Here is a 72,089-nt window from a genome sequence, read left to right on the forward strand (position 1 = left end):
GCCTTCCTTACCCATTATGACCCTCCAGAGCCCCTGGAACCGCGACAGGCCTTGTTTGGAGGCCGGACCAATGCTTTGACATTGCGTTATGTAGCTCAACCCGACGAGACAATAGGCTATGTAGATTTACATCCCTATATCCTCATGTAATGAGTTCCTCATTCTATCCTATAGGGCATCCTGAAATTATTCACAGCGACTTTGACGAACCCCAAAATTATTTTGGTTTAATCAAAGCGACTGTCTACCCTCCTAGGGGGCTGTTTATACCTGTGTTGCCTTACAAGGGTCCTAAAGGAAAACTTTTCTTTCCCCTTTGTCGCACATGCTGTGAAAACCACAACCAGGAAAACCCCTGTGATCACACAGATCAAGAAAGAGCCCTGACCGGTGTATGGTCACTGTAGAATTCTCTAAGGCTTTAGAGAAGGGGTATCGTGTGGCCAAAATCTTTGAAGTGTGGAACTTTTCCAGGAAATCAGACACACTTTTTAAAGAGTACATCAAAACCTTCTTGAGATGCAAGCAGATGGCTTCAGGCTATCCTGCATCGGTCACAGATCAAGAAAGTAAAGACCAGTACATTCAAGACTACCATGACAGAGAAGGCATACTTCTTGACCCTGACAGAATAGAGGTCAACAAAACCAAAAGAAATGTGTCGAAATTGTACTTGAACTCCCTTTGGGGGAAATTAGCGCAGAGATGCAATATGCTAACAACTTCGATCATTAAAGACCCCGAAGAATTTTTGGAATTTGTTTTTTCGGACCAATACGAAATTTCACATTTTTCCTTCTTGAGTCAAGACATTGCCTTGGTGCAATGGAGGCGCCACCAAAAGTGGGTTCTACCCCCGGGTAATGTAAATGTGTTTCTTGCAGCATTTACCACAGCCTATGGCCGCCTTGAACTGTACACCCTCATGGAACAGCTTCAGAGGCGGGTTCTTTACCACGACACAGACTCTGTGGTCTATGTAAGCAAACCGGGGGATTGGACCCCCCCACTTAGCAACTATCTTGGGGGTTTAACGAGTGAACTCGAAGAGGGTGACCATATTACAGAATGGTCCTCATGTGGTCCAAAAAGCTATGCTTTTAGGACTAAAGCCAATCACGTGGTGTTGAAAGCCAAAGGCGTGACTCAAAACTATGAAAATGCACCGCGTGTAAACTTGGAATCAATCACGCGCTTGGTCGAGGGGTTCGTAAAGGACAAGAATAGTGACTTGGAGATTTTGAGCTCCTACAACAAAATAGTGAGGGATAAAAAGGGGTTCCATCTAAGAAACGCACCACTCACTAAAAGATTCAGGGTAGTCTATGACAAGAGACAGCTATTGCCTGACGGTACCACATTGCCCTTTGGCTACTGACTTATGCTACAAGCCCCAGTGTGTCTTAAAGCTTAAGATATTATGACTGCTGTCGAGGGTTTTGACCCCCGGCTACAATTGCCTTTTTCAGCATTAATTGCCGGCCCTTCAAACAGTGGCAAAACTTTTTTTGTAAAAAGTATTTTAGAGAATTCTGAACATGTGTTATCTCAAAAGCCTGACAATATTGTATGGTGTTATTCATGTTACCAACCTCTGTATGATGAATTATTGAAGACAATAAAAATCAAGTTTGTTGAAGGAATACCCGATTCTCTGTCTGATGATGAACTTCTCCCCCCACATGTAAATAATCTGCTGGTTTTGGACGATATGCTATTTGCTGGTAGCGAACACCCTGAAATTGCACGAGCTTTTACCCAATATACTCATCATAGAAACCTGTCCGTGCTTTACTTGGTCCAGAATGTGTTTCACCAAGGTAAAAATAGTCGGACCATTAGCTTGAATGCCAACTACATGGTATTGTTTAAAAATCCTAGAGACAAACTGCAAATTAGCACTCTAGCTCAGCAGATGTACCCTGGACGGAAATCATACTTTATGGAGAGCTATGAGGACGCTACCAAAGAGCCATTTTCTTATTTAATCGTGGATTTAAAAGCAAATACTCCAGAACACCTTAGGCTACGTACAGGGCTGTTTCCGGGGGAGAGGCCTGCTGCATACCTTCCTAAAAAGTAAACGCTATGTCTCTGCGTTTAAAAAGAAACCTCCCCCTCTTGAGAAGGCTAGTAGGTTCTACAGCTAAAGAACGGAAGGCCATCTTGGGTCGCTGTTCTTCAGATCTCATATTAGCCCTATGTGAGATTGCTTTGAATCTTCTCAAAGGACGCATTCCACTCACCCTGAACCAATTGAAAAAATTAAGGAGACAAAAGACAGCGATCAAACTCTTTGCCAATAAAAGGGCCAGTCTTCAAAAGAAAAGACATAGTATACAACAGTCTGGGGGTTTTCTTCTACCTTTACTCAGTATAGCCGTGCCCTTCATCACCAGCCTTATTGCGGCCAGACGTGGTGGTTGAACACGTGGGTGTGATGTCCACTAAAATGTACTTGGTGCCTCAACAAGAGTTGGATAGACTTAAAAAACAAATGCAGGGTCCTGAAGATATCAGACAAACAGCGGAAAATGATTTGGATACGGCCATGAAGGATGTTTTGAACCGAAAAGGATTGAACCCCTATGATAAGATTCAAAAATACACAAACCTAATGCAAAGGTATTTGACTCGGGTAAAGCAAGGGGAGAGAGAGACTAACCATTTAACCCTTTCCCTACCGGACCCTTTAACAGATGTCGAACCTAACGATAGCCATGCCCCTGTAAGGCCTGTACCGTCGATCTTACCTAGTGGAGATAATATGTCGGGTGAAGCTCAAATGCCATTTGAAGATAAAGTTATGCATGACCTACTGACACATGTGCCTTTACGTAACAGGAAGAATGTTAAATACATTATGAACAAGATAAAAGACTCAAAGGGGATAGCTGCTTGGAACGACTCTGGAGAGTTTATCCTTCAGGGCTCTGTGGTTAGGGGGTCCCATATGCAGGACTTGCTTAAAAGTACCACGGCTGCCCACAAGGTTGCTGATGACCGAAGGCCTCCCGGCTGGCGTCAGTTTCTTAAGGCCCTGGCAATCCTCAACATCCCCCTCTCCGGTGTACCCAACCATAAGCTTCGTCAACAGATTCAAGCTTTAAAACAAAAGCCTTCAACGAGATACAGCACCCCTAAAGATGCCCCAACGACACCGGCCCCATATGAAAGCGATGATGCTAACTCATTTACTCCCATGAACGTCTCAGGACCTTTTCCTAAACCCGATCTCTCGGCGTGGTTAGACTTTTGAAAATGACTTTTGAATGACTATGATTAAATTCAATAAATTTTTTATTTGAAAAATAAGCAAGTTAACATTTGTGGCATTCTTGAAACATATGACGTGAGCATACGCCTTGATTACGCGTTCTTAAAGGACACACATTTGAACACTTTTGATATTTTCTAACAAAACAAGATACAAGGTTATCATTACTTCTTAAATCATCCTTATAAAGAGACATAACATCTTCAATAGAAACTCCCCGGGCTCTTTGGCACAGGTAAAATACACAGTGGTGACCGCATGTAGTGGAAAGGTTATCTTGCACTTGTTTGATGTTGTAGTAGATCTTTGTACCGTTTAGGGTCAAAAAATCTTTAATAGATTTAGGGAAATGTGAAAAACCGGGGGGAAAGCCATAGGAATCAAAAAAAGTTGAGATTTTTCGTCCACCTTCCTGTTCTAATGTCATAGCTAGCCAATGTTCACCAGGCATGTGTTTAGGATGGGTATTGACAATAAACATTGCAGGCCTCTCAGACCATATCTCCATAGGTAATTCATCACAAGCCAACACTCCACAAAATTGTTTTCCAATCAAGCGGCTCATGAGCCCGTCCAACTCTTGGGTATTCATGTCTTTGTTCAAAGGTCCTTAATAATAATCCACTAAGACCTGTCTTCGGGCATTCACTTCCAAGATTGAATCAGAGCATGCGTAAACAATCATGCTAACTGTACAGGCTAAAGGTGTACGGAAACGCATTTCCAGCCTGAGGTTACCTTGGGACACCACAGACAGATTTCCTGAGGTGTCATCATCAGGTGATAAATTGAAAGCATACAATGTGTAACCCTCTGCAAAATCATTTCTGTCAATAGGTAAAGAGAGATCTTTTAGATGTCGCCCTGTAGCCAGGAATAGATTGTAAAATTCTCGCACAGATATGTTGTTATTAAATTGTGGTTGGAAAGCCTTCGCCGGAACCTGACGTCCGTCCTGACAGAGCGCTACATACTCTGCATTGAAGTGCTGAAAATTAAAGTTTTTTTTATCTAAACTGCCCGTATTAGAGGCGTGATCAACCAGACCTATAACCACATATCTAGGTAAAGGGCCTAGAAATAGGTTTTCTTGACTGCAGATTCTACTGCCCACAGGTATGCTAAAGGTTTTCATGGTAATTCTTTGGAGAGGGTAAAGGGCATTTCCTTTCATCAAAGCATGTGAGTGACCCAGGCGCACGGCCGGAGATACAGATACTTTTTTAATAAAAAGGGTTGCCCCCAACACTTTCAAACTAAAATCCCCGTCTTGGGGAGACATCAGGCAAAAATCATCCTTGGCCCTGGTTAATTTTAATCTTAAATCAACCGAATTTAAGAGTAACCGTTCTTGAAAGAAAATGTCAGAGTGTATAGGGCCTAGCAAATGAAACTCTCGAGATTCGGCGCAGTAGCGAGCTCGTGCCGCTAGTCCTTTGTTTGCACCGGTGGAAGGGTCTGTCGATTCCATAGAGGCTCCTGCAGTATCCTTGCTAAACAGCCCGGCGCTAAATTGGGTTTTGAGAGTGTCTTCGGAGTAGTTTAGTAAACACTCCATGATGGCTCTATAAGGGTATGTAGCGCTGCTTTGACTGATTAGGCGTTCACCCAAAGTCACATCAACTTGGGAGAAAATGGTGGCCAAGGGGTAATTAATGAGACTCACTTTGGCATCGTCTGCAATATTAGACCCATCTCTTTTGGTCACTTTTAGACGTAAATGCACCAAGGTGTTGTTGAGGTCCAGATAGTTGTCACCATGGCCTGGTATGAAAAATTCGATAGGCCCGTTATCGGTAATAGCAGAGAGAGGGGCTATCTCCACATAACTGGATCTATCTATTGAATGCTGCGTTAACGGTGCCGTGAAAAGATCAAGTTCTGTCTTTATAGCTTCAGAGGACATTCGATGTAAAAGAGCCATGTCACTTATTCTTTTAGAAAATACTTCCTAGTATTCTTTTAGCCTGTTTTGGTACAGACCTCCTCACTTTACCCCGTCTTTGACTTACTGAGGTTCTTTTAACAGTTAACCGCCGCTTTTTAGGTGCAGGTCTACGCCTTAAACCAGGGGGTCTCTTTTTTGGCCTTCGAGACAATATCATAAGCCCCGAGCCTTCTTGATGCTCCACCTCTGGTGACGCCCTTCGGGTCATAGCATTGGCTACAACCTCACTTACTATATTTTTAGCCGCTGATTTTAAATGTGGTTTGGCTATGCTGAAGCCTCTCTTCATAAACGGTAAAACCATCCTGAAGAGGTTACGGAATATACCTCCTATCCCCGAACCATACATTGTCGGCGCTCCATGATATCCTGGTAGTCCATTACCCACTTGATCCACATAGTATGAAACATAACGGTTAGGGTCGAGCTGATGGTGCTCCATAACCCTTTTATTTGTATTATGTTTATAAATATAATACAGCTATTATATATGTAGAGAGGTTTTGGTGGGTCTAAAGTGGAGTTTTACAATCGTTTTACCATAAGTAAATTCAATGTTTTCGTTCTGATCCGTTTTAAGCTCAACCAGAATGTTTTCAATATAGTTCTTGCTGACATGTACGTAGTGCGGCTTGTCATAATTGACAGTGACGATGTCCCCATCCTTGCCGTCTATATGAACTGTTCGCAGGAGGGGCACACAGCTGTCTCCGACCCTTTGATAGGTTATGATGTCGGTATAGACAAATATGTTGTAAAAGCCTGCATGTATATCCGCAGGGAATGGGAATAATTTATCGTTCACATACGTCCATTTATTGGGACCCATCCCCAACATGTAGGATAAATTACCGCTGGTCTTTATACCTCCGTTAGCAGGCCCTGAGATTTGTATCCTTTTATGGATTGGATTGTAGAATAGGAATATTTCCATCTTGTTCAGGGTTAGGTGTTCATTCAACTCTGAGACGATCCTGTCGACGGTTCTATAGAAACCTTTTTTAAGCTTAATAAGTTTCGCAGGTTCCGAGAACCTTTTGCAATAAAAATCACGGTCCTTAGCTTTGATATTATACCAACTATGGGGGTATGTAATCTCGCTGAGACCTACTTCCCAAGCCTCTGATAACTCTATAGGCTTTGGAAAATTGGTTGTATACTTCGAACTCTGATTATTACGATATATCTGTGCCGACGCATTACTGGGGAGAGTCAGGTAGAAGCCGCTGTGTTCCATGATGCCCAACTGTGTACACGCGAATGATGCGCTAGTTATCATGACTAGGGGTTTAAATTAACCCCCGTTGCCTCCACAACATCCTGCTCCAATACCCAACTGTTGAACTTTTGAGGCCAGTTTTTCCAGCGGACCAGCAACCATTTTTTACCCTTTTCTCTCTTCTGATCTAGAATCTCCTCCACGTGAAAGACTTTGTCTTTACCCAACTGGACCTTCTGTAATTCCTTCTCATAAAAAGATCCCTCTATAAGATCCCCGTCATAATCTTTTAATTTGTAGACCGGCGGAATGCGTGGCAGACATTCGGTAACGGTAAACAACTCCGAGCTAAAGCCTTGTTCGTATTTTTTGTCGAAAACACCCCTCAACTTTGATATACGCACCAAGTCACCCACTAGGAATTTAAAAGTCATTTTTTTCTTACGGCGAAGTGGGAACAAACCATACATATTTTTAAAGACTTGAAAAGAGTTTTCCGAAGAGACCTCCGAGGGCTTCATACGTATAGTCTTATGGTAGCTGTGGTTGTAACCGTTTACTAAATCCTGAACTATGTCTGTATATCGGTTGGTGTTGTGAGCTGTAAAATAGCGCCACATCCGCTCTTTCAAAGTCCTATTAAAGCGTTCCACAACCGAAGCTTTCAAATCAGAGCCTGTAGCAAAATGTACTATATTATACTTATTCATTAGCTTCTGAAATGTTTGATTAAAAAATTCTTTTCCGCCATCCGTCTGCACTTTCTTGGGGGCGCCTCCTGCCTTCAAGATCGATTCAAAGGCCCTGGTCACCTCTGCCCCGCTCTTATTTTTAACACCCTTACATAGGCTAATTTAGAGAAAATATCTATAACCGTTAGCATGTAGCGATTTCCATCATTTTTATCGGCAAGGGACTGCATGTCACATAGATCCGCCTGAAATTGGGATAATGGATGCGTAGAAAAAACTCTATTTCTTGGAAAATGTTTTCTTACAGGTTTATGTAGAGTGTAGGCATCTTGCTCTGATAACCATTCATTCACTTTAGCATCGCTTAACAGACTCCCTGTTTCTTCGACTATAGCTCTCTGTAAACGCTCTTTACCCCCATAAGACCCGGGGTTAGAGGGATTATAATATATGTTTTTCAACAGCTGCTCAGCCATCCTTCTTGCCTCTCTGAGGTACAATAACTGTAATGAGCCACTTTCATATAACGACAACATTTCAGTTTGTGAATTTTTATTTTAAGAATGCAACAATTATTACGTATACAGACAATTCAGGATTTGTTGCAAGATACAAGTCCCCGTTTTCTCAACAATCACAGCATGCAACACCCTGTATATATTGTTTAGATTTACAGGTTTGTTTCGCTGAATTTTTAAAACACACACGTCTGATATATAAGTATATAAACAACAAATATGATACACATTCACATTAAAGGGTGGTTCAAACAAATAATGTAAAATCTTAGCCAAAGTTATTTCTAGTTCTTCAGAATCCTCAACAAGCCTTGATACCATATGTGACCATTGTAAACTCTCGCCCGTATGTCGGACATGTTTCATGATTTGCTCCATTTTTAACACACGCTCTACAATAACCCCTGTATTGTGGGTTGTGTAGAACTTTACATTGTTCACTTTATTTTCAATAATCTGATGCATAACATTTGTAAGGTCTCTCAAAAGAAAAAATGTATTTATTCGCTCAAACATCGTAGACACATAGTTACCCATAGCTCTAAATAAACAAAATGTCACTCGGTCTCTTGGGATTTATTGAGCCAGAAAAGCATCACATCAGCCATCACAGCTTCCCTGTATTTGTTGTCGTCCACCAGGGTGTGTCGGATTTCTTTGAGTTTCTCATGGATGAAGAGGGCCTCCTTCAGTTCATGTAGGAAGGCTTCGGTTACCCCGTAAACTCTAGGGATAGACGGCGCAATACCCATAGACTCCAGGGCGATGACCAGCGCTGGTATAAAACGGCAGGACCACAGTCTTTTCACCAGCTCCTCAAAATGATTGAAAAAGTAGTATCTAGGAGGGTCGTAGAGGCAAGGATGACGACGCTGGCTGGGATGATTGATCTCACAGCCGATGCATTTTTCTCGTATATATTCGCCAATCACCACGTTTAAAAGTGTAGCTACAGAGGCCTTGATTGTATCCACAAAAACAGTACTGGCCACCCCATCAAACACATCCTCAGGCTGGGTAAATGTCGGGGGTGTCACGGGTCTTGCCAGGGGTGCGTAGAGTGTAGGGCTTCGTGGCATAGAGTCTTTAGTGTCGGGCCCCCATGACGTAGTGGCTTCCTCGTAGATGGTCTGGAGATCCATGGTGTATGCTGAAATGAAGAACTGTCTGCTTTTTTTCTTTTTATTGTAGAACAAGGCCCTTGGGTATCTGGGGGGGCGGGGTTAAAGCATCCGCTTACTTAGTTTTCTTCTGACGCTGTATCTTCTTGAGGCTCTTTTGCATCGTAATCTTTACGATTCGTATATATTATGCACTTCTTTAAATGAACAAGGCTCTGACGCTGTTGGCTCTGTACAAAGAGAGCATCCAACGGTTGCAACATTTTCAATTCCAGTACATCCCAACTGTTAAAAGGAATAAGCAGACGCAGTCGGGTATCCCCAGTCAGGCCACCACCCCTAAGTTTGTGGTTTCGGATTGCCTCGGTGCCGATATAGAACTCCACGCTGCCGCACGGTCGGCCATTCTTTCTTTGTATTTTCACCCTGTGAAATATTTGTCCTGAGTAGTCCGGGGTACCTTCCCAACGGGTCTCGTGGCCCGTGAACACACTATACCCCTTGGTGATAAGGCTCAGTTCAGGACACACAACCTTGCGAAAAACCGACCAGTCTTCAACACCATATTCCAAGCCTACAGTCTGGTCTGTATATTCTTCTCCTTCATCTACCGTATAGAGGGTCACTCTACAGGCCAGGTAATCAAACCGATACCCCCACTGCTGGCCATTAGACATCAACACTTGATCTGTCAGAGCATTTGCTGGCGGTATTTGGGTTCTATACACATTTAAAAAACGTTTTTTTGGCGCATCATATATTGCTGGTTGATACTTTGCCCTTGCTCTATGGGCAACCCGAAGGCCTGTTTCAGTTGTTACAGTCATCACTGCTTTGGTACCGATCCCAAATTCCATGGTTATTCTTAAGATCTTGTGCACTCTTAAACAGGTATTGTTCAGCGGCTTTATAAGGGGCCTTAACCAACCCAAACCGTGAGAAACAGTAACAGGTTGACCTGACACATGGTCACTTACTCAACCCAGGGCATGCACCCTTCTACATGACATAGGGTCATAAATCATTACATAGGGTCATAAATCAGGCTTGGGTCATCAATCATTAACGGCCTGTCAAAGGGACCCTTACTCACCCCATAGCCCCCACCTAACCAGGCTTGTCTATCAGGCTTGGGTCATCAATCATTAACGGCCTGTCAAATGGACCCTTACTCACCCCATAGCCCCCACCTAACCAGGCTTGCCTGACCAGAAGACATGCACACGTCATCACTACATAGGGTTCACATAGAGTTCACATAGGTTCACATAGGGTCATCAATCAAAATTTTGACCCGTGACATCTACTTTATTCTCTCTGACCTGGATAGTAGGACAGAACTCTGCAGGCTATCTTTGCAGTAGATTGCAACACCGCCCCCTTTGGCAGTTCTATCTTGTCTGAAAATGTTGTAGTTTGGAATTAAAATTTCTGAATTTTTGGTGGTCTTCCTAAGCCAGGATTCAGACACAGCTAGAACATCCGGGTTGGCAGAGTGTGCTAAAGCAGTGAATAGAACAAACTTAGGGAGGAGGCTTCTAATGTTAACATGCATGAAACCAAGGCTATTACGGTTACAGAAGTCGTCAAAAGAGAGCGCCTGGGGAATAGGAGTGGAGCTAGGCACTGCAGGGCCTGGATTCACCTCTACATCGCCAGAGGAACATAGGAGGAGTAGAATAAGGGTACGGCTAAAATCTATGAGAATTGGTCGTCTAGAACGTCTGGAACATAGAGTAAAAGGAGGTTTCTGGGGGCGATAAAATAGCATCAAGGTATAATGTACAGACAAAGGTATGGTAGGATGTGAATACAGTGGAGGTAAACCTAGGTATTGAGAGATATTGTCTCTAGAAACATCATTGAAACCAGGAGATGTCATTGCATGTGTGGGTGGTGGAACTAATAGGTTGGATAAGGTATAGTGAGCAGGACTAGAGGCTCTCCAGTGAAATAAGCCAATAAACACTAACCAGAACAGCAATGGACAAGACATATTGACATTAAGGAGAGGCATGCTTAGTCAAGCGATCAAAAGGGTCCAGTGAGCGGAGAGGTTGGCCGGGGATCACGGTGATCTAGACAGCTAGCCAGGCCATCGGCAGCAAGCCAGCATAGAATGGAGGTCTGCTGTTAGCCACCTCTTGCGTTCCGTCAGTAGATCAGTGTGGTTCCGTGTGGTAGAGGGGACCAATCCAAATCACACAACAACAACAAAAATAAAAACAATAGATATAGTTATAGAGGCCCAAGAAGAAAACATAATAATAATAAAAATAAATAAATTGTCCGATTGTCTATTCAGATAGCAGCCGGTAAGACAGCTAACGGTTAGCAGGCCGCAGATGGGCGTTCAGGCAACGTCGCGACGGAGGAGCCAGCCGGACAACTCCTTCGGGTAGACAACGTCGGCAGTCCAGCCGTGAAGGCCCGGTGGGGCTCCGCGTAGGCAGCAAAACGGGTCCGGATAGGTGACTGCAGCCCAGGAGTGATTGACGGAGCTGGCTAGCTCCGGAATAATTTATGTTTGCTCCGGAATCGACGAAGGCCGATAGTCACACGGATAGCAGCTAGCTAGCTGTGAGATCCGGGTATGAATGTCCAGAGAGCAGTCGAAATCCAGGGACATGAGAGAAAAATTGGTCCGGTATGTTCCGTTCCGAGCCGCGCTGCGCCGTACAGAACTGCCGATAGATTTTCGAGCTAAAGGATAGCTGATGACCACAAACCGTGGTTAGCTGAATACTAACGATTTGCCAGTAAAGAAGCTAACTAGCTTCTGATTAGCTTCTGGCTAGTTTCTGGCTAGCTTCTGGCTAGTTTCAGGCTAGCTTCTGGCTAGCTTCTGACTAGTTTCAGGCTAGCTTCTTGGAGTTTCTGGCTAGCTTCTTGGAGGATTACAGATTTGAGGTAAATAATACTTTTTTATAAATATAAATTGGTGAGGCGGGTTGCAGGAGAGTGTTTTGAAGATGAGTTGATGGAAAAAAAAAAAAAAAAAATGTTGTAAATATATATATATACAGGACACGACAAGACGAGGACAAAAGACGTCTGAACTGCTATGCCACCTTGGTGACGCATTAAACTGTAAAGTTTGGTGGAAGAGGAATAATGATCTGGGGATGTTTTTTCATGGTACGGGCCCCTTAGTTTCAGTGAAGGGAAATCTTAGTGCTACAGCATTCTGACATTCTAGATGATTCTGTGCTTCCAACAGTTTTGGGAACAGTTTGTGGAAGGCTCTTTCCTGTTGCAGCATGACAATGCCCCTGTGCATAAAGCGAAATCCAAACAGAATTTGTTTGTCGAGGTTTGGTGTGGATGAACTTGACTTGCCTGCACAGAGCCCTAATCTCAACACCATCGAACACCTTAGGGATGAATTGGTCTTAGCTTAATTGTCTAAGAAAATTGAGGAGAGAGCAAACCCCAACTTCATTAGGTCTGTAATCAATTGCCTAACTGTTGAATATGCCTGGCTTTATAAATCAGTACCAGTTAAAATTTGGACGCACCAACTCATTCACTGTCTGTGAATCATTATTATTACAGATTACTGGGGAAACAGACTATCTAGATCACGTCCCTGTGAGATGACATCATCACTGTCTGTGAATTATTATTATTATTACAGATGACTGGGGAAACAGACTATCTAGATCACGTCCCTGTGAGATGACATCATCACTGTCTGTGAATTAAATGTCTGGCTTTTAAATAAACTGCTGTTCACCATCAACACCATCTGGGACCATTCAACAGTCTAGATTTACCAGGTTATTACTAAATAAACTGTTCACCATCTGGGACCATTCAACAGTCTAGATTTACCAGGTTATTACTAAATAAACTGTTCACCATCTGGGACCATTCAACAGTCTAGATTTACCAGGTTATTACTTCTAAATAAACTGTTCACCATCTGGGACCATTCAACAGTCTAGATTTAGCAGGTTATTACTTGTTGGGGTTCTCATGGGCTTACAATTGTTGTTTTTATTGTTGCTTGAACAGTCGCTAAGATATTTGGTTGTGATATTTGCAAAATACCTATTTTTGATGCAGCAGTTCTCAGCTTGAATGCTAACACTCATTGACAGGCTGGTAGCAAAGCTAACCAAAGAGCATTTTACTCAAACATGATATTAAGCGGGATATTCAAACGAGCCTGTGAAATGCGCTCATAAGCAACCTGTAAAATGGAGGCTGTTTTTGCTGTCAGACTATGAGAACACAGAGCTTAATGTGAGTTTCCTTGAGTAGCATCCTGATCTTGCTCTGATTAATGTGTGGTAATATTTGGAATACATTGTGAAAAACAAATACCTTCGCTCACCATTTCTGCCCACACAGATATACTACAACGAGAGAACAGATATACTGCAACTAGATAACAGATATACTGCAACTAGATAACAGATATACTGCAACTTGATAACAGATATACTGCAACTAGAACTAGATAACAGATATACTGCAACTAGATAACAGATATACTGCAACTAGATAACAGATATACTGCAACTAGAGAACAGATATACTGCAACTACAACTAGACAACAGTTATACTACAACTAGATAACAGATATACTGCAACTAGAGAACAGATATACTGCAACTAGATAACAGATATACTGCAACTAGATAACAGATATACTGCAACTAGATAACAGATATACTGCAACTAGATAACAGATATACTGCAACTAGATAACAGATATACTGCAACTAGATAACAGATATACTGCAACTAGAACTAGATAACAGATATACTGCAACTAGAACTAGATAACAGATATACTGCAACTAGAACTAGATAACAGATATACTGCAACTAGAACTAGATAACAGATATACTGCAACTAGATAACAGATATACTGCAACTAGATAACAGATATACTGCAACTAGATAACAGATATACTGCAACTAGATAACAGATATACTGCAACTAGATAACAGATATACTGCAACTAGATAACAGATATACTGCAACTAGATAACAGATATACTGCAACTAGACAACAGATATACTGCAACTAGACAACAGTTATACTGCAACTAGATAACAGATATACTGCAACTAGATAACAGATATACTGCAACTAGAACTAGATAACAGATATACTGCAACTAGATAACAGATATACTGCAACTAGATAACAGATATACTGCAACTAGAGAACAGATATACTGCAACTAGATAACAGATATACTGCAACTAGATAACAGATATACTGCAACTAGACAACAGATATACTGCAACTAGACAACAGATATACTGCAACTAGACAACAGATATACTGCAACTAGATAACAGATATACTGCAACTAGACAACAGATATACTGCAACTAGATAACAGATATACTGCAACTAGATAACAGATGTACTGCAACTAGATAACAGATGTACTGCAACTAGATAACAGATATACTGCAACTAGAGAACAGATATACTGCAACTAGAGAACAGATATACTGCAACTAGAGAACAGATATACTGCAACTAGAACTAGAGAACAGATATACTGCAACTAGATAACAGATATACTGCAACTAGATAACAGATATACTGCAACTAGAGAACAGATATACTGCAACTAGAGAACAGATATACTGCAACTAGAGAACAGATATACTGCAACTAGAGAACAGATATACTGCAACTAGAGAACAGATATACTGCAACTAGAGAACAGATATACTGCAACTAGAACTAGATAACAGATATACTGCAACTAGATAACAGATGTACTGCAACTAGATAACAGATGTACTGCAACTAGATAACAGATGTACTGCAACTAGATAACAGATGTACTGCAACTAGATAACAGATGTACTGCAACTAGAGAACAGATATACTGCAACTAGAGAACAGATATACTGCAACTAGAACTAGATAACAGATATACTGCAACTAGATAACAGATATACTGCAACTAGATAACAGATATACTGCAACTAGAACTAGATAACAGATATACTGCAACTAGATAACAGATATACTGCAACTAGATAACAGATATACTGCAACTAGATAACAGATATACTGCAACTAGAGAACAGATATACTGCAACTAGATAACAGATATACTGCAACTAGATAACAGATATACTGCAACTAGACAACAGATATACTGCAACTAGACAACAGATATACTGCAACTAGACAACAGATATACTGCAACTAGACAACAGATATACTGCAACTAGAGAACAGATATACTGCAACTAGATAACAGATATACTGCAACTAGACAACAGATATACTGCAACTAGATAACAGATGTACTGCAACTAGATAACAGATGTACTGCAACTAGATAACAGATATACTGCAACTAGAGAACAGATATACTGCAACTAGAGAACAGATATACTGCAACTAGAGAACAGATATACTGCAACTAGAACTAGAGAACAGATATACTGCAACTAGATAACAGATATACTGCAACTAGATAACAGATATACTGCAACTAGAGAACAGATATACTGCAACTAGAGAACAGATATACTGCAACTAGAGAACAGATATACTGCAACTAGAGAACAGATATACTGCAACTAGAGAACAGATATACTGCAACTAGAACTAGATAACAGATATACTGCAACTAGATAACAGATGTACTGCAACTAGATAACAGATGTACTGCAACTAGATAACAGATGTACTGCAACTAGATAACAGATGTACTGCAACTAGAGAACAGATATACTGCAACTAGAGAACAGATATACTGCAACTAGAACTAGATAACAGATATACTGCAACTAGATAACAGATATACTGCAACTAGAACTAGATAACAGATATACTGCAACTAGATAACAGATGTACTGCAACTAGATAACAGATGTACTGCAACTAGATAACAGATGTACTACAACTAGAGAACAGATATACTGCAACTAGAGAACAGATATACTGCAACTAGATAACAGATATACTGCAACTAGATAACAGATATACTGCAACTAGATAACAGATATACTGCAACTAGATAACAGATGTACTGAAACTATATATATATATTTATATATATTACTACATTCATAACTAGATAACAGATGTGCTGCATCCATATTTAGTTAACAGATATACTACATCTATATATATATATATTTCTACATCCATAACTTGATAACAGATATACTACAAGTAGATAACAAATATACTACTACTGTTTATATATACCACATCCATAACTAGATAACATCTCTCTCTCTCTCTCATATATATATATATATATATATATATATATCTATATGGATTATTATTATGGATTATTGACTGAAGCACGCCAGCTAAACTGATTTTTTATGGATATAAAGGACATTATCGAACAAAAGTACCATTTGTGATGTATCTGGGACCTTTTGGAGTGCCAACAGGAGAAGATCATCAAAGGTAAGGCATTTATTCTATCGCTATTTCTGACTTTCGTGGCGCACCTGCCTGGTTGAAATATGTTTTTCATGCTTTTGAATACGGGGCGCTGTCCTCAAATAATCGCACGGTTTGCTTTCGCCGTAAAGCCTTTTTTGAAATCTGACACAGCGGCAAGAAGCGAAGAAGAAGAAGTTAAACTTTATTTTGATGTCACAAGTTAAATATTTATAATTCTTCAGTTTGAATTTCGTGCTCTGCAATTTCACCGGAATCACACGAGAAAACACACACAGGAGAAAAGCCTTATAGCTGTGATCAATGTGGGAGGAGTTTTACTCACTCAAGGAACATGATATCACACCAGAGAACACACACAGGATAGAAATCTTGTGGCTGTAATCAATGCCCATAAGAAGTTAAGAAAATAGTCAAAGTTTGTGAAAGATTTTAAACATTCATTACAGATGTAAATTGTTGTAGACACATGTTCATGGGCATCACCTTAAGCTCATATAAACAGTGGATTTCTGCTGTTGTGGGCCTTTAACCATCTGTCTGATTTTGTTGTTCACACAGGAGAGAGACCTGACTATCAGGGATCATCTGGAGAGCCTCAACAACATCATGAAGCTGACGAGGCAGATGAGAGTCCCCCCAGATCAGAACACCTCAAGAAACACCAGCGGAAACCCACAAGGAAGAAATCTCACCACTGCTCTGACTGTGGGAAGAGATTCACCTCTTCAGCAGACCTTAAAAGACATCAGAGAATCCACACGGGAGAGAAACCGAATAGCTGTACTCAATGTGGGAAGAGTTTTAGTGTTACAAGCAGCCTGAAAGCACACCAGAAAACACACACAAGAGAGAAATCTTATAGTTGTGATCAATGTGGGAAGAGTTTTGTTACATCTAGCATTCTGACTACACACCAGAGAACACACACAGGAGAGAAACCTTATAGCTGTGATCGGTGTGGGAAGAGTTTTACTACATCTAACCAGCTGACTATACACCAGAGAATACACACAGGAGAGAAACCTTACCACTGCTCTGACTGTGGAACAAGTTTTGTTTCTTCCCAATATTTAAAATCACACAAGAGAACACACACAATAGCGAAACCTTACCACTGCTCTGACTGTGGAAGGAGTTTTGTTTCTTCACAATATTTAAAATCACACCAGAAAACACACACAGGAGAGAAGCCTTATAGCTGTGATCAATGTGGGAAGAGATTTAGTCACTCAAGCAACCTGATGGTGCATTTGAGAACGCACACTGGAGAGAAACCTTATTGCTGTGATCAATGTGGCAAGAGTTTTACTTCATTTAGCCAGCTGACTATACACCAGAGAACACACACAGGAGAGAAACCTTACCACTGCTCTGACTGTGGAAAGAGTTTTGTTTCGTCCCAAAATTTAAAATCACACCAGAAAACACACACAGGAGAGAAATCTTATAGCTGTGATCAATGTGGGAGGAGTTTTACTCACTCAAGGAACATGATATCACACCAGAGAACACACACAGGATAGAAATCTTGTGTCTATAATCAATGCAAGTTCGAATCCCAGAGCTGACATGGTACAAATCTGTCATTCTGCCCCTGAAAAGGCAATTAACTCACTGTTCCTAGGCCGTCATTGAAAATAAGAATTTATTCATAACTGGCTTGCCTAGTTAAATAAAGGTGAAATTAAATACACGTTTTGAAAGAGTTTTACTCAGGCAAACATCCTGATAGCCCACCAGAGAACACACACAGGAGAGAAACCTCATAGCTGTGATCAATGTGGGAAGGGAGACTCTGATAAAAGATCTCTGATTAAACATCAGAAAATACATGGAGTTGTTTCATGATATCAATGAAATGATGTCACAATGTAGAATGTTTTAACATTGTAGTAGGAGTGTTCTAATGATGTCATAATGTAGAATGCTTTAACATTGTAGTATGAGTATTCTAATGATGTCATAATGTAGAATGCTTTAACATTGTAGTAGGAGTGTTCTAATGATGTCATAATGTAGAATGCTTTAACATTGTAGTATGAGTATTCTAATGATGTCATAATGTAGAACCCTAAATGTTTGCCCCCTGTTCTGTTGATTTCAGCATGATATGGATATTAGCCTCATTGAGAAAAGCACAGGCTCTGAATTGAAAGAGTAGTATTTATATGATTAACATAAACGCAAATAAAGTGTTGCGTTTCATTTCCCGCGTTACTTGAATCAAACTGACACACTTTAAAATGTAGCTAGCTGTTTTCTACAAATTAACCTCTAAACAGTGATGTTCACATTATTCCCACATTCCGTGTGTTGTTTGAGCTGTTTTAACAGGACATGAAACCTCATCTCTCCCCTCTCGCGCAATTGATTTCAACGTGATATCGATATGAGTGATGCTGAATAGGTGTTGCGTTTCTCTTAGTTTTGGGGACCCCTAAATTTAAATGCATCACTCCAAAATGTAGCTGACTGTCTTCTGCAGGTTGTCCTCTAACCAGTGAGGTAAAAGATATCTCCCATTTCCATGTGTTTGTTTAAGTTGTGTTAGTTTCAACAGCACTTACAACCTGATTTCCCCCCCTAATTGATATCAGTGATGTATTTGCTACTTGTCAAAACAACAGCGTTGTTGGTACTTGTGCAGTTTATAAGGTGCTCGTTTAAAAAAAAATACAAGAGATGTGATTAACATGTGAAACATGTTTGTTTCGATAGTAAATGTTATGTTTTAGTTTCAATGTATCACAAACTGTTTCTGCATATTGGTTATTGTTTTTTACACGTTAAATTTGTTTCAAAATGTTGTTGAAAAGACGTTGAAAATAAGACTATGCCCGACGTCCAATCTACGTTCGGTTTTGGTTGAAAGTCGAAAAAACTGTTTTCAGGTGATCGTTTCAATGAAAACAAAACAACTCCATATCAACGTACTTGCTGCCTATACATATGGATGCAGTATAATTTAAAAAAAACTTGAACCATCTTGTGAACCATTTTTTTAAACAATCATACATCACTCCAATATTTACACACAGTATTTCTTTACAGCATTCAAGTGCTAATTGTCTTTATTCCACTACTGAAGAAGCATGACTCAAATCACCTCGTATTTCAAACATTCAGCCTGACAACAGATACATGTTTTATTATTCCATGCCTCACCATTATGTTAATTATTGCCAATACATATTAATTAACAAAGGAGTGTATATTCGGTTTTTATATTTCATAAGATTTCAATGTAATGAAACATTTAGTAATCACAATTTATGCGACTAACTGAATTTTTATTGGTACAATTATATTGTTTACTAACAATGTAGTAAAACTAGTTTATATTTCTGGTTGGGTATTACATCCTATTCTTACTATTTTAATCAATGTCATTTCCTTAGAATGATCATTAGTCTCACTTTTATTGTTATTCTTTAGTTTTTCTATGCTCTTATGTTTGTTGTGTTGTAAATATTTCAGTTTTTATTTTCATATTATTTTTTATTCTGCATTGTGTTGCATCCATGTCTGAAATGTTCTGTATAAATAAAGCTTGCTCTGATTTGAACATATTGCAAAACAAATTAACCCAGTGGCTGACCAATCAACACAAATTAACCCAATGACCGACCAATCAAAACAAATTAACCCAGTGACTGACCAATCAACACAAATTAACCCAGTGACTGACCAATCAACACAAATTAACCCAGTGACTGACCAATCAACACAAATTAACCCAGTGACTGACCAATCAACACAAATTAACCCAGTGACTGACCAATCAACACAAATTAACCCAGTGGCTGACCAATCAACACAAATTAACCCAGTGGCTGACCAATCAACACAAATTAACCCAGTGGCTGACCAATCAAAACAAATTAACCCAGTGACTGACCAATCAACACAAATTAACCCAGTGGCTGACCAATCAAAACAAATTAACCCAGTGACTGACCAATCAACACAAATTAACCCAGTGACCGACCAATCAACACAAATTAACCCAGTGACTGACCAATCAACACAAATTAACCCAGTGACTGATCAATCAAAACAAATTAACCCAGTGACTGACCAATCAAAACAAATTAACCCAGTGACTGACCAATCAAAACAAATTAACCCAGTGACTGACCAATCAAAACAAATTAACCCAATGACCGACCAATCAACACAAATTAACCCAGTGACTGACCAATCAAAACAAATTAACCCAGTGACTGACCAATCAAAACAAATTAACCCAGTGGCTGACCAATCAACACAAATTAACCCAGTGGCTGACCAATCAACACAAATTAACCCAGTGGCTGACCAATCAAAACAAATTAACCCAGTGACTGACCAATCAACACAAATTAACCCAGTGGCTGACCAATCAAAACAAATTAACCCAGTGACTGACCAATCAACACAAATTAACCCAGTGACCGACCAATCAACACAAATTAACCCAGTGACTGACCAATCAACACAAATTAACCCAGTGACTGATCAATCAAAACAAATTAACCCAGTGACTGACCAATCAAAACAAATTAACCCAGTGACTGACCAATCAAAACAAATTAACCCAGTGACTGACCAATCAAAACAAATTAACCCAGTGACTGACCAATCAAAACAAATTAACCCAGTGACTGACCAATCAAAACAAATTAACCCAGTGACTGGCCAATCAAAACAAATTAACCCAGTGACTGACCAATCAAAACAAATTAACCCAGTGACTGACCAATCAAAACAAATTAACCCAGTGACTGACCAATCAAAACAAATTAACCCAATGACTGACCAATCAAAACAAATTAACCCAGTGACTGACCAATCAAAACAAATGAACCCAATGGCTGACCAATCAAAACAAATTAACCCAGTGACTGACCAATCAAAACAAATTAACCCAATGGCTGACCAATCAAAACAAATTAACTCAATGACCGACCAATCAAAACAAATTAACCCAATGACTGACCAATCAAAACAAATTAACTCAATGACTGACCAATCAAAACAAATTAACTCAATGACTGACCAATCAACAAATATGTGCAAAATCAACACATCTTGGTCCATTTTAGTACAATAAACCATATCAATTCAGTACATCTTTCACCGTGTCAAAATAGTATAGAACTTTAGTATCAGTTTTCAACCAATCCATCTAGAGCCCAATGGGACAAGGATATCCCTCCCCTAACCTTTCTGCACCACCAGTGCTAGAGCCCAATGGGACAAGGATATCCCTCCCCTAACCTTTCTGCACCACCAGTGATAGAGCCCAATGGGACAAGGATATCCCTCCCCTAACCTTTCTGCACCACCAGTGCTAGAGCCCAATGGGACAAGGATATCCCTCCCCTAACCTTTCTGCACCACCAGTGATAGAGCACAATGGGACAAGGATATCCCTCCCCTAACCTTTCTGCACCACCAGTGCTAGAGCCCAATGGGACAAGGATATCCCTCCCCTAACCTTTCTGCACCACCAGTGCTAGAGCCCAATGGGACAAGGATATCCCAACCGGCCAAACCCTCCCCTAACCCGGACGACGCTGGGCCAATTGTGTGTCGCCTCATGGGTCTCCCGGTCGCGTCCGGCTGTGGCACTGCCGGGTATCGAACCAGGATCTGTAGTTAGCTGAGCAGTCTGAGGTCGAAACAACAGGTGCGGTAGAGAGAGGGTCGAAAACAGCAGGTCTGGGACAAGGTAGCACGTTTGGTGAACAGTTCAGGGTTGCATAGCCGCAGCCAGAACAGTTATAATTGGAGCAGCAGCACGACCAGGTGGACTGGGGACAGCAAGGAGTCATCAGGCCAAGTAGTCCTGAGGCATGGTCCTAGGGCTCAGGTCCCCAGAGAGAGAGGGCACGAGAGAGGAAAATTAGAGGAAGCATACTTTAAGTTCACACAGGACACCAGATAACACAGGAGAATTGTGTGACCTCTCACCTCTCTGGCTGTAGATGTGTTCTTCCTAACCAGTCCCTCAACTGAGCTCCACCCTCACTGGGTCTTCAGAGGAGAGGAAGGCTGAGGAGGGATGGATGGATCAATCAGTCAACAAGTCAGTAATATAAAGAGAGTGTTGATCATCATAAACGTCCATCTCCCACCCATGGAGAGACCTTTATACTGTATCCAGGGTTGGGTAGGTTACTTTCTAAATGTAATCTGTTAGTTACTAGTTACCTGTCTAAAAGTGTCATCAGTAATCTGTTAGTTACTAGTTACCTGTCTAAAAGTGTCATCAGTAATCTGTTAGTTACTAGTTACCTGTCTAAAAGTGTCATCAGTAATCTGTTAGTTACTAGTTACCTGTCTAAAAGTGTCATCAGTAATCTGTTAGTTACTAGTTACCTGTCTAAAAGTGTCATCAGTAATCTGTTAGTTACTAGTTACCTGTCTAAAAGTGTCATCAGTAATCTGTTAGTTACTAGTTACCTGTCTAAAAGTGTCATCAGTAATCTGTTAGTTACTAGTTACCTGTCTAAAAGTGTCATCAGTAATCTGTTAGTTACTAGTTACCTGTCTAAAAGTGTCATCAGTAATCTGTTAGTTACTAGTTACCTGTCTAAAAGTGTCATCAGTAATCTGTTAGTTACTAGTTACCTGTCTAAAAGTGTCATCAGTAATCTGTTAGTTACTAGTTACCTGTCTAAAAGTGTCATCAGTAATCTGTTAGTTACTAGTTACCTGTCTAAAAGTGTCATCAGTAATCTGTTAGTTACTAGTTACCTGTCTAAAAGTGTCATCAGTAATCTGTTAGTTACTAGTTACCTGTCTAAATGTGTCATCAGTAATCTGTTAGTTACTAGTTACCTGTCTAACATTGAAATCAGTAACAACCTTTGGATTCCCCAAACTCACTAATGTAATCTGATTACTTTCAGATGACTTTCCCCTTAAGAGGCACAGGCTAGTACCACAGTCATAAAATCTGATTTAACTTTACGCATACTGCTAACCCTAATGCCTAACCCCAACCTTAAATAACCCCAACCTTAACCATACTGCTAACCCTAATGCCTAACCCCAACCTTAAATAACCCCAACCTTAACCATACTGCTAACCCTATGCCTAACCCCAACCTTAAATTACCCTAACCTTAACCATACTGCTGACCCTAATGCCTAACTTTAACCATACTGATAACCCTAATGCCTAACCTTAACCATACTGCTAACGCTAATGCCTAAACCTAACCTTAACCATACTGCTGACCCTAATGCCTAACTTTAACCATACTGCTAACCCTAATGCCTAACCTTACATTTTTGTTTTCATGATATTTTACAATATAGCACATTTTGACTGTAGCGGAAATCGATCAGTTCTGCGGGGCTTTATATATAACCGACAATAAATATATACATATATATTTATATATATATATTATTCAACAAAAGTGTCATACTTCTCGTGCTTCGCAGAGCAGCGCAGAGCTGTTGTCAAGAAAGTTGTCAAGGAATTGAGTTTGTGAGGTTGTGTCCCCGCCCTCGCCTGCCTTAAATCAATCATGTCAATGCAGAGCTATACATAGCCCCCTCCGCATTGATACAAAATCCTAAGAAGCACACAGCAATGCGGAATGGAGCTCAATTTGGCCTCTGCTTGCCTCCGGAGACTTCACTTCCTTGACTAATTTCTTCTAATTTCTTCCTGCGCTTTAGCATTTTGTCTGAAAATAAAATATACATTTTACTCAACTGCTTTTCCACTCCAGTCAGCAGATGGCGGTCTGAGACTTTAAGGCAATGCTGCTGGTGTGACGTATAATGTAGTGGACGGAACGCTTCTTTCAACAGCAGCAACGGTTAGTCAGACACCTCGGTAGCTTGCTAGACAAAATAGACGAACCATTAAAGCTCTTTAGACGCTTTAGTGTATATTAGCCACTGTGTTTTAAACCCACTCATATCGTCTAGTTAGTTGTCCAATTTAATTTGATCCAATTTAATGTAATATTTACGGTGTTGTTTTTGTTCAAGCTTGGTCAGCTAGCAGGCTGGTTAAGTTAGCATTAGCCTACCTAGCTAACATCTCCGACGATGAGTTCACTAAGCTACTCTCCTTCTAAAGAGGAGGTCTGCTGGACGGAGAAAGAGGGTCTGTGGCTGAACATTGTCCTGAAAGAGGAGAAAGAAGAAGAGGATGATGTCACAGTAAAACAAGTAGAGGGTGAGGCTGTTACAGTGAAAGAAGAAGAGAAAGACGTTACATTGACAGAAGATGAAGACGCGTTCAGAGTGAAAGAGGAGGAGGATGTTACAGTAAAAGAAGAGGAGGAAGAGAAAGAGGAGGATGCAGTTTTTGGAGTGAAAGAGGAGGAGGAGGGGGAGATGACTGTCACATCGAAAAAGGAGGAAGAGGAGGAAACTGGATATCTGGGCCCGGTTTCCCAAAGTCATCTTAAGGCATCCAATGGTTCTAACGATGAACTTAACCATAAGATGGTTTTGAGAAACCGTTCCCTGATTAACACTAGTAAGTACTGTCTTAACAACAGAGGCACAAACTCTGCAGTTATTGAACTGATGTTTGGTGTTAAAGGGGAAATCTGCAATTGCTACATCCATATTGACTTTTAAATTATTTATTTATAGTCATTGATTCATGAAGAATATAACACATGCCTTATGAGCTTAGTTCAACTGTTGTACCACATCAGAACCCAAATAAGCAGGTTGGAACAGGTTTTGAGGCTATGCAGAGTGTTTGTTTACAAACAGTGGTGTTATAGGAGCTTTATGTTTTGGTTTCTGACAGTGTAATAGAGTTGACATTTTTGAGGCATTTCTAAGTTATATTCTTCAAGAATTATATAGTAAATGTGTATTTCTATAACTGCCAGTGGAGATTTCCTGTGGGGGTCAAATTGTCTAGGATATATAGTATATTCTAGAATTCATTTATGATGTCATAATGTTAGTTTAACCAGGTTTCTAGGCTATGTAGTATATTCTAGCATTCGTCCATGATGTCATAATGATAGTTTAACCAGGTTCCTATGATATATAGTATATTCTATAACTGCCAGTGTAGATTTCCTGTGGGGGTCAAGTTGTTACAGCTGTTAAGTCAAATTGTATAATATTCTGCACATTTTTTCCCCACTTTTTTTTTATGGCAGCTGGCCGATTCTTTGGTCGATAGGCTGTTTTGTTGACTAATATTTTTTGGTCAAGCAGTTGCAAGTACACTAAATAAACAAATGTATGTGTTCACCCCTTAAAATTAGTGGTTTCGGCTATTTCAGCCACACCCGTTGCTGACTGGTGTATAAAATCAAGCACACAGACATGCAATCTCCATAGACAAACATTGGCAGTAGAATGACCTTACTGAAGAGCTCAGTGACTTTAAAACGTAGCACCGTCATAGGATGCCACCTTTCCAACAAGTCAGTTTTGTCAAATTTCTGCCCTGCTAGAGCTTCCCCTGGTCCACTGTGTGCTGTTATTGTGAAGTGGAAACGTCTAAGAGCAACAACGGCTCAGCTGCAAAGTGGTAGGCCACACAAGCTCACAGAACGGGAAGGCCGAGTGCTGAAGTGTGTTCCACTCTGACTCGGACGGCCGGGCAGCCGCACACGAGCACCAAGATCACCACGCGCACTGCCATGCATCGGCCGGAGTGGTGTAAAGGTTTCCGCCATTGGACTCTGGAGCATCGGACTGCCAGGTGATTCTGGAGCATCGGACTGCCAGGTGATTCTGGAGCATCGGACTGCCAGGTGATTCTGGAGCATCGGACTGCCAGGTGATTCTGGAGCATCGGACTGCCAGGTGATTCTGGAGCATCGGACTGCCAGGTGGTGAAGTGTGATTCATTCTTGACGGACAAATCTGGGTTTAGCGGGTGCTACCTGCCTGAATGCATAGTTTGAACTGTAAAGTTTGGTGGAAAGAGGAATAATGATCTGGGGCTGTTTTTTCATGGTTCAGGCCCCTTTAGTTCCAGTGAAGGGACATTTTAATGCTACAGCATGCTTCCAAATCCGTAGCAACAGTTTGGCCCTTTCCTGTTTCAGCATGACAATTCAGCATGACAACACAAGCCAAACAGAAATGGTTTGTCGAGGTACGGTGTGGAAGAACTTGACTTGCCTGCACAGAACTGCATATTAATGCCCATGATTTTGGAATGAGATGTTTGACGAGCAGGTGTCCACATACTGTTGGTCATGTAGTGTCCACGTACTGTTGGTCATGTAGTGTCCACATACTGTTGGTCATGTAGTGTCCCACGTACTGTTTTGTCATGTAGTGTCCACGTACTGTTGGTCATGTAGTGTCCACGTACTGTTGGTCATGTAGTGTCCATGTAGTGTCCACATACTGTTGGTCATGTAGTGTCCACGTACTGTTGGTCATGTAGTGTCCACGTACTGTTGATCATGTAGTGTCCTGTTGGTCATGTAGTGTCCACGTACTGTTGGTCATGTAGTGTCCACGTACTGTTGGTCATGTAGTGTCCACGTACTGTTGGTCATGTAGTGTCCACGTACTGTTGGTCATGTAGTGTCCACGTACTGTTGGTCATGTAGTGTCCACGTACTGTTGGTCATGTAGTGTCCACGTACTGTTGGTCATGTAGTGTCCACGTACTGTTGGTCATGTAGTGTCCACGTACTGTTGGTCATGTAGTGTCCACGTACTGTTGGTCATGTAGTGTCCACGTACTGTTGGTCATGTAGTGTCCACGTACTGTTGGTCATGTAGTGTCCACGTAGTGTCCACATACTGTTGGTCATGTAGTGTCCACGTACTGTTGGTCATGTAGTGTCCACGTACTGTTGGTCATGTAGTGTCCACGTACTGTTGATCATGTAGTGTCCCCGTACTGTTGGTCATGTAGTGTCCACGTACTGTTGATCATGTAGTGTCCTGTTGGTCATGTAGTGTCCACGTACTGTTGGTCACGTAGTGTCCACGTACTGTTGGTCACGTAGTGTCCACGTACTGTTGGTCACGTAGTGTCCACGTACTGTTGGTCACGTAGTGTCCACGTACTGTTGGCCACGTAGTGTCCCCGTACTGTTGGCCACGTAGTGTCCACCTACTGTTGGTCACGTAGTGTCCACCTACTGTTGGTCACGTAGTGTCCACCTACTGTTGGTCACGTAGTGTCCACCTACTGTTGGTCACGTAGTGTCCACCTACTGTTGGTCACGTAGTGTCCACCTACTGTTGGTCACGTAGTGTCCACCTACTGTTGGTCACGTAGTGTCCACCTACTGTTGGTCACGTAGTGTCCACCTACTGTTGGTCACGTAGTGTCCACCTACTGTTGGTCACGTAGTGTCCACCTACTGTTGGTCACGTAGTGTCCACCTACTGTTGGTCACGTAGTGTCCACCTACTGTTGGTCACGTAGTGTCCACCTACGGTTGGTCACGTAGTGTCCACCTACGGTTGGTCACGTAGTGTCCACCTACTGTTGGTCACGTAGTGTCCACCTACTGTTGGTCACGTAGTGTCCACCTACTGTTGGTCACGTAGTGTCCACCTACTGTTGGTCACGTAGTGTCCACCTACTGTTGGTCACGTAGTGTCCACCTACTGTTGGTCACGTAGTGTCCACCTACTGTTGGTCACGTAGTGTCCACCTACTGTTGGTCACGTAGTGTCCACGTACTGTTGGTCAAATGAATCTCCAAAATGGCGTAGCAGTAAGTCATCCTGTCGTCCTGTTGTGTCGTGTCCCTGTATATTTCGTTTATTTTTCGTTTATTTTTCGTTTTTTACATGTTTTTCGTTTTTTACATAGCTATCCCTTTAAAAACATTTTGCTAAACCTAAGCTTCCAAATACGCTGGATCTTCACAACTAGCTATCTAGCTAAACCGCAACCCCGGATGATTACCCCTGGCTAGCGTTTCCACCCACTTAGCTTGAAGCTAGCCCGGCCTGCGCTACCACCGTAGCATACTCCTGAGCTACAATACCCGGGCCCACGACCGGTCTATCGATGTCACCGCATGAAGAGGAATAAACAGACTCACCCCATCGCGACGTCCCCCAAAGGCTAACTCTCTAGCCCTCGCTATCTCCCTGCTTGCTAATTCGGCCTGCTAACTGCTAGCTTGTCCAGCTCCGGTCCGCTAACTGCTACCTTGTCTAGCCCGGGCCTACAAACTGTTAGCTTGTTAGCACAGGCCTGCTAACCGCCTGAATTGCCGCGTCCCAAACGCCCACCGGACCCATATTTACTTTCTATCTCTTTTGACTTTTAATTTGTTTATACCTTCCGGAAACCTGCCTCACCCAATGTGATTCGGAATCGCTATTATTTTTTAATTTATTTTTAGAACACACTCAAGAACCTCCAGAAGCTAACCAGCTAACTAGCTACAAGCTATTTAGTCATTGTTAGTTTTTTTTAACCTGGATAACACTCGCCAGTCCAGCTTCCCTGCCCCATCCACCGCTGCCCCCTGGACACTGATCTCTTGGCTACATAGCTGATGCACGCTGGACTGTCCATTAATCACGGTACTCCATTCTGCTTGTTTGTTTTATCTGTTGGCCCCGTTGCCTAGTCTACGCCATTTTACCTGCTGTTGTTGTGCTAGCTGATTAGCTGTTGTCTCACCTACTGTTTTAGCTAGCTTTCCCAATTCAACACCTGTGATTACTGTATGCCTCGCTGTATGTCTCTCTCAAATGTCAATATGCCTTGTATACTGTTGTTCAGGTTAGTTATCATTGTTTTAGTTCACAATGGAGCCCCTAGTTCCACTCTTCATACCCCTGATAACTCCTTTGTCCCACCTCCCACACATGCGGTGACCTCACCCATTACTACCAGCATGTCCAGAGATACAACCTCTCTCATCATCACCTAGTGCCTGGGCTTACCTCCACTGTACCCGCACCCCACCATAACCCTGTCTGCGCATTATGCCCTGAATATATTCTACCATGCCCAGAAACCTGCTCCTCTTATTCTCTGTCCCCAACGCTCTAGGCGACCAGTTTTGATAGCCTTTAGCCGCACCCTCATACTACTCCTTCTCTGTTCCGCGGGTGATGTGGAGGTAAACCCAGGCCCTGCATGTCCCCAGGCACCCTCATTTGTTGACTTCTGTGATCGAAAAAGCCTTGGTTTCATGCATGTCAACATCAGAAGCCTCCTCCCTAAGTTTGTCTTACTCACTGCTTTAGCACACTCTGCTAACCCTGATGTCCTTGCTGTGTCTGAATCCTGGCTCAGGAAGGCCACCAAAAATTCAGAGATTTCCATACCCAACTATAACATCTTCCGTCAAGATAGAACTGCCAAAGGGGGAGGAGTTGCAGTTTACTGCAGAGATAGCCTGCAAAGTAATGTCATACTTTCCAGGTCCATACCCAAACAGTTCGAACTACTAATTTTGAAAATTACTCTCTCCAGAAATAAGTCTCTCACGGTTGCTGCCTGCTACCGACCCCCCTCAGCTCCCAGCTGTGCCCTGGACACCATTTGTGAATTGATCGCCCCCCATCTAGCTTCAGAGTTTGTTCTGTTAGGTGACCTAAACTGGGATATGCTTAACACCCCGCCAGTCCTACAATCTAAGCTAGATGCCCTCAATCTCACACAAATCATCAAGGAACCCACCAGGTACAACCCTAACTCTGTAAACAAGGGCACCCTCATAGACGTCATCCTGACCAACTGGCCCTCCAAATACACCTCCGCTGTCTTCAACCAGGATCTCAGCGATCACTGCCTCATTGCCTGTATCCGCTACGGAGCCGCAGTCAAACGACCACCCCTCATCACTGTCAAACGCTCCCTAAAACACTTCTGTGAGCAGGCCTTTCTAATCGACCTGGCCCGGGTATCCTGGAAGGACATTGACCTCATCCCGTCAGTTGAGGATGCCTGGTCATTCTTTAAAAGTAACTTCCTCACCATTTTAGATAAGCATGCTCCGTTCAAAAAATGCAGAACTAAGAACAGATACAGCCCTTGGTTCACCCCAGACCTGACTGCCCTCGACCAGCACAAAAACATCCTGTGGCGGACTGCAATAGCATCGAATAGTCCCCGTGATATGCAACTGTTCAGGGAAGTCCGGAACCAATACACGCAGTCAGTCAGGAAAGCTAAGGCCAGCTTCTTCAGGCAGAAGTTTGCATCCTGTAGCTCCAACTCCAAAAAGTTCTGGGACACTGTGAAGTCCATGGAGAACAAGAGCACCTCCTCCCAGCTGCCCACTGCACTGAGGCTAGGTAACACGGTCACCACTGATAAATCCATGATTATCGAAAACTTCAATAAGCATTTCTCAACGGCTGGCCATGCCTTCCGCCTGGCTACTTCAACCTCGGCCAACAGCTCCGCCCCCCCCGCAGCTCCTCGCCCAAGCCTCTCCAGGTTCTCCTTTACCCAAATCCAGATAGCAGATGTTCTGAAAGAGCTGCAAAACCTGGACCCGTACAAATCAGCTGGGCTTGACAATCTGGACCCTCTATTTCTGAAACTATCTGCCACCATTGTCGCAACCCCTATTACCAGCCTGTTCAACCTCTCTTTCATATCGTCTGAGATCCCCAAGGATTGGAAAGCTGCCGCAGTCATCCCCCTCTTCAAAGGGGGAGACACCCTGGACCCAAACTGTTACAGACCTATATCCATCCTGCCCTGCCTATCTAAGATCTTCGAAAGCCAAGTCAACAAACAGGTCACTGACCATCTCGAATCCCACCGTACCTTCTCCGCTGTGCAATCTGGTTTCCGAGCCGGTCATGGGTGCACCTCAGCCACACTCAAGGTACTAAACGATATCATAACCGCCATCGATAAAAGACAGTACTGTGCAGCCGTCTTCATCGACCTTGCCAAGGCTTTCGACTCTGTCAATCACCATATTCTTATCGGCAGACTCAGTAGCCTCGGTTTTTCGGATGACTGCCTTGCCTGGTTCACCAATTACTTTGCAGACAGAGTTCAGTGTGTCAAATCGGAGGGCATGCTGTCCGGTCCTCTGGCAGTCTCTATGGGGGTGCCACAGGGTTCAATTCTCGGGCCGACTCTTTTCTCTGTGTATATCAATGATGTTGCTCTTGCTGCGGGCGATTCCCTGATCCACCTCTACGCAGACGACACCATTCTATATACTTTCGGCCCGTCTTTGGACACTGTGCTATCTAACCTCCAAACAAGCTTCAATGCCATACAACACTCCTTCCGTGGCCTCCAACTGCTCTTAAACGCTAGTAAAACCAAATGCATGCTTTTCAACCGGTCGCTGCCTGCACCCGCATGCCCGACTAGCATCACCACCCTGGATGGTTCCGACCTAGAATATGTGGACGTCTATAAGTACCTAGGTGTCTCGCTAGACTGCAAACTCTCCTTCCAGACTCATATCAAACATCTCCAATCGAAAATCAAATCAAGAGTCGGCTTTCTATTCCGCAACAAAGCCTCCTTCACTCAAGCCGCCAAGCTTACCCTAGTAAAACTGACTATCCTACCGATCCTCGACTTCGGCGATGTCATCTACAAAATGGCTTCCAACACTCTACTCAGCAAACTGGATGCAGTCTATCACAGTGCCATCCGTTTTGTCACTAAAGCACCTTATACCACCCACCATTGCGACTTGTATGCTCTAGTCGGCTGGCCCTCGCTACATATTCGTCGCCAGACCCACTGGCTCCAGGTCATCTACAAGTCTATGCTAGGTAAAGCTCCGCCTTATCTCAGCTCACTGGTCACGATGGCAACACCCATCCGTAGCACGCGCTCCAGCAGGTGTATCTCACTGATCATCCCTAAAGCCAACACCTCATTTGGCCGCCTTTCGTTCCAGTACTCTGCTGCCTGTGACTGGAACGAATTGCAAAAATCCCTGAAGTTGGAGACTTTTATCTCCCTCACCAACTTCAAACATCAGCTATCTGAGCAGCTAACCGATCGCTGCAGCTGTACATAGTCTATTGGTAAATAGCCCACCCTTTTCACCTACCTCATCCCCATACTGTTTTTATTTATTTACTTTTCTGCTCTTTTGCACACCAATATCTCTACCTGTACATGACCATCTGATCATTCATCACTCCAGTGTTAATCTGCAAAATTGTAATTATTTGCCTACCTCCTCATGCCTTTTGCACACATTGTATATAGACCCCCCCTCTGTTTTCTACTGTGTTATTGACTTGTTAATTGTTTACTCCATGTGTAACTCTTTGTTGTATGCTCACACTGCTATGCTTTATCTTGGCCAGGTCGCAGTTGCAAATGAGAACTTGTTCTCAACTAGCCTACCTGGTTAAATAAAGGTGAAATAAATAAAAATAAATAAAAATGTAGTGTCCACGTACTGTTGGTCATGTAGTGTCCTGTTGGTCATGTAGTGTCCTGTTGGTCATGTAGTGTCCTGTTGGTCATGTAGTGTCCTGTTGGTCATGTAGTGTCCTGTTGGTCATGTAGTGTCCTGTTGGTCATGTAGTGTCCTGTTGGTCATGTAGTGTCCTGTTGGTCATGTAGTATCCTGTTGGTCATGTAGTATCCTGTTGGTCATGTAGTATCCTGTTGGTCATGTAGTGTCCTGTTGGTCATGTAGTGTCCACGTACTGTTGGTCATGTAGTGTCCTGTTGGTCATGTAGTGTCCTGTTGGTCATGTAGTGTCCTGTTGGTCATGTAGTGTCCACGTACTGTTGGTCATGTAGTGTCCTGTTGGTCATGTAGTGTCCTGTTGGTCATGTAGTGTCCACGTACTGTTGGTCACGTAGTGTCCTGTTGGTCATGTAGTGTCCTGTTGGCCATGTAGTGTCCACGTACTGTTGGTCATGTAGTGTCCACGTACTGTTGGTCATTTAGTGTCCACGTACTGTTGGTCATGTAGTGTCCACGTACTGTTGGTCATGGAGTGTCCACGTACTGTTGGTCATGTAGTGTATCATAACGTTTTGCTACCGTTACATTCTTGTGGTACTGTGTAACACTAGTAGTATGTGTGTTGGAGTGTCAGTGTAGGATGTTGGGGTAGAGTCTAGTGAGTGTGCTGGTAGAGTGTAGTTAGTGTGTGGGTAGAGTGTAGTGAGTGTGCAGATAGTGTAGTCAGTGTGCGGGTAGAGTGTTGTGAGTGTGCCGGTAGAGTGTGGTGAGTGTAGTGAGTGTGCAGGTAGAGTGTAGTGAGTGTGCTGGTAGAGTCTGGTCAGTGTGCAGGTTGAGTTTATTGAGTGTGCAGGTAGAGTGTGGTGAGTGTGCGGGTAGAGTGTGGTGAGTGTGCGGGTAGAGTGTAGTGAGTGTGCAGGTAGAGTGTAATGAGTGTGCGGGTAGAGTGTAATGAGTGTGCGGGTAGAGTGTAATGAGTGTGCGGGTAGAGTGTAATGAGTGTGCGGGTAGAGTGTAATGAGTGTGCGGGTAGAGTGTAATGAGTGTGCGGGTAGAGTGTAGTGAGTGTGCAGGTGTAGTGAGTGTGCGGGTAGAGTGTAGTGCGTGTGCGGGTAGAGTGTAGTGAGTGTGAAGGTAGAGTGTAGAGAGTGTGTAGGTGTAGTGAGTGTGCGGGTAGAGTGTAGTGCGTGTGCGGGTAGAGTGTAGTGCGGGTAGAGTGTAGTGAGTGTGCGGGTAGAGTGTAGTGAGTGTGCAGGTAGAGTGTAGTGAGTGTGGGGGTAGAGTGTGGTGAGTGTGCGGGTAGAGTGTGGTGAGTGTGCGGGTAGAGTAGTGAGTGTGGTGAGTGTGCAGGTAGAGTGTGGTGAGTGTGCAGGTAGAATGTAGTGAGTGTGCAGGTAGAGTGTAGTCAGTGTGCGGGTAGAGTGTGGTGAGTGTGCGGGTAGAGTGTGGTGAGTGTGCGGGTAGAGTGTAGTGAGTGTGCGGGTAGAGTGTAGTGAGTGTGCGGGTAGAGTGTAGTGAGTGTGCGGGTAGAGTGTAGTGAGTGTGCGGGTAGAGTGTAGTGAGTGTGCGGGTAGAGTGTGGTGAGTGTGCGGGTAGAGTGTAGTCAGTGTGCGGGTAGAGTGTAGTGAGTGTGCGGGTAGAGTGTAGTGAGTGTGCGGGTAGAGTGTAGTGAGTGTGCGGGTAGAGTGTAGTGAGTGTGCGGGTAGAGTGTGGTGAGTGTGCGGGTAGAATGTAGTGAGTGTGCAGGTAGAATGTAGTGAGTGTGTAGTGAGTGTAGTGAGTGTGCAGGTTGAGTGTAGTGAGTGTGCGGGTGGAGTGTAGTGAGTGTGCAGGTAGAGTGTAGTGAGTGTGCAGGTTGAGTGTAGTGAGTGTGCGGGTAGAGTGTAGTGAGTGTGCAGGTTGAGTGTAGTGAGTGTGCGGGTAGAGTGTAGTGAGTGTGCAGGTTGAGTGTAGTGAGTGTGCGGGTGGAGTCTAGTGAGTGTGCGGGTGGAGTGTAGTGAGTGTGCGGGTGGAGTGTAGTGAGTGTGCGGGTGGAGTGTAGTGAGTGTGCGGGTAGATTGTAGTGAGTGTGCGGGTAGATTGTAGTGAGTGTGCGGGTAGAGTGTAGTGAGTGTGCGGGTAGAGTCATTGGAGCTTTTTGGGGGGTAAATAAATGATAAAAGGGGTTCAGCGAGTTAAGGGGGGAAAAGGGTGGGGGTCAATGTAAATAGTCTGGGTGGCCATTTTGATTAGCTGTCCAGCGGTCTTATGGTTTGGGGGTAGAAGCTGTTCAGCGGTCTTATGGTTTGGGGGTAGAAGCTGTTCAGCAGTCTTATGGTTTGGGGGTAGAAGCTGTCCAGCGGTCTTATGGTTTGGGGGTAGAAGCTGTCCAGCGGTCTTATGGTTTGGGGGTAGAAGCTGTTCAGCAGTCTTATGGTTTGGGGGTAGAAGCTGTTCAGCAGTCTTATGGTTTGGGGGTAGAAGCTGTTCAGCAGTCTTATGGTTTGGGGGTAGAAGCTGTCCAGCGGTCTTATGGTTTGGGGGTAGAAGCTGTCCAGCGGTCTTATGGTTTGGGGGTAGAAGCTGTTCAGCAGTCTTATGGTTTGGGGGTAGAAGCTGTTCAGCATTCTTATGGTTTGGGGGTAGAAGCTGTTCAGCAGTCTTATGGTTTGGGGGTAGAAGCTGTCCAGCGGTCTTATGGTTTGGGGGTAGAAGCTGTTCAGCAGTCTTATGGTTTGGGGGTAGAAGCTGTTCAGCAGTCTTATGGTTTGGGGGTAGAAGCTGTCCAGCGGTCTTATGGTTTGGGGGTAGAAGCTGTTCAGCAGTCTTATGGTTTGGGGGTAGAAGCTGTTCAGCATTCTTATGGTTTGGGGGTAGAAGCTGTTCAGCAGTCTTATGGTTTGGGGGTAGAAGCTGTTCAGCAGTCTTATGGTTTGGGGGTAGAAGCTGTTCAGCAGTCTTATGGTTTGGGGGTAGAAGCTGTCCAGCGGTCTTATGGTTTGGGGGTAGAAGCTGTTCAGCAGTCTTATGGTTTGGGGGTAGAAGCTGTTCAGCAGTCTTATGGTTTGGGGGTAGAAGCTGTTCAGCAGTCTTATGGTTTGGGGGTAGAAGCTGTTCAGCAGTCTTATGGTTTGGGGGTAGAAGCTGTTCAGCAGTCTTATGGTTTGGGGGTAGAAGCTGTTCAGCAGTCTTTTGGTCCCAGGCTTGGCAATCTGGTACTGCTTGCTGTGCGGTAGCGGAGAGTACTGTCTGTCACTTGGGTGGCTGGAGTCTTTTGACAATTTTTGGAGCCTTCCTCTAACACCGCCTGGTATAGAGGTCCTGGATGGCAGGATGTTTGGCCCCAGTGATGTACTGGGCCGTACGCAGTACCCTCTGTAGTGCCTTGCGGTTGGAGTCCGAGCAGTTGCCATACCAGGTAGTGATGCAACCATTCAGGATGCTCTCGATGGTGCAGCTGTAAAACCTTTTGAGGATCTGAGGACCCATGCCAAATCTTTTCAGTCTCCTGAGGGGGGATAGGCTTTGTTGTGCCCTCTTCACGACTGTCTTGGTGTGTTTTTGTCAATGTGAATGGGGGCGTGTTCGGCCCTCCGTTTCCTGAACTCCACGATCAGCTCCTTTGTCTTGCCCACGTTGAGGAAGAGGTTGTTATCCTGGCACCACACTGTCAGGTCTCTGACCTCCTCCCTATAGCCTGTCTCATCGTTGAGGAAGAGGTTGTTATCCTGGCACCACACTGTCAGGTATCTGACCTCCTCCCTATAGCCTGTCTCATTGTTGAGGAAGAGGTTGTTATCCTGGCACCACACTGTCAGGTCTCTGACCTCCTCCCTATAGCCTGTCTCATCGTTGAGGAAGAGGTTGTTATCCTGGCACCACACTGTCAGGTCTCTGACCTCCTCCCTATAGCCTGTCTCATCGTTGAGGAAGAGGTTGTTATCCTGAGACCACACTGTCAGGTCTCTGACCTCCTCCCTATAGCCTGTCTCATCGTTGAGGAAGAGGTTGTTATCCTGGCACCACACTGTCAGGTCTCTGACCTCCTCCCTATAGCCTGTCTCATTGTTGAGGAAGAGGTTGTTATCCTGGCACCACACTGTCAGGTCTCTGACCTCCTCCCTATAGCCTGTCTCATCGTTGAGGAAGAGGTTGTTATCCTGGAACAACACTGTCAGGTCTCTGACCTCCTCCCTATAGCCTGTCTCTTCATCATCTGTGATCAGGCCTACCACCGTCTGGTTGTCAGCCAGCTTAATGATGGTGGTGGAGTGTTGCGCTGCCATACAGTTGTGGGTGAACTTGGAAGTAGAGGACGGGACTGAGCTCCCGTGTTGAGGATCAGTATGGCGGATGATTAAAAAAAAAAGGATTATTAAAACAAGCTGCTCAACATTTACAATTCACTTTAGTCATCTTGCAGACTCCCGTCCAGAGCGACCCACAGGAGCAACCAGGGTCAAGCGCCCAAGGAAACGTCGACAGATCTCTCACCAAGCTCCTGTTGGCCACCGGCCCAAGCTCTCAACCGCCAGGTCACAAACCACCCAAGACGGATGGATCCCAGAGAGCCCCTCGCCCCCTGGGTTCCTTAGCTTAGTGATGAGCTTTGAGGGAACTATGGTGTTGAATGCTGAGCTGTAGTCAATGAATAGCATTCTCACATAGGTGTTCCTTTTGTCCAGGTGGGAAAGGGCAGTGTGGAGCGCAATAGAGATTGCAATCATCTGTGGATCTGTTGGGGCGGTATGTGAATTGGAGTGGGTGTTGAGGCGGTTTCTGGGATAATGGTGCTGATGTGAGCCATGAAGTAGCCTTTCAAAGCACTTCATGGCTACAGATGTGAGAGCTACGGGTCGGTAGTCATTTAAACCAGTTACCTTGGCGTTCTTGTGCACATGGATTATAGTGGTTTGCTTGAAACATGTAGATATTACAGACTGGGTCAGGATGTGACGGAGGCAGCAGCAGCAGAGAGATGAGGAAACAGCCCTATTCGGGCGGGATTCGTTTTACTGGGGTGGTCAGGTACTTTAGAAATGTCTAGAAACAGATGCCTCAACTTGCCGAAGAAAAAAAGAAACCGAAGAAGAAGAAAATTCATTTTTTAAATTTATTTTACTTTTAATTAACTTGACAAGTCAGTTAAGAACAAATTCTTATATTCAATGACGGCCTAAGAACAGTGGGTTAACTGCCTGTTCAGGGGCAGAATGACAGATTTGTACCTTGTCAGCTCGGGGATATGAACTTGCAACCTTTCGGTTACTAGTACAACGCTCTAACCACTAGGCTACCCTGCCGCCCCCTCTAACCACTAGGCTACCTGACCCCCCTCCCCTCTAACCAATAGGCTACCTGACCCCCCTCCCCTCTAACCACTAGGCTACCCTACCGCCCCTTCTGTCTTAAGACAATTGTTAAACAAGTTTGGACACAACATCATGTGCATAATTTTTTTTGTTAAAATAAACAGTGGATTACTGCTGTTGTGGGCCTTTAACCATCTGTTTGACTTCGTTGTTCACACAGGAGAGAGACGTGACTATTGTGGATCCTCTGGGGAGCCTCAACAACAGCATGATGCTGACGAGGCAGAGAAGAGTCTCTCCACATCAGAACACCTCAAACACCAGCGGAGACCCACCGGGAAGAAACCTCACCACTGCTCTGACTGTGGGAAGAGATTCCCCTCTTCAGCAGACCTCAAAAGACATCTGAGAATCCACACCGGAGAGAAACCTAATAGCTGTGATCAATGTGGGAAGAGTTTTAGTGTTACAAGCAGCCTGAAAGCACACCAGAAAACACACACAGGAGAGAAACCTTATAGCTGTGATCAATGTGGGAAGAGATTTGTTACATCTAGCAGTCTGACTATACACCAGAGAATACACACTGGTGAGAAACCTTATAGTTGTGATCGATGTGGGAAGAGTTTTAATGTTCCAAGCAGCCTGAAAACACATCAGAGAACACACACAGGAGATAGACCTTATAGCTGTAGTCAATGTGGGAAGAGTTTTACTTCATCTAGCCAGCTGACTATTCACGAGAGAACACACACAGGAGAGAAACCTTATAGCTGTAGTCAATGTGAGAAGAGGTTTACTCACTCAAGCAACCTGATGGTACATTTGAGAACACACACTGGAGAGAAACCTTATAGCTGTGATCAATGTGGGAAGAGTTTTGTTACATCTAGCTGTCTGACTATGCACCAGAGAACACACACAGGAGAGAAACCTTTTAGCTGTGATCAATGTGGGAAGAGTTTCACTCAGGCAAATATCCTGATAGCACACCGGAGAACACACACAGGAGAGAAACCTCATAGCTGTGATCAATGTGGGAAGAGTTACTCTGGTAAAAGATCTCTGATAAAACATCAGAAAGTACATACATGAAGGAGTTGTTCCATGATATCAACGAAATGATGTCACAATGTAGAATGTTTTAACATTGTAGTAGAAGTATTTTAATGATGTCACAATGTAGAATGTTTTAACATTGTAGTAGGAGTATTCTAATGATGTCATAATGTAGAACCCTAAACATTTGCTCCCTGTTCTATTGATTTCAGCATGATATGGATATGAGCCTCATTGAGAAAAGTACAGGCTCTGAATTGAAAGAGTAGTATTTATGTGATTAACATCGTGTTGTGTTAGACTTACCTCGTCGGTGACCCACTTGAATCAAAATGCAACACTTCAAAATGTAGCTAGCTGTTTTCTACAAATTGTCCTCAAACCAATGATGTACACATTATTCCCAGATTCCTTGTGGTTTTTGAGCTGTTAGTTTTAACAGGAAGTGCAACCTCATCTCCTTCTCTCGGCACAATTGATTTCAACGTGATATGTATATGAGTGATGAGAAATAAGTGTTGCTCTCCTTTGTTTAGCGACCCCTACATTTAAATGCATCACTCCAACATGTAGCTGACTGTCTTCTGCAGGTTGTCCTCTAACCAGGGAGGTAGAAGATATCTCCCATTTCCATGTGTTTTTTTGTTGTTCTGTTAGCATCAATAGCATGTACAGCCTGATTTCCCCCCTAATAGATATATCAGTGATTTATTGCCTCTTGTTGTTTCTGGAAATTGTTTATTGATTCGGACAGGTTAAAACTGTGTTTTGACATTGGGGCTATCCCACCTAGCAACACCAAGTAAAGACTATTCTGACATCCAATCTAAATTCAGTTTTGGAATTTGAAGTTGACATTTATTTTGAAAGTAGGTATTTTTGCAGGTTGTTTCAACGACTTGAAAACAACTTAGTTTCAACATACTTGCAGCATGGAGGCTTTTATATATATAAAAAAAACAGTAAATGAACAGTTTTATTAACAATTAACAGTTTTATTAACAATTAACAGTTTTATTAACAATGAACAGTTTTATTAACAATGAACAGTTTTATTAACAATGAACAGTTTTATTAACAATGAACAGTTTTATTAACAATGAACAGTTTTATTAACAATGAACAGTTTTATTAACAATGAACAGTTTTATTAACAATGAAAAGTTTTATTAACAATTAACAGTTTTATTAACAATTAACAGTTTTATTAACAATGAACAGTTTTATTAACAATGAACAGTTTTATTAACAATGAACAGTTTTATTAACAATGAACAGTTTTATTAACAATGAACAGTTTTATTAACAATGAACAGTTTTATTAACAATTAACAGTTTTATTAACAATGAACAGTTTTATTAACAATGAACAGTTTTATTAACAATTAACAGTTTTATTAACAATGAACAGTTTTATTAACAATGAACAGTTTTATTAACAATGAACAGTTTTATTAACAATGAACAGTTTTATTAACAATGAACAGTTTTATTAACAATGAACAGTTTTATTAACAATGAACAGTTTTATTAACAATGAACAGTTTTATTAACAATGAACAGTTTTATTAACAATGAACAGTTTTATTAACAATGAACAGTTTTATTAACAATGAACAGTTTTATTAACAATGAACAGTTTTATTAACCATCTGACACTCCAGTATTTTTCTTTACAACATTCAAGTGATAATTGTCTTTATTCCACTACTGAAGAAGCATGTCTCAAATCACCTACTCATATTTCAAACATTCTGCCTGACAAAAGATCGTTTTTATTATTCAATGCCTCTGCCCGATGTCCAATCTACGCTCGGTTTTGTCCAATCAGTCTGGCCACTGAATATGCATAAGCAATGTAAAGAGATGGGGTGAATGAGTGGGGAAAAGTACATTTGAAACAAATGACCTTCATAATATCAAAGAACAAATGTTTGTTTGAGGGAAAATGAACTTTCATACAGCCAAAAGGGGTGAGAAATTACACCAATATCAGTGGACAATTTGTACTAATGTAAATAAACATGGATGATGGAACATATTCCCTTTTGCTGATGTGATGAACCACTAAGGGGACATAAATATTTACCATCTAAACCATGTGTGACTTCTCACCTCTCTGGCTGTAGAAGTGTTCTTCCTAACCAGTCCCTCAACAGCTCTCTGACTGAGCTCCACCCTCACTGGGTCTTCAGAGGAGAGGAAGGCTGAGGAGGGATGGAAGGATGGATGGATCAATCAGTCAACAAGTCAGTAATATAAAGAGAGTGTTGATCATCTTAAATGTCTGTCTCCCACCCATGGAGAGACCTTTATACTGTATCCAGGGTTGGGTAGGTTACTTTCTAAATGTAATCTGTTAGTTACTAGTTACCTGTCTAAATGTGTCATCAGTAATCTGTTAGTTACTAGTTACCTGTCTAAAAGTGTCATCAGTAATCTGTTAGTTACTAGTTACCTGTCTAAAAGTGTCATCAGTAATCTGTTAGTTACTAGTTACCTGTCTAAAAGTGTCATCAGTAATCTGTTAGTTACTAGTTACCTGTCTAAAAGTGTCATCAGTAATCTGTTAGTTACTAGTTACCTGTCCAGAATTGTAATCAGTAAGTAATCTGATTACTTTTAGATTATCCCCCCCTAAAGAGTACCAAAAATCTGAGATGAAACCTAACCTTAACCATACTGCTAACCCTAATGCCTAGCCTTAACCATACTGCTAACCCTAATGCCTAACCCTAACCTTAACCATACTGCTAACCCTAATGCCTAAACCTAACCTTAACCATACTGCTAACCCTAACATTAAATTACCTTAACTTTAACCATACTGCTAATACCTAACCCTTACTTTAACCATACTGCTAACCCTAACCTTAACCATACTGCTAACCCTAATGCCTAACCCCAACCTTAAATAACCCTAACCTTAACCATACTGCTAACCCTAACCTTAACCATACTGCTAACCCTAATGCCTAACCCCAACCTTAAATAACCCTAACCTTAATCATACTGCTAACCCTAATGCCTAACTTTAACCATACTGCTAACCCTAATGCCTAACCTTAACCATACTGATAACCCTAATCCTTACCTTAAATAACCCTAACCTTAACCATACTGATAACCCTAATGCCTAATCCTTACCTTAAATAACCCTAACCTTAACCATACTACTAACCTTAACCATACTGATAACCCTAATGCCTAATCCTTACCTTAAATAACCCTAACCGTAACCATACTACTAACCTTAACCATACTGATAACCCTAATGCCTAATCCTTACCTTAAATTACCCTAACCTTAACCATACTACTAACCTTAACCATACTGATAACCCTAATGCCTAATCCTTACCTTAAATAACCCTAACCTTAACCATACTACTAACCTTAACCATACTGATAACCATAATGCCTAATCCTTACCTTAAATAACCCTAACCTTAACCATACTACTAACCCTAATGCCTAATAAACATAAAATTTGTTTTTTCATACATTTTTACAATATTGCACATTTTGACTCCAGCTGGTCCGTCTAGCGGAAATCTGTCAGTTCTGCCTCCGGGCCGAGATTCATCACAATAAACATCAACCTGCTTAAGAGGCATTAGAAGAAGACAGACATAATATTACCAATTGTAACATCTATTGCAGGATAATGTTAGATATAGACATAGCTGGATGTTGTGTTTAACTATGAATTTTATTTAGGCTTCTTCTAAACCATCGCTTTCTACAACAGATAATAAAACTATTAGGTTATTTTGACCTTTATTTATTTACAATAGTTAATAATAATAAAACAACAATAATAATAATAATATAATAATTATTATTATTTTTAATGACGTCCTGGGAACAGTGGGTTAACTGCCTGTTCAGGGGGCAGAACGACAGCCTAGGAACAATGGGTTAACTGCCTGTTCAGGGGGCAGAACGACAGCCTAGGAACAATGGGTTAACTGCCTGTTCAGGGACAGAACGGTTACTAGTCCAACACTCTAACCAGTAGGCTACCCTGCCGTCCCTACACTCTAACCACTAGGCTACCCTGCCGTCCCTACACTCTAACCACTAGGCTACCCTGCCGTCCCTACACTCTAACCACTAGGCTACCCTGCCGTCCCTACACTCTAACCACTAGGCTACCCTGCCGTCCCTACACTCTAACCACTAGGCTACCCTGCCGTCCCTACACTCTAACCACTAGGCTACCCTGCCGTCCCTACACTCTAACCACTAGGCTACCTGCTGGTTACTAGCCCAACGCTCTAACCACTAGGCTACCCTGCCGCCTCTACACTCTAACCACTAGGCTACCTGCCGCCTCTACACTCTAACCACTAGGCTACCTGCCGCCTCTACACTCTAACCACTAGGCTACCTGCCGCCTCTACACTCTAACCACTAGGCTATCTGCCGCCTCTACACTCTAACCACTAGGCTACCTGCCGCCTCTACACTCTAACCACTAGGCTACCTGCCGCCTCTACACTCTAACCACTAGGCTACCTGCCGCCTCAACACTCTAACCACTAGGCTACCTGCCGCCTCTACACTCTAACCACTAGGCTACCTGCCGCCTCTACACTCTAACCACTAGGCTACCTGCCGCCTCTACACTCTAACCACTAGGCTACCTGCCGCCTCTACACTCTAACCACTAGGCTACCTGCCGCCTCTACACTCTAACCACTTGGCTACCCTGCCGCCCCATTATATCTTTAGGCCTAAAAGATAACATTTTCTGTCATATTTTACAGTCTTCAGGAATAAGACTTGAATTATGAAGTATAAATCTGTTTAACCTGAGCATAACCCTAAAACTAAGCACTTATGAGCCTACTCTGTTGTTTATGATTTTGTTTGTCATGGAGGACTAATTGGGCTTATTGCTTCCGGTTGATAAAGAAATGCTGCTCTCTGAAAGGCAGGTGCTATTTGCAGGGACGCTTTAACTGGAGCCAGGGGGGTGTCCCCCCCACATTCTGAAATTTCACTTTTACCTAGTTATATCATTGCAATGTGATACAAAAACGGATGGGGTGTGCTTTAGGACCATGCGGACGGCTCAGAGCGGTCTTCTTTTTTGGAGTTTTCAACTGGCTGGATTGAGCACCACAGAGCAGGCAGACAGGCTGTGTGAAAAAGGAAAGCTAACTGTCTGGATTGAGCACCACAGAGCAGGCAGACAGTTTTCAGCTGGCTGGATTGAGCACCACAGAGCAGGCAGACAGTTTTCAACTGGCTGGATTGAGCACCACAGAGCAGGCAGACAGTTTTCAACTGGCTGGGTTGAGCACCACAGAGCAGGCAGACAGGCTGTGTGAAAAAGGAAAGCTAACTGTCTGGGTTGAGTGCTATTTGCAGGGACGCTTTAACTGGAGCCAGGGGGGTGTCCCCCCCACATTCTGAAATTTCACTTTTACCTAGTTATATCATTGCAATGTGATACAAAAACGGATGGGGTGTGCTTTAGGACCATGCGGACGGCTCAGAGCGGTCTTCTTTTTTGGAGTTTTCAACTGGCTGGATTGAGCACCACAGAGCAGGCAGACAGGCTGTGTGAAAAAGGAAAGCTAACTGTCTGGATTGAGCACCACAGAGCAGGCAGACAGTTTTCAGCTGGCTGGATTGAGCACCACAGAGCAGGCAGACAGTTTTCAACTGGCTGGATTGAGCACCACAGAGCAGGCAGACAGTTTTCAACTGGCTGGATTGAGCACCACAGAGTGGGCAGACAGTTTTCAACTGGCTGGGTTGAGCACCACAGAGCAGGCAGACAGTTTTCAACTGGCTGGGTTGAGCACCACAGAGCAGGCAGACAGTTTTCAACTGGCTGGATTGAGCACCACAGAGCAGGCAGACAGTTTTCAACTGGCTGGGTTGAGCACCACAGAGCAGGCAGACAGGCTGTGTGAAAAAGGAAAGCTAACTGTCTGGGTTGAGTACCACAGAGCAGGCAGACAGGCTGTGTGAAAAAGGAAAGCTAACTGGCTGGATTGAGCACCACAGAGCAGGCAGACAGGCTGTGGGAAAAAGGAAAGCTAACTGGCTGGATTGAGCACCACAGAGCAGGCAGACAGGCTGTGTGAAAAAGGAAAGCCAACTGTCTGGGTTGAGCACCACAGAGCAGGCAGACAGGCTGTGTGAAAAAGGAAAGCCAACTGTCTGGGTTGAGCACCACAGAGCAGGCAGACAGGCTGTGTGAAAAAGGAAAGCTAACTGTCTGGGTTGAGCACCACAGAGCAGGCAGACAGGCTGTGTGAAAAAGGAAAGCCAACTGTCTGGGTTGAGCACCACAGAGCAGGCAGACAGGCTGTGTGAAAAAGGAAAGCCAACTGTCTGGGTTGAGCACCACAGAGCAGGCAGACAGGCTGTGTGAAAAAGGAAAGCCAACTGTCTGGGTTGAGTACCACAGAGCAGGCAGACAGGCTGTGGGAAAAAGGAAAGCTAACTGTCTGGGTTGAGTACCACAGAGCAGGCAGACAGGCTGTGGGAAAAAGGAAAGCTAACTGTCTGGGTTGAGTACCACAGAGCAGGCAGACAGGCTGTGGGAAAAAGGAAAGCTAACTGTCTGGGTTGAGCACCACAGAGCAGGCAGACAGGCTGTGTGAAAAAGGAAAGCTAACTGTCTGGGTTGAGTACCACAGAGCAGGCAGACAGGCTGTGGGAAAAAGGAAAGCTAACTGTCTGGGTTGAGCACCACAGAGCAGGCAGACAGGCTGTGGGAAAAAGGAAAGCCAACTGTCTGGGTTGAGTACCACAGAGCAGGCAGACAGGCTGTGGGAAAAAGGAAAGCCAACTGTCTGGGTTGAGTACCACAGAGCAGGCAGACAGGCTGTGTGAAAAAGGAAAGCTAACTGTCTGGGTTGAGCACCACAGAGCAGGCAGACAGGCTGTGGGAAAAAGGAAAGCTAACTGTCTGGGTTGAGCACCACAGAGCAGGCAGACAGGCTGTGTGAAAAAGGAAAGCCAACTGTCTGGGTTGAGCACCACAGAGCAGGCAGACAGGCTGTGTGAAAAAGGAAAGCCAACTGTCTGGGTTGAGCACCACAGAGCAGGCAGACAGGCTGTGGGAAAAAGGAAAGCTAACTGTCTGGGTTGAGCACCACAGAGCAGGCAGACAGGCTGTGTGAAAAAGGAAAGCTAACTGTCTGGGTTGAGCACCACAGAGCAGACAGGCTGTGTGAAAAAGGAAAGCTAACTGTCTGGGTTGAGCACCACAGAGCAGGCAGACAGGCTGTGTGAAAAAGGAAAGCCAACTGTCTGGGTTGAGCACCACAGAGCAGGCAGACAGGCTGTGTGAAAAAGGAAAGCTAACTGTCTGGGTTGAGTACCACAGAGCAGGCAGACAGGCTGTGTGAAAAAGGAAAGCTAACTGTCTGGGTTGAGCACCACAGAGCAGGCAGACAGGCTGTGTGAAAAAGGAAAGCTAACTGTCTGGGTTGAGCACCACAGAGCAGACAGGCTGTGTGAAAAAGGAAAGCTAACTGTCTGGGTTGAGCACCACAGAGCAGACAGGCTGTGTGAAAAAGGAAAGCTAACTGTCTGGGTTGAGCACCACAGAGCAGGCAGACAGGCTGTGTGAAAAAGGAAAGCCAACTGTCTGGGTTGAGCACCACAGAGCAGGCAGACAGGCTGTGTGAAAAAGGAAAGCTAACTGTCTGGGTTGAGTACCACAGAGCAGGCAGACAGGCTGTGTGAAAAAGGAAAGCTAACTGTCTGGGTTGAGCACCACAGAGCAGGCAGACAGGCTGTGGGAAAAAGGAAAGCCAACTGTCTGGGTTGAGCACCACAGAGCAGACAGACAGGCTGTGTGAAAAAGGAAAGCTAACTGTCTGGGTTGAGCACCACAGAGCAGGCAGACAGGCTGTGTGAAAAAGGAAAGCTAACTGTCTGGGTTGAGCACCACAGAGCAGGCAGACAGGCTGTGGGAAAAAGGAAAGCCAACTGTCTGGGTTGAGCACCACAGAGCAGACAGACAGGCTGTGTGAAAAAGGAAAGCCAACTGTCTGGGTTGAGCACCACAGAGCAGGCAGACAGGCTGTGGGAAAAAGGAAAGCTAACTGTCTGGGTTGAGCACCACAGAGCAGGCAGACAGGCTGTGTGAAAAAGGAAAGCCAACTGTCTGGGTTGAGCACCACAGAGCAGGCAGACAGGCTGTGGGAAAAAGGAAAGCCAACTGTCTGGGTTGAGCACCACAGAGCAGGCAGACAGGCTGTGTGAAAAAGGAAAGCTAACTGTCTGGGTTGAGTACCACAGAGCAGGCAGACAGGCTGTGTGAAAAAGGAAAGCTAACTGTCTGGGTTGAGTACCACAGAGCAGGCAGACAGGCTGTGGGAAAAAGGAAAGCTAACTGTCTGGGTTGAGCACCACAGAGCAGGCAGACAGGCTGTGGGAAAAAGGAAAGCCAACTGTCTGGGTTGAGCACCACAGAGCAGACAGGCTGTGGGAAAAAGGAAAGCTAACTGTCTGGGTTGAGCACCACAGAGCAGACAGACAGGCTGTGTGAAAAAGGAAAGCTAACTGTCTGGGTTGAGCACCACAGAGCAGGCAGACAGGCTGTGTGAAAAAGGAAAGCCAACTGTCTGGGTTGAGCACCACAGAGCAGGCAGACAGGCTGTGGGAAAAAGGAAAGCTAACTGTCTGGGTTGAGCACCACAGAGCAGACAGGCTGTGTGAAAAAGGAAAGCTAACTGTCTGGGTTGAGCACCACAGAGCAGGCAGACAGGCTGTGGGAAAAAGGAAAGCCAACTGTCTGGGTTGAGTACCACAGAGCAGGCAGACAGGCTGTGTGAAAAAGGAAAGCCAACTGTCTGGGTTGAGCACCACAGAGCAGACAGACAGGCTGTGTGAAAAAGGAAAGCTAACTGTCTGGGTTGAGTACCACAGAGCAGGCAGACAGGCTGTGTGAAAAAGGAAAGCCAACTGTCTGGGTTGAGCACCACAGAGCAGACAGACAGGCTGTGGGAAAAAGGAAAGCTAACTGTCTGGGTTGAGCACCACAGAGCAGGCAGACAGGCTGTGGGAAAAAGGAAAGCTAACTGTCTGGGTTGAGCACCACAGAGCAGACAGACAGGCTGTGGGAAAAAGGAAAGCTAACTGTCTGGGTTGAGCACCACAGAGCAGGCAGACAGGCTGTGGGAAAAAGGAAAGCTAACTGTCTGGGTTGAGCACCACAGAGCAGACAGACAGGCTGTGGGAAAAAGGAAAGCTAACTGTCTGGGTTGAGCACCACAGAGCAGGCAGACAGGCTGTGGGAAAAAGGAAAGCTAACTGTCTGGGTTGAGCACCACAGAGCAGGCAGACAGGCTGTGGGAAAAAGGAAAGCTAACTGTCTGGGTTGAGCACCACAGAGCAGACAGACAGGCTGTGGGAAAAAGGAAAGCTAACTGTCTGGGTTGAGCACCACAGAGCAGGCAGACAGGCTGTGGGAAAAAGGAAAGCTAACTGTCTGGGTTGAGCACCACAGAGCAGACAGGCTGTGGGAAAAAGGAAACCTAACTGTCTGGGTTGAGCACCACAGAGCAGGCAGACAGGCTGTGGGAAAAAGGAAAGCTAACTGTCTGGGTTGAGCACCACAGAGCAGACAGGCTGTGGGAAAAAGGAAAGCCAACTGTCTGGGTTGAGCACCACAGAGCAGACAGGCTGTGGGAAAAAGGAAAGCTAACTGTCTGGGTTGAGCACCACAGAGCAGACAGGCTGTGGGAAAAAGGAAAGCTAACTGTCTGGGTTGAGTACCACAGAGCAGACAGGCTGTGTGAAAAAGGAAAGCCAACTGTCTGGGTTGAGTACCACAGAGCAGACAGGCTGTGGGAAAAAGGAAAGCTAACTGTCTGGGTTGAGCACCACAGAGCAGGCAGACAGGCTGTGGGAAAAAGGAAAGCTAACTGTCTGGGTTGAGCACCACAGAGCAGGCAGGCTGTGGGAAAAAGGAAAGCTAATTATGAATGAACCATCTAAATAGACTCACATTCACTGAACATTTAGTGTTTCAGTTAGCAGTGTTGTTATTATTATTATTAACCTTTTATTTAACCAGGCAGTTTTAAGAACAACTTCTTATTTACAATGACGGTCTACTCCGGCCAAACCCAGACGACGTCGAATTGTGCACCGCCATATAGGTAATCAGGTCGTGACTACAACTACATTATTACGTCTTTATAAAACTACACTGTGTTGCTACATTGGTGAGTAAACACTTCCTACCGTTTAACTTTTTTTTTTCTTCTGAAAATAAAATATTGATTTCTCTCAACTGCGTTACCCACTCCAGTCAGCAGATGGCGGTCTGCGACTTTAAGGCGATGCTGCTGGTGTGACGTATAATCTAGTGGACGGAACGCTTCTTTCAACAGCAGCAACAGTTAGTCAGACACCTCGGTAGCTTGCTAGACAAAATAGACGAACCAATAAAGATCTTTAGACGCATTAGTGTTTATTAGCCACTGGGTTTTAAACACACTTCTGTCGTCTTGTTAGTTATCCCATTTACGGCCTTGTTATTATTGGTCTTCTAGCTGGCTGGTTAAGTTAGCATTAGCATAGCTAGCTAACATCTCCGACCATGAGTTCACTAAACTACTCTCCTCCTGATAAAGAAGAGGAGGTCTGCTGGACGGAGGAAGAGGGTCTCATGAAAGAGGAAGAGGAGGCTGTTACAATACAAAAACAAGTAGAGGGTGAGGCTGTTACCGTGAAAGAAGAAGAGAAATACGTTTCAGTGAAAGAAGAGGAAGACGCGTTCAGAGTGAAAGAGGAGGAGGAGGAGATGACTGTCACGTCGAAAAAGGAGGAGGCAGAAGAGGAGGAAACTGAATATCTGGGCCCGGTTTCCCAAACGCATCTTAAGGCATCCAATGGTTCTAATGATGAACATAGCAGTATGATGGTTTTGAGAAACCGTTCCCTGATTAACACTAGTAAGTACTGTTTTAAATACAGAGGCACAAACTCTGCAGTTGTTGAACTGATGTTTGGTGTTAACGCGGAAATCTGCAAATGCTAATGTGTTATATTCTTGAAGAATATAACACATGCCTCATGAGCTGAGTTCAACTGTTGTACCCCATCAGAACCCAAATAAGCTTGTTTTACTCCAATGTTTAGAAACAATGTAAACCACCACTGTATAGCCTCAACATGGTTAAAACTATAATGTTGATATCATGGATGGTCAGTCCTTGCATCCATAGGTCTGTCTATGAATTTGAGAGTAGTTACATTTCTCCAGCCCCATCCATCATCTCATTACCTAAACAGTGGTGGAATGTGGAATTACATCATCACATCATTGTTACATCATAAACGTTTATGAAGTGGCGGAATGACAGATTTGTTTTTGTTTGAACTGCAGATTGCTGGGTTGTGTGTGGTTTTTAAACAGCAACAAAATGGCTGCCCAGAGACTTGGTTTGGTGAACAGATGGGGAAAGGAGAAGTGTAACCACTCTCAAATTCATAGAGAACGCTATTGTAGAAACCGTAACCCAACACCGAGCGACCTCGTCAAGAAGTTCAGACATCTTGGCGTAACAGTTATAAGTTGTTGGCTTGACGGTCACTGGACCCAGGTTTGAGTTAAGCTCAGGGCTACCCCCTGAGTTTACTACATAATGAATACAAGGACTGGCCATCCATGAGTTAAACATAAGAGTTTTAACCTACTTTTGAAGCTATACAGTGTTTGTTTACAAACAGTGGCGTCATACAGGCACTGTTATATTATAGGTTTCTGATGGGGTGAGACAGTTGAAACATGAGTCGTTTATAAGCTCTATTCTTCAGGAATCAATGGTGATATATTATATGGGTCTTTCTATAGCTACCAGTGTAGGTTTACCTGTGGTGGTCAAATTGTTAGAGCTGTTGATAAGTCATTGTGTAATATTCAGCCAATTGTTTTAGGGTTGACCGTAGTCTATTCTAGAATTCATCTATGATGTCATAATGATAGTTTAACCAGGGTTATAGGCTATATAGTATATTCTAGAATTCATCCATGAGGTCATAATGATAGTTTAACCAGGTTTCTAGGCTATATAGTATATTCTAGAATGACCAGTGTAGATTCCCTGTGGAGGTCAAATTGTTAGAGCTGTTGATAAGTCATTGTATAATATTCAGCCAATATTCAGACACTAGTCGACTGGTCGATTGTTTTGTCAGTAGGCTGTTTGTCAAGATTTTTTTAATATTTATTTTGTCGAGCAGTTGCAAGTACACTACATATACAAATGTGTTCACCCCTTCAAATTAGTGGATTCAGCTATTTCAGCCACACCCGCTGCTGACTGGTGTATAAAATCGAGCACACAGCCATGCAATCTCCATAGACAAACATTGGCAGTAGAATGACCTTGCTGATGAGCTCAGTGACTTTAAAACGTAGCACCGTCATAGGATGCCACCTTTCCAACAAGTCAGTTCGTAAAATTTCTGCCCTGCTAGAGCTTCCCCTGGTCCACTGTAAGTGCTGTTATTGTGAAGTGGAATGTTAAGGAGCCTTTTGGACCTAGAGAGAACAGTCTAGGATGGCTGGTGGCTGACAATATTTAGTGCCTTCCTCTGACACCGCCTGGTATAGAGGCCCTGAGTGGGAGTTTGGCTCCAGTGGTGTGCTTAGCAGTACGCACCACACTCTATAGCACCTTGCCAAACCAGGCGGTGATGCAGCCAGTCAAGATGCTCTCAAACCAGGTGGTGTAGCAGCCAGTCAAGATGCTCTCAAACCAGGCGGTGTAGCATCCAGTCAAGATGCTCTCAAACCAGGCGGTGTAGCAGCCAGTCAAGATGCTCTCAAACCAGGCGGTGTAGCAGCCAGTCAAGATGCTCTCAAACCAGGCGGTGTAGCAGCCAGTCAAGATGCTCTCAATGGTGCCTCTGTATAACTTTTTGAGATCTGAGGCCCCCGTGCCAAATCTTTTCATACTCCTGAATTTGAAGAGGCGTTGTCATGCCCTCTTCACGACTGTGTTGGTGTGTTTGGACCATAATTGGTCAGTGATGTGAACAGAGAGGAACTTGAAGCTCTCGACCGGCTCGACTACAGCCAAGTCAATGTGAACGTGGGAAAGTTTGGCCCTCCGTTTCCTGTAGTCCATGATAAGCACGACCCCTGAGGGGTCTGTGTTGAGGGTCAGTGTGGTGGATGTGTTGTTGCCAACCCTCACCACCTGGGAGCAGTCTGTCAGGATGTCCAGGATCCAGTTGCAGATGGAGTTCGGTCCCAGCTAAGTGATGAGTTTTGAGGGCACTATGGTGTGGAGCGATGAGCTGTAGTCAATGAACAGCATTCTCACGTAGGTGTTCCTTTTGTCCAGGTGGGAAAGGGAAGTTTGGAGCGCAATAGAGATCTGTGGATCAGTTGGGGCGGTATGCAAACTGGAGTGAGTCCAGGGTTTCTGGGATGATGTGAGCCATGACCAGCCTTTCAAAGCACTTCATGGCTACGGATGTGACGCTTTGGGGTGGTAATCATTTAGACCGGTTACCTTGGCGTTCTTGGGCACAGGGACTATAGTTGTCTGTCATGTTGGTATTACAGACTGGGTCAGGGAGACGTTGAAAATGTCAGTGAAGTGGCATGTCGTTAGTAAAGATTGAAAAAAAAAGTTGTTTACAGGCTGATTGGTCGGTTATTTGAGGCACTAAAGTGTGTTTTAATATTATTGAGAATGACTTTTACTTCCCTCCAGACCCTGAGGGCACACACTTTCTAGTGGGCTTAAATTGAAGATGTGGCAAATAGGAGTGGCGATATCGTCAGCTGTTATCCTCAGTCATTTTCCCTCCAAGTTGTCAGACCCCGGTGGCTTGTCATTGTTTATAGACAACAATATTTTTTTTTAGCTTCTTCCACACTCAGTTTACGAAGAAAAAAAATGACAATGCTTGTCTTTCATAATTTGAACAGTTATATTTGGATGTGTCAGCTTTGATTAGCCTTAGTTTGCTAATCAATGAAAAAGTGATTCGAGTAGTTGGCAATATCAGTGGGTTTTGTGATTTAATGAACCATCTGATTCAATGAATGATGGAGCTGAGTTTGCCCTTTTGCCCAACTTTACAAACCTTTTTTACTATCATTCTTTCTATCATTCTTTCTATCATTCTTTCTATCATTCTTTCTATCATTTTTCTATCATTCTTTCTATCATTTATGTTTGTTTCATAGTGTAGTTTCTTCTTTTTATTCAGTTTAGAAACATGACTTCTCAGTTTGCAGGGCAATCGGTTGCGCAGCCAGACTTTTTTTTGTCATTCTCTTTGCCTCGTCCCTCTCAACCGTACAATGTTTCAATTCCTCATCAATCCACAGGGATTGAACCGTTTTTACAGTCCTTTTCTTAATGGGTTCATGCTTATTAGTAACTGGAATAAGCAATTTCATAAATGTGTCAAGTGCAGCATCTGGTTGCTCATCATTACACACCACAGACCAGCAGCGTCTGGTTGCTCCTCATTACACACCACGGACCAACAGATATTATTCACATCAACAACATATGAATCACTACAAAACCTCTTGAATAAATCCTCAGCCTTTGGAACTGTGGTTTTCCTAGATACGGCTACTATTTTGTGATCACTACATCTGATGGATTTGGATTCTGTTTTAAAACACATTTCTGCAGCGTTAGTAAAGATATGATCAAACCATGTTGATGATTTAATTCCTGTGCTGTTTGTAACAATGCTGGTAGGTTGTCTGATAACCTGAACCGGCTTACAGTTACTAGTTACAGTTTGAAGCTTTTTCTTGAGTGGGCAGCTTGATGAAAGACAGTCAATATTTAAATCACCCAGAAAATATACCTCTGTTGATATCAGATACATTATCAAGCATTTCACACATATTATCCAGATACTGACTGTTCGCACTTGGTCTATAGCAACTTCCCACCAGAATGGGCTTTAGGTGAGATGCAGATGAACCTGTAGCCATCTTACTTCATTTCACATGAGATCATCTCTAAGCGTTACAGGAATGTGGTTCTGAATATAAAACGGCCACACCTCCACCTTTGGAAATTCTGTCTTTTCTGTAGCTGTTATAACCATGTATTGCTACCACTGTATCATCAAAGGTGTTATCTAAGTGAGTTTCAGAGATAGTCAGAATATGAATGTCAACTGTTACAAGCAAATTATTGTTGTTTTTTAAGCTACATACAGTGGGGAGAACAAGTATTTGATACACTGCCGATTTTGCAGGTTTTCCTACTTACAAAGCATGTAGAGGTCTGTAATTTTTTATCATAGGTACACTTCAACTGTGAGAGACGGAATCTAAAACAAAAATCCAGAAAATCACGTATGATTTTTAAGTAATTCATTTGCATTTTATTGCAGGACATAAGTAAAAATGACAGACCTCTACATGCTTTGTAAGTAGGAAACACTGCCGGTTTTGCATTTTCTCCCCACTGTATGTTAACGTGGGCTATTTTAGCACTTTTCTGGGATGCTTGATTGTTTTAATTGCTTTACTGGGATGCTTAGCGAAGTAGACATGCTCATGTTATTTATGTTAGTGCAGGGTGAACTGCACACAGTGGACTTCCTACTACTACCGCCTCAAGTTTTTCTTTTCTTTTCTTTTTTCTATGTTCTATGTTGTAGAATAATAGTGAAGACATCAAAACTATGAAATAACACAAATGGAATCACGTAGTAACCAAAGTGTTAGTGTTATTCTTCAATGTAGCCGCTCTGCCTTGATGACAGCTTTGCACACTCTTGGCATTCTCTCAACCAGCTTCACCTGGAATGCTTTTCCAACAGTCTTTAAGGAGTTCCCACATATGCTGAGCACTTGTTGGCTGCTTTTCCTTCACTCTGCCGTCCAACTCATCCCAAACCATCTCAATTGGGTTGAGGTTGGGTGATTGTGGAGGCCATCTGATGCAGTACTCCATCACTCTCCTTCTTGGTCAAATAGCCCTTACCAAGCCTGGAGGTGTGTTAGGTCATTGTCCTGTTGAATAACAAATGATAGTCTAAGTGCAAAACAGATGCGATGGTGTATCGCTGCAGAATGCTGTGGTAGCCATGCTGGTTAAGTGTGCCTTGAATTCTAAATAAATCCCAGACAGAGTCACCAGCAAAGCACCCCCATACCATCACACCTCCTCCATGCTTCACAGTGGGAACCAGACATGTGGAGGTCATCCGTTCACCTACTCTGCGTCTCACAAAGACAAAGCGGTTGGAACCAAAAATGTCAAATTTGGACTCATCAGACCAAAAGACAGATTTCCACCGGTCTAATGTTCATACAGATTTCCACAGGTCTAATGTCCAGTGTTTCTTGGCCCTAGCAAGTCTCTTCTTCTTATTGGTTGACCATGAAGGCCTGATTCACACAGTCACAAATGTCATATTATATATGTACAAATGGTTAAAGGACACAAGATAAAATAAATAAGCATAAATATGGGTTGTATTTACAATGGTATTTGTTCTTCACTGGTTGCCCTCTCTCTCTGTCTCTCTCTGTCTCTGTCTCTCTGTCTCTCTCTCTCGTTGGAACCAAATATCTCAAATTTCCACCGGTATAATGTTCATTGCTCGTGTTTCTTGGCCCCAGCAAGTCTCTTCTTCTTATTGGTGTCCTTTATTAGTGGTTTCTATGCAGTAATTTGACCATGAAGTCTCCTCTGAACAGTTGATGTTGAGATGTGTCTGTTACTTGAACTCTGTGAAGCATTTATTTAAGCTGCAATGCAATTTCTGAGGCTGGTAACTCTAATGAACTTGTCCTCTGCAGCAGAGCTAACTCTGGGTCTTCCTTTCCTGTGGCGGTCCTCATGAGAGACAATGTCATCATAGCGCTTGATGGTTTTGCGACTGTACTTGAAGAAACTTGACATGTTCCGGATTGACTGACCGTCATATCTTAAAGTAATAATGGACAGTCATTTTGCTTTGCTTATTTAAGGTGTTCTTGCTATGATATGGACTTTGTCTTTTACCAAATAGGGCTATCTTCTGCATACCAACCCTATCTTTTCACAACACAACTGATTGGCTCAAAAGCATTGAAGAAAGGAATTCCACAAATTAACTTTTTTAAGACGGCACACCATTTAATTGAAATGTATTCCAGGTGACTATCTCATGAAACTGGTTGAGAATGCCAACTGTCTCAAAAGCATTCAGAAGGAAGGAAATTCACCTGTTAATTGAAATCCAATGAAAATGCATATTTGTTTCAACACACTTTTTTGTTGTTGATCTGTTTAACATATTTTTTTGGGGGGGGGGTTACTACATGATTCCACATGTGTTATTTCATTGTTTTGATGTCTTCACTATTATTCTACAATGTAGAACATATAAAAAATGAAGAAAACCCCTTGAAAGCACTGAGGCAGTGTGCCCTAGTAGGAAGTCCACTGTTAACACTGAGGCAGTGTGCCCTAGTAGGAAGTCCACTGTTAACACTGAGGCAGTGTGCCCTAGTAGGAAGTCCACTGTTAACACTGAGGCAGTGTGCCCTAGTAGGAAGTCCACTGTTAACACTGAGGCAGTGTGCCCTAGTAGGAAGTCCACTGTTAACACTGAGGCAGTGTGCCCTAGTAGGAAGTCCACTGTTAACACTGAGGCAGTGTGCCCTAGTAGGAAGTCCACTGTTAACACTGAGGCAGTGTGCCCTAGTAGGAAGTCCACTGTTAACACTGAGGCAGTGTGCCCTAGTAGGAAGTCCACTGTTAACACTGAGGCAGTGTGCCCTAGTAGGAAGTCCACTGTTAACACTGAGGCAGTGTGCCCTAGTAGGAAGTCCACTGTTAACACTGAGGCAGTGTGCCCTAGTAGGAAGTCCACTGTTAACACTGAGGCAGTGTGCCCTAGTAGGAAGTCCACTGTTAACACTGAGGCAGTGTGCCCTAGTAGGAAGTCCACTGTTAACACTGAGGCAGTGTGCCCTAGTAGGAAGTCCACTGTTAACACTGAGGCAGTGTGCCCTAGTAGGAAGTCCACTGTTAACACTGAGGCAGTGTGCCCTAGTAGGAAGTCCACTGTTAACACTGAGGCAGTGTGCCCTAGTAGGAAGTCCACTGTTAACACTGAGGCAGTGTGCCCTAGTAGGAAGTCCACTGTTAACACTGAGGCAGTGTGCCCTAGTAGGAAGTCCACTGTTAACACTGAGGCAGTGTGCCCTAGTAGGAAGTCCACTGTTAACACTGAGGCAGTGTGCCCTAGTAGGAAGTCCACTGTTAACACTGAGGCAGTGTGCCCTAGTAGGAAGTCCACTGTTAACACTGAGGCAGTGTGCCCTAGTAGGAAGTCCACTGTTAACACTGAGGCAGTGTGCCCTAGTAGGAAGTCCACTGTTAACACTGATGCAGTGTGCCCTAGTAGGAAGTCCACTGTTAACACTGAGGCAGTGTGCCCTAGTAGGAAGTCCACTGTTAACACTGAGGCAGTGTGCCCTAGTAGGAAGTCCACTGTTAACACTGAGGCAGTGTGCCCTAGTAGGAAGTCCACTGTTAACACTGAGGCAGTGTGCCCTAGTAGGAAGTCCACTGTTAACACTGAGGCAGTGTGCCCTAGTAGGAAGTCCACTGTTAACACTGAGGCAGTGTGCCCTAGTAGGAAGTCCACTGTTAACACTGAGGCAGTGTGCCCTAGTAGGAAGTCCACTGTTAACACTGAGGCAGTGTGCCCTAGTAGGAAGTCCACTGTTAACACTGAGGCAGTGTGCCCTAGTAGGAAGTCCACTGTTAACACTGAGGCAGTGTGCCCTAGTAGGAAGTCCACTGTTAACACTGATGCAGTGTGCCCTAGTAGGAAGTCCACTGTTAACACTGAGGCAGTGTGCCCTAGTAGGAAGTCCACTGTTAACACTGAGGCAGTGTGCCCTAGTAGGAAGTCCACTGTTAACACTGAGGCAGTGTGCCCTAGTAGGAAGTCCACTGTTAACACTGAGGCAGTGTGCCCTAGTAGGAAGTCCACTGTTAACACTGAGGCAGTGTGCCCTAGTAGGAAGTCCACTGTTAACACTGAGGCAGTGTGCCCTAGTAGGAAGTCCACTGTTAACACTGAGGCAGTGTGCCCTAGTAGGAAGTCCACTGTTAACACTGAGGCAGTGTGCCCTAGTAGGAAGTCCACTGTTAACACTGAGGCAGTGTGCCCTAGTAGGAAGTCCACTGTTAACACTGAGGCAGTGTGCCCTAGTAGGAAGTCCACTGTTAACACTGAGGCAGTGTGCCCTAGTAGGAAGTCCACTGTTAACACTGATGCAGTGTGCCCTAGTAGGAAGTCCACTGTTAACACTGAGGCAGTGTGCCCTAGTAGGAAGTCCACTGTTAACACTGAGGCAGTGTGCCCTAGTAGGAAGTCCACTGTTAGCACTGATGCAGTGTGCCCTAGTAGGAAGTCCACTGTTAACACTGATGCAGTGTGCCCTAGTAGGAAGTCCACTGTTAACACTGATGCAGTGTGCCCTAGTAGGAAGTCCACTGTGTGCAGCCTGCACTAATATACATAACATGAACTACTGTGCTAAGATTCCTAGCATTTAAAATAAGACATTTCTACAATGTAGAAATCTAGTCCAAAACGTTTGACTGGTACTGTATGTGTTTTTTGTGAGAGACTTGCCTTTCCACAGAGGGGGTTTCAGTATCAGTGTTTAGGCCCAAGCTGTTCGGACGCTACAGACGTTTATGTGAGAAGACAGATGATTGGTGGATTGAGATGCAGCCCATTGATGCAAAACAAATAGATCTCAGCTGAAACAGCTTTTTATTGGGATTGTTTTTTATTTTGCTAATTGGTTGTCAGTTCAGGGTCAACTCTTAACCTTTCACCCTTCTCTGATTCACCTGGATCCACCTGGTCAGTGTATGTCATAGAAAGAGCAATGTTTTCATTCAGTGTACAGGGCCTTCGGAAAGTATTCAGGCCCCTTGACTTTCTTCCAATTGGGACGCAGACTGTATGTGAAACTGGTCAGTTTTTAAATGTTTCTGAGGTTTTTATTGGTTGTCTGATTCTCTGACCATGTCTGTGGTTGTTATGGTTACCGTCTGGTCCAGTTCAGACTGTTTTGCCTTATTCTAAAATGTATTAAAATGTTGTTGTTGTTTTTTTGTTTTTTTACCGCTTAAACATTATATTAAGCAGGAGAAACGAGCCTCACAATTATAATCCAAAAGTATTCATATTCAACCTGTAAATGGAGGCTATTTTTGCTGTCAGCCTATGAGAACTCCCCTGAGTTTTCCCCCGCGGTGGTGAATTAGTGAATAGACACAGAGCTTAATGTGAGTTTCCTTCAGTAGCTCTCCTGATCTTGCGCTGTAATATTCAGAATACATTGTGAAAAACTACAATCGCCACTCACCATTTTTTATCAACGTAGATATACAACGTCCATAACTAGTGGTTTCTTCTTCAGCGGGGAAAAGTTTCTGCAACTAAATTGCATGCACATCATCCTCGTGTGGCAAATTTGAGCAAACACAGAAAAGGGCCCATATAGACATTCTAGAATCATCAACTTTACAACTAAAGTGAGAAAAAAAACAAGACAAAATGTGACTGATGTTCACTGATTGTCAAATAAGTTTGTAAAAGCATTTAAACATTCATTAAGAACGTAAATTGTTGTACAGCATCATGGGCATCACCTTTTTAGCTCAAATAAACAGTGGATTTCTGCTGTTGTGGGCCTTTTCAACCATCTGTTTGACTTGTTGTTCACACAGGAGAGAGACGTGACCATCGTGGATCCACTGGGGAGCCTCAACAACATCATGAAGCTGACGAGGCAGACAAGAATCTCTCCACATCAGAACATCTCAAGCGGAAACCCACAGGGAAGAAATCTCTCCACTGCTCTGACCGTGGGAAGAGTTACTCAATATCAGGTTCACTGAAAGTGCACCAGAGATTTCACACAGAAGAGACATCTCACTGCTGCTCTGACTGTTGGAAGAGAACCTCTTCAGCAGAGCTCAAAAGACATCAGAGAATCCATACAGGAGAGAAACGTAATAGCTGTGATCAATGTGGAAAGAGTTTTAATGTTCCAAGCAGCCTGAAAACACACCAGAGAACACACACAGGGGAGAAACCTTACAGCTGCGCTGACTGTGGGAAGACCTTTTCAAAACTATATACATTACAATCACACCAGAGAATTCACACTGGAGAGAAACCCCATCGCTGTGATCAATGTGGGAAGAGTTTTACAACATCTAGTCATCTGACTATTCACCAGAGAACACACACAGGAGAGAAACCTTATAGCTGTGATCAATGTGGGAAGACATTTTCCAAATTATATACATTACAATCACACCAGAGAATTCACACTGGAGAGAAACCTCATAGCTGTGATCAATGTGGGAAGAGTTTTACTACATCTAGCAATCTGACTATTCACCAGAGAACACACACAGGAGAGAAACCACATGGCTGTGATCAATGTGGGAAGAGTTTTACTACATCTAGCATTCTGACTATTCACCAGAGAACACACACAGGAGAGAAACCTTATAGCTGTAATCAATGTGGGAAGAGTTTTGTTACATCCAGCAATCTGACTATTCACCAGAGAACACACACAGGAGAGAAACCATATAGTTGTAATCAATGTGGAAAGTGTTTTGCTCATGCAGGCAACCTGGTAGCACACCTGAGAATACACACTGGAGAGAAACCTTATAGCTGTGATCAATGTGGGAAGAGTTTCACTTCATCTAGCCATCTGACTACACACCTGAGAACACACAGGAGAGAAACCTCATAGCTGTAGTCAATGTTGGAAGAGATACTCTGATAAAAGATCTGTGATTTAAACATCAGAAAATACATTTATGAAGGAGTTGTTTCATGATATCAATGGAAATGATGTCACAATGTAGAATGTTTTAACATTGTAGTAGGAGTATTTTAATGATGTCACAATGTAGAATGTTTTAACATTGTAGTAGGAGTGTTCTAATGATGTCACAATGTAGAATGCTTTAACATTGTAGTAGGAGTGTTCTAATGATGTCACAATGTAGAATGCTTTAACATTGTAGTAGGAGTGTTCTAATGATGTCACAATGTAGAATGCTTTAACATTGTAGTAGGAGTGTTCTAATGATGTCACAATGTAGAATGCTTTAAAATCACAGGAGTATTTGAATTAATAGCACAATGTACAATGTTTTTAACATTGTAGTAATGTAACCTTTATTTAACTAGGCAAGTCAGTTAAGAACAAAGTCTTATTTACAATGTCAAAATGTCATTAAAAAGACGTTGACAATAAGACCATACCCGACATCCAATATGGTCGGTTTTGGTTGAAAGTGAAAGTTGAAAAGATGTCTTCTTCGGGTGCTTGTGCTCAGCGATTTGAAAACAACTTAATTTCAACGTACTTGCAGCCTATACACATGGGCTATCAAAAATTGGTCTATGAACAATTTTATTGACAATCCTACATCACTCCAGTATACACAGTATTTCTTTACAACATTATAGTGCTATTTGTCTTTATTCCACTACTGAAGAAGCATGACTCAAATCACCTCCTATTTCAAACATTCAGCCTGACAACAGATACATGTTTTATTATTCCATGCCTCACCATGTTAATTATTGCCACTACATAGTAACAAAGGGGGGAACATTTGGTTTTGATATTTCATATTTTACATGTAACATTTTCAACTAACTTGACCATTTTTTTTTTGGTACAATTATATTGTTTACAAAGACTGTAGTAAAACAAGCTTATATTTCTGGTTGGATATTACATCCTATTCTAACTATTTTAATCAATGTCATTTTCCTTAGGATGCTCATTAGTCTTTCAGTTTGTTATTCTATAGTTTTAATCTTCTTATGTTTGTTGTGTAGTAAATATTACAGTTTTTATTTTCATAGTGATTATTATTGCATTGTATGGATGCGTGTCTGAAATGTGCAACATTTGAGTTGCAAAGAAAAAAGCCATATCTCAGACTGGCCAATAAAAAGAAAAGATTAAGATGGGCAAAAGAACACAGACACTGGAAAGAGGAACTCTGCCTAGAAGGCCAGCATCCCGGAGTCGCCTCTTCACTGTTGACGTTGAAACTGGTGTTTTGCGGGTACTATTTAATGAAGCTGCAGTATAGGAGCAGTATAGACCTAGTCTGTTCATTATATACATCTACATGATGTATTGTTACACCAAGTAGGAGTAGTATAGACCTAGTCTGTTCATTATATACATCTACATGATGTATTGTTACACCAAGTAGGAGTAGTATAGACCTAGTCTGTTCATTATATACATCTACATGATGTATTGGTACACCATGTAGGAGCAGTATAGACCTAGTCTGTTCATTATATACATCTACATGATGTATTGTTACACCAAGTAGGAGCAGTGTAGACCTAGTCTGTTCATTATATACATGATGTATTGTTACACCACGTAGGAGCAGTATAGACCTAGTCTGTTCATTATCTACATGATGTATTGTTACACCACGTAGGAGTAGTATAGACCTAGTCTGTTCATTATCTACATGATGTATTGTTACACCACGTAGGAGTAGTATAGACCTAGTCTGTTCATTATATACATCTACATGATGTATTGTTACACCACGTAGGAGTAGTATAGACCTAGTCTGTTCATTATATACATCTACATGATGTATTGTTACACCATGTAGGAGCAGTATAGACCTAGTCTGTTCATTATATACATCTACATGATGTATTGTTACACCATGTAGGAGCAGTATAGACCTAGTCTGTTCATTATATACATCTACATGATGTATTGTTACACCATGTAGGAGCAGTATAGACCTAGTCTGTTCATTATATACATCTACATGATGTATTGTTACACCACGTAGGAGCAGTATAGACCTAGTCTGTTCATTATATACATCTACATGATGTATTGTTACACCATGTAGGAGCAGTATAGACCTAGTCTGTTCATTATATACATCTACATGATGTATTGTTACACCATGTAGGAGCAGTATAGACCTAGTCTGTTCATTATATACATGATGTATTGTTACACCATGTAGGAGCAGTATAGACCTAGTCTGTTCATTATATACATCTACATGATGTATTGTTACACCATGTAGGAGCAGTATAGACCTAGTCTGTTCATTATATACATCTACATGATGTATTGTTACACCAAGTAGGAGCAGTATAGACCTAGTATGTTCATTATATACATCTACATGATGTATTGTTACACCATGTAGGAGCAGTATAGACCTAGTCTGTTCATTATATACATCTACATGATGTATTGTTACACCATGTAGGAGCAGTATAGACCTAGTCTGTTCATTATATACATCTACATGATGTATTGTTACACCATGTAGGAGCAGAATAGACCTAGTCTGTTCATTATATACATGATGTATTGTTACACCATGTAGGAGCAGTATAGACCTTGTCTGTTCATTATATACATCTACATGATGTATTGTTACACCATGTAGGAGCAGTATAGACCTAGTATGTTCATTATATACATCTACATGATGTATTGTTACACCATGTAGGAGCAGTATAGACCTAGTCTGTTCATTATATACATGATGTATTGGTACACCATGTAGGAGCAGTATAGACCTTGTCTGTTCATTATATACATCTACATGATGTATTGTTACACCATGTAGGAGCAGTATAGACCTAGTCTGTTCATTATATACATGATGTATTGGTACACCATGTAGGAGCAGTATAGACCTAGTCTGTTCATTATATACATCTACATGATGTATTGTTACACCATGTAGGAGCAGTATAGACCTAGTCTGTTCATTATATACATCTACATGATGTATTGTTACACCATGTAGGAGCAGTATAGACCTAGTCTGTTCATTATATACATGATGTATTGTTACAAATTGTATTGGTCACATACACATATTTAGCAGATGTTATTGGTCACATACACATATTTAGCAGATGTTATTGGTCACATACACATATTTAGCAGATGTTATTGGTCACATACACATATTTAGCAGATGTTATTGGTCCAGACACATATTTAGCAGATGTTATTGGTCACATACACATATTTAGCAGATGTTATTGGTCACATACACATATTTAGCAGATGTTATTGGTCACATACACATATTTAGCAGATGTTATTGGTCACATACACATATTTAGCAGATGTTATTGGTCCATACACATATTGAGCAGATGTTATTGGTCCAGACACATATTTAGCAGATGTTATTGGTCACATACACATATTTAGCAGATGTTATTGGTCACATACACATATTTAGCAGATGTTATTGGTCACATACACATATTTAGCAGATGTTATTGGTCACATACACATATTTAGCAGATGTTATTGGTCACATACACATATTTAGCAGATGTTATTGGTCACATACACATATTTAGCAGATGTTATTGCGGGTGTGGAGAAATGCTTGTGTTCCTAGCTCCAACAGTGCAGTAATATCTAACTAAATGCTTGTGTTCCGAGCTCCAACAGTGCAGTAATATCTAACTAAATGCTTGTGTTCCGAGCTCCAAACAGTGCAGTAATATCTAACTAAATGCTTGTGTTCCGAGCTCCAACAGTGCAGTAATATCTAACTAAATGCTTGTGTTCCGAGCTCCAAACAGTGCAGTAATATCTAACTAAATGCTTGTGTTCCAAGCTCCAAACAGTGCAGTAATATCTAACTAAATGCTTGTGTTCCGAGCTCCAACAGTGCAGTAATATCTAACTAAATGCTTGTGTTCCTAGCTCCAAACAGTGCAGTAATATCTACACAGAGCATGCCCCCATTCTCATCGACGGGGCTGTAGTGGAGCAGGTTGAGAGCTTCAAGTTCCTTGGTGTCCACATCAACAACAAACTAACACGGTCCAAGCACACCAAGACAGTAGTGAAGAGGGCACGACAAAACCTATTCCCCCTGAAAAGATTTGGCATGGGTACTCAGATCCTCAAAAGGTTCTACAGCTGCACCATCGAGAGCAACCTGACGGGTTGCATCACTGCCTAGTATGGCAATTGCTCGGCCTCCGACCGCGAGGCACTACAGAGAGTAGTGCGCACAGCCCAGTACATCACTAGGGCCAAGCTTCCAGCCATCCAGGACCTCTATACCAGGCGGTGTCAGAGGAAGGCCCTAAAAATTGTCAAAGACTCCAGCCACCCTAGTCATAGACTGTTCTATCTGCTACCGCACGGCAAGCGGTACCAGAGCTCCAAGTCTAGGTCCAAGAGGCTTCTAAACAGCTTATACCCCCCAAGCCATAAGACTCCGGAACAGCTAATGAAATGGCTACCCAGACTATTTGCACGCTGCTACTACTCTCTGTTATTATCTTTCGCATAGCAACTTTAACAACCCTACCTGCATGTACATAATTATCTCAATTACCTCGACACCTGTGCATATTGACACATTGACTCTGTACTGGTAGCTCTGCTATCGACTCTGTACTGGTAGCTCTGCTATTGACTCTGTACTGGTAGCTCTGCTATTGACTCTGTACTGGTAGCTCTGCTATTGACTCTGTACTGGTAGCTCTGCTATTGACTCTGTACTGGTAGCTCTGCTATTGAAATGCTTGTGTTCCGAGCTCCAAACAGTGCAGTAATATCTAACTAAATGCTTGTGTTCCGAGCTCCAACAGTGCAGTAATATCTAACTAAATGCTTGTGTTCCTAGCTCCAACAGTGCAGTAGTATCTAACTTAATGCTGACATTTTAAACCTGTTCTTGACTGAGTCTGTAATACCAACATATTTCAAGCAGACCACCATAGTCCCTGTGCCCAAGAACACTAAGGTAACCTGCCTAAATGACTACCGACCCGTAGCACTCACGTCTGTAGCCATGAAGTGCTTTGAAAGGCTGGTAATGACTCACATCAACACCATTATCCCAGAAACCCTAGACCCACTCCAATTTGTCTACCGCCCCAACAAATCCACAAATGATGCCATCTCGATTGCACTCCACACTGCCCTTTCCCACCTGGACAAAAGGAACACCTATGTGAGAATGTTATTCACTGACTACAGCTCAGCGTTCAACACCATAGTGCCCTCAAAGCTCATCACTAAGCTAAGGACACTGGGACTGAACAGCTCCCTCTGCAACTGGATCCTGGACTTCCTGACGGGTAGGTAACAACACATCCACCACAACACGGGAGCCCCTCAGGGGTGCGTGCTCAGTCCCCTCCTGTACTCCCTGTTCACTCATGACTGCACGGCCAGGCACAACTCCAACACCATCATTAAGTTTGCTGGTGACACAACAGTGGTAGGCCTGATCACTGACAATGATGAGACAGCCTATAGGGAGGAGGTCAGAGACCTGACCATGTGGTGCAAGGACAACAACCTCTCCCTCAACGTGATCAAGACAAAAGAGGTGATTGTGGATTACAGGAAAAAAGAGGACAGAGCATGCCCCCATTCTCATCGACGGGGCTGTAGTGGAGCAGGTTGAGAGCTTCAAGTTCCTTGGTGTCCACATCAACAACAAACTAACACGGTCCAAGCACACCAAGACAGTAGTGAAGAGGGCACGACAAAACCTATTCCCCCTGAAAAGATTTGGCATGGGTACTCAGATCCTCAAAAGGTTCTACAGCTGCACCATCGAGAGCAACCTGACGGGTTGCATCATTGCCTAGTATGGCAATTGCTCGGCCTCCGACCGCGAGGCACTACAGAGAGTAGTGCGCACAGCCCAGTACATCACTAGGGCCAAGCTTCCAGCCATCCAGGACCTCTATACCAGGCGGTGTCAGAGGAAGGCCCTAAAAATTGTCAAAGACTCCAGCCACCCTAGTCATAGACTGTTCTATCTGCTACCGCACGGCAAGCGGTACCAGAGCTCCAAGTCTAGGTCCAAGAGGCTTCTAAACAGCTTCTACCCCCCAAGCCATAAGACTCCGGAACAGCTAATGAAATGGCTACCCAGACTATTTGCACCCCCCCCCCCCCCCCCCACGCTGCTACTACTCTCTGTTATTATCTTTCGCATAGCAACTTTAACAACCCTACCTGCATGTACATAATTATCTCAATTACCTCGACACCTGTGCATATTGACACATTGACTCTGTACTGGTAGCTCTGCTATCGACTCTGTACTGGTAGCTCTGCTATTGACTCTGTACTGGTAGCTCTGCTATTGACTCTGTACTGGTAGCTCTGCTATTGACTCTGTACTGGTAGCTCTGCTATTGACTCTGTACTGGTAGCTCTGCTATTGACTGTACTGGTAGCTCTGCTATTGACTCTGTACTGGTAGCTCTGCTATTGACTCTGTACTGGTAGCTCTGCTATTGACTCTGTACTGGTAGCTCTGCTATTGACTCTGTACTGGTAGCTCTGCTATTGACTGTACTGGTAGCTCTGCTATTGACTCTGTACTGGTAGCTCTGCTATTGACTCTGTACTGGTAGCTCTGCTATTGACTCTGTACTGGTAGCTCTGCTATTGACTCTGTACTGGTAGCTCTGCTATTGACTCTGTACTGGTAGCTCTGCTATTGACTCTGTACTGGTAGCTCTGCTATTGACTCTGTACTGGTAGCTCTGCTATTGACTCTGTACTGGTAGCTCTGCTATTGACTCTGTACTGGTAGCTCTGCTATTGACTCTGTACTGGTAGCTCTGCTATTGACTCTGTACTGGTAGCTCTGCTATTGACTCTGTACTGGTAGCTCTGCTATTGACTCTGTACTGGTAGCTCTGCTATTGACTGTACTGGTAGCTCTGCTATTGACTCTGTACTGGTAGCTCTGCTATTGACTGTACTGGTAGCTCTGCTATTGACTCTGTACTGGTAGCTCTGCTATTGACTCTGTACTGGTAGCTCTGCTATTGACTCTGTACTGGTAGCTCTGCTATTGACTCTGTACTGGTAGCTCTGCTATTGACTCTGTACTGGTAGCTCTGCTATTGACTCTGTACTGGTAGCTCTGCTATTGACTCTGTACTGGTAGCTCTGCTATTGACTCTGTACTGGTAGCTCTGCTATTGACTCTGTACTGGTAGCTCTGCTATTGACTCTGTACTGGTAGCTCTGCTATTGACTCTGTACTGGTAGCTCTGCTATTGACTCTGTACTGGTAGCTCTGCTATTGACTCTGTACTGGTAGCTCTGCTATTGACTCTGTACTGGTAGCTCTGCTATTGACTCTGTACTGGTAGCTCTGCTATTGACTCTGTACTGGTAGCTCTGCTATTGACTCTGTACTGGTAGCTCTGCTATTGACTCTGTACTGGTAGCTCTGCTGTTGTTATTTACTGCTGCTCTTTAATCATTTGTTTTTCTTCTCTTACTTTTTTTTCTTACTTTAGATTTTTTTTAGGTATTTTCTTAAAACTGCATCGTTGGTTAAGGGCTTGTAGTCAGCATTTCACTGTAACGTCTACACCTGTTGTATTTCGCGTAAGTGACAAATACAATTTGATTTGATTTGAAATGAGTAAAGCAGTATGTAAACATTATTAAAGTGACCAGTGTTTCCATGTCTATGTATATAGGGCAGCAGCCGCTATGGTGAAAGGTTGAGTTACCGGGAGGTAGCCGGCTGGTGATGGCTGTTTAACAGTCTGATGGCCTTGAGATAGGAGCTGTTTTTCAGTCTCTCGGCCCCAGCTTTGATGCACCTTTACTGACCATGCCTTCTGGATGATAGCGGGGAGAATCGTCCGTGGCTCGGTTGTTGATGTCCTTGATGATCTTTTTGGCCTTCATGTGACATCGGGTGCTGTAGGTGTCCTAGTTTGCCCCCGGTGATGCGTTGGGAAGACCGCACCACACTCTGGAGAGCCCTGCGGTTGTGGGCGATGCTGTTGCCGTACCAGGTGTGATACAGCCCGAAAGGAAGTTCTCAATTGTGCATCTGTAAAAGTTTGTGAGGGTCTTAGGGGCCAAGCCAACATGTGTAGTAGATGTTGAGTTTGATTCAAAATTTCACTCATTAAAAATCTGCACTAATCAATCAACACATGCTAATATTTGTACGTATCTATAGAATTGGAATTTATAATGAAATAACTTTTCCCTCAACTGCGTTACCAACTCCAGTCAGCAGATGGCGATGAGCGTCTTTCAGACGACGCTGCCAGCTGTGACGTATAATCTAGTGGACGGGACGTTCCTTCAACAACAACAGCTATTCAGATACCTCGGTAGCTTGCTAGACAACAAAGCCGAAACTAGCTAGCCGAAACAAGCTATTTAGACTGCTCCAGTCTATTACTAGCTATGTTTTAAACACACTTCTGTCGTATCTACTTGTTATCCCATTTAATTTAATATTCATGCCTACGTTGTTCGTTACCGTAGTCATCTACCTGTCTGGTTAAGTTAGCAGTAGCACTAGGCTAATCGTTAATGCTGACTAGTTAGCTAGATAACATCTCCGACCATGAGTTCACTGAGCTGCTCTCCTCCTGATAAAGAAGAGGAGGTCTGCTGGACGGAGAAAGAGGGTCTGTGGCTGAACGTTGTCGTGAAAGAGGAGAAGGAAGAGGAGGATGTCTCGGTAAAAAAAGAAGTAGAGGATGAGGCTGTTCCAGTGAAAGAAGAGGAAGACGAGTTCAGAGTGAAAGAGGAGGAGGATGTTACAGTAAAAGAAGAGGAAGAGGAGGAGGATGTTACTGTGAAAGAAGAGGAAGGGAAAGAGGTGGATGCAGTTTTTGGAGTGAAAGAGGAGGAGGATGAGATTACCGTTACATTGGGGGAGGAGGAACAAGAAGAGAAGACCGGAGATCTGATTAACACCAGTAAGTCTTAAAAAACAAGGGCACGAAGTCTGCAGTTGTTAAACTAATGTTTTTTAAAGGGTATTCTACACTTGAATAATGTTGTGCTGTAGGAATTGTTAAAGCTACAGAGTGGGGACTCAACCAACATAATGTTAATGGATAAAATGCTCACCGTTATATATTTTTTCACAATTTTAAAACATCTTTGAATATATTTTTCTAAAATATGATTTGAAGATCTAAATAATTTGTTTATAAAATCTATGGTTTTATTAGGTCCTACGTTTTTCAGTTATATTGTAAGGCAGACTGATCTGATTGAAATGTCCTATATATGATACCACATTGTATAGTATGTTACTATGGCAACCACCTGATGTCTGATACCACATCATATACAGTACCAGTCTAAAGTTTGGACACACCTACTCATTCAAGGGTTTTTCTTAATTTGACTTTTTTTCTACCTTGTAGAATAATAGTGAAGACATCAAAACTATGAAATAACACATATGGAATCATGTAGTAACCAGAATGCTGAGTTATGCTGGTTAAGTGTGCCTTGAATTCTAAATAAATCACTAACAGTGTCACCAGCAAAACACCCCCACACCATTACACCTCCTCCTCCATGCTTCACGGTGGGAACCACACATGCTGAGATCATCAAAAAAACAATGATAACTACAGTTGAAGTCGAAAGTTTTACATACACCATACACGCCAAATACATTTAAACTCAGTTTTTCACAATTCCTGACATTTAAATCAGAGTAAAAAATCCCTGTCTTAGGTTAGTTAGGATCACCACTTTATTTTAAGAATGTGAAATATCAGAATAATTAGTAGAGATAATTACTTATTTCAGCTTTTATTTCTTTCATCACATTCCCAGTGGGTCAGAAGTTTACATACACTAAATTAGTATTTGGTAGCATAGCCTTTAAATTGTTTAACTTGGGTCAAACGTTTCATGTAGTGTTCCACACGCTTCCCACAATAAGTTGGGTGAATTTTGGCTCATTCCTCTTGACAGAGTTGGTGTAACTGAGTCAGGTTTGTAAGGCCTCCTTGCTCGCACAAGCTTTTTCAGTTCTGCCCACACATTTTCTATAGGATTGAGGTCAGGGCTTTGTGATGGCCACGATAATACCTTGACTTTGTTGTCCTTAAGCCATTTTGCCACAACTTTGGAAGTATGCGTGGGGTCATTGTCCATTTGGAAGACCCATTTGCAACCAAGCTTTTACTTCTTGACTGATGTCTAGAGATGTTGCTTCAATATATCCACATCATTTTCCATCCTCATCATGTCATCTATTTTGTGAAGTGCACCACTCCTGCAGCAAAGCACCCCCACAACATGATGCTGCCACCCCTGTGCTTCACGGTTGGGATGGTGTTCTTCGGCAAGCCTCCCCCTTTTTCCTCCAAACATAACGATGGTTATTATGGCCAAAAAGTTTAATCAGACCCGAGGACATTTCTCCAAAAAGTACAATCTTTGTCCCCATGTGCAGTTGAAAACCGTAGTCTGGCTTTTTTATGGCAGTTTTGGAGCAGTGGCTTCTTCCTTGCTGAGCGGCCTTTCAGGTTATGTCGATATAGGACGTGTTTTACTGTGGATATAGATACTTTTGTACCTGTTCCCCCCAGCATCTTCACAAGGTCCTTTGCTGTCGTTCTGGGATTTATTTGCTCTAAAACTATGCACTATAGGCTAAATCTCAATGGATTTAAAACTACGCCCGATAGGCTAAATCTCAATGGATTTAAAACTAGTCCCTATAGGCTAAATCTCAATGGATTTAAAACTAGGCCCTATAGGCTATATCTCAATGGATTTAAAACTAGTCCCTATAGGCTATATCTCAATGGATTTAAAACTAGGCACTATAGGCTATATCTCAATGGATTTAAAACTAGGCACTATAGGCTATATCTCAATGGATTTAAAACTAGGCCCTATAGGCTATATCTCAATGGATTTAAAACTAGGCACTATAGGCTATATCTCAATGGATTTAAAACTAGGCCCTATAGGCTATATCTCAATGGATTTAAAACGAATATTTGTTCCTGGTTATATTTTATGTTGTCTTCACTTGTTTAAGTTGGGAGTACCAGTGTTAACAATGATGCATTTTAATTTAGAGCTCCATTATTATAGAGCTCTGCTCAGCCTATAAACATTATCATTATGATAGATCTCTGCTCAGCCTATAAACATGACATTATCTATTATTATAGATCTCTGCTCAGCCTGTAAACATGACATTATCTATTATTATAGATCTCTGCTCAGCCTATAAACATTATCATTATGATAGAGCTCTGCTCAGCCTATAAACATGACATTATCTATTATTATAGATCTCTGTTCAGCCTGTAAACATGACATTATCTATTATTA

The 72,089-nt window shown here is 43.0% G+C and overlaps 4 protein-coding genes across 4 annotated transcripts in view; all 4 read left to right on the forward strand.

The window, feature by feature from the left end:
* Positions 1–16,749: 16,749 nt before the first annotated feature.
* Positions 16,750–19,158, forward strand: LOC116373132 (zinc finger protein 239-like; the record flags this gene model as incomplete). Its single annotated transcript, XM_031821849.1, has 1 exon — positions 16,750–19,158. A coding segment is annotated over one exon (969 nt), but the record flags the coding sequence as incomplete, so codon positions are not given.
* Positions 19,159–24,577: 5,419 nt separating this feature from the next.
* On the forward strand, positions 24,578–39,780 carry LOC109885402 (gastrula zinc finger protein XlCGF17.1-like). The gene is made up of 2 exons (XM_031821855.1): positions 24,578–24,686; positions 38,050–39,780. The coding sequence occupies exons 1-2, from the start codon at positions 24,653–24,655 to the stop codon at positions 38,922–38,924; spliced, it is 909 nt and encodes a 302-aa protein (XP_031677715.1). The 5' UTR covers positions 24,578–24,652; the 3' UTR covers positions 38,925–39,780.
* A 9,447-nt stretch (positions 39,781–49,227) lies between these two features.
* On the forward strand, positions 49,228–60,739 carry LOC116373134 (zinc finger protein 501-like). Its single transcript, XM_031821853.1, has 2 exons — positions 49,228–49,824; positions 59,620–60,739. Exons 1-2 carry the CDS (start codon positions 49,470–49,472, stop codon positions 60,663–60,665), a joined length of 1,401 nt encoding a protein of 466 aa, XP_031677713.1. The 5' UTR covers positions 49,228–49,469; the 3' UTR covers positions 60,666–60,739.
* An 8,305-nt stretch (positions 60,740–69,044) lies between these two features.
* The window catches only part of LOC116373135 (zinc finger protein 239-like), a 4,224-nt gene continuing 1,179 nt past the window's right edge, over positions 69,045–72,089 (forward strand). Inside the window, exon 1 of the mRNA XM_031821854.1 lies at positions 69,045–69,694. Coding sequence (XP_031677714.1) covers positions 69,337–69,694 — 358 coding nt within the window. The 5' untranslated portion in view covers positions 69,045–69,336. The remainder of the gene's footprint in view (positions 69,695–72,089) is intronic.

The sequence above is a fragment of the Oncorhynchus kisutch genome, unplaced genomic scaffold (assembly GCF_002021735.2).
Source record: "Oncorhynchus kisutch isolate 150728-3 unplaced genomic scaffold, Okis_V2 scaffold4023, whole genome shotgun sequence".
In the NCBI taxonomy this organism is placed as follows: Eukaryota; Metazoa; Chordata; class Actinopteri; order Salmoniformes; family Salmonidae; genus Oncorhynchus; species Oncorhynchus kisutch.

Coding starts and splice junctions, on each gene's coding strand:
- LOC109885402 (XM_031821855.1), top strand. CDS start 24,653: ATGGTTTTGAGAAACCGTTCCCTGATTAACACTA. Junction 24,687..38,049: donor CCGTTCCCTGATTAACACTA/GTAAGTACTGTC, acceptor TTGTTCACACAG/GAGAGAGACGTGACTATTGT.
- LOC116373134 (XM_031821853.1), top strand. CDS start 49,470: ATGAGTTCACTAAACTACTCTCCTCCTGATAAAGAAGAGGAGGTCTGC. Junction 49,825..59,619: donor CCGTTCCCTGATTAACACTA/GTAAGTACTGTT, acceptor TTGTTCACACAG/GAGAGAGACGTGACCATCGT.